Source organism: Oncorhynchus kisutch, linkage group LG22 (genome assembly GCF_002021735.2).
Source record: "Oncorhynchus kisutch isolate 150728-3 linkage group LG22, Okis_V2, whole genome shotgun sequence".
Taxonomy (NCBI): Eukaryota; Metazoa; Chordata; class Actinopteri; order Salmoniformes; family Salmonidae; genus Oncorhynchus; species Oncorhynchus kisutch.
In genome coordinates this window covers 50265484-50332539 of record NC_034195.2, presented here as the reverse complement: position 1 = coordinate 50332539, position 67056 = coordinate 50265484, and the positions used below count along the sequence as shown (strand labels likewise).

The 67056-nt window shown below is 43.5% G+C and overlaps 4 protein-coding genes across 4 annotated transcripts in view; 2 read left to right on the top strand and 2 right to left on the bottom strand.

Annotated features, from left to right (window-relative positions):
• Positions 1-7541: 7541 nt before the first annotated feature.
• Positions 7542-23459, top strand: LOC109867082 (nicotinamide phosphoribosyltransferase-like). The gene is made up of 11 exons (XM_020455999.2): positions 7542-7914; positions 13825-13981; positions 14779-14882; positions 15608-15736; positions 17548-17706; positions 18915-19051; positions 19368-19593; positions 20088-20207; positions 20979-21119; positions 22628-22762; positions 23080-23459. Exons 1-11 carry the CDS (start codon positions 7867-7869, stop codon positions 23191-23193), a joined length of 1470 nt encoding a protein of 489 aa, XP_020311588.1. The 5' UTR covers positions 7542-7866; the 3' UTR covers positions 23194-23459.
• Positions 23460-30151: 6692 nt separating this feature from the next.
• Positions 30152-38982, bottom strand: LOC109867055 (cadherin-related family member 3). The gene is made up of 18 exons (XM_031801452.1): positions 38925-38982; positions 38419-38621; positions 38011-38167; positions 37846-37931; positions 37563-37660; positions 37144-37248; positions 36780-36916; positions 36204-36460; positions 35896-36129; positions 35649-35751; positions 35431-35529; positions 34340-34578; positions 33966-34134; positions 32978-33182; positions 32761-32896; positions 32002-32241; positions 31301-31349; positions 30152-31193 (listed from the first exon to the last, which is right to left on the bottom strand). The coding sequence occupies exons 1-18, from the start codon at positions 38980-38982 to the stop codon at positions 31024-31026; spliced, it is 2745 nt and encodes a 914-aa protein (XP_031657312.1). The 3' UTR covers positions 30152-31023.
• A 1800-nt stretch (positions 38983-40782) lies between these two features.
• On the bottom strand, positions 40783-48813 carry LOC109867211 (endoplasmin). The gene is made up of 17 exons (XM_020456224.2): positions 48632-48813; positions 47685-47787; positions 47307-47448; positions 46996-47112; positions 46397-46728; positions 45889-46000; positions 45544-45666; positions 45245-45361; positions 44843-45058; positions 44604-44669; positions 44194-44463; positions 43471-43716; positions 42781-42917; positions 42554-42632; positions 42189-42344; positions 41792-41890; positions 40783-41296 (listed from the first exon to the last, which is right to left on the bottom strand). The coding sequence occupies exons 1-17, from the start codon at positions 48678-48680 to the stop codon at positions 41273-41275; spliced, it is 2388 nt and encodes a 795-aa protein (XP_020311813.2). The 5' UTR covers positions 48681-48813; the 3' UTR covers positions 40783-41272.
• Positions 48814-58862: 10049 nt separating this feature from the next.
• LOC109867210 (5'-nucleotidase domain-containing protein 3-like) overlaps positions 58863-67056 on the top strand; it is a 40577-nt gene continuing 32383 nt past the window's right edge. Inside the window, exons 1-2 of the mRNA XM_031801828.1 lie at positions 58863-59282; positions 60881-61065. Coding sequence (XP_031657688.1) covers positions 58952-59282; positions 60881-61065 — 516 coding nt within the window. The 5' untranslated portion in view covers positions 58863-58951. The remainder of the gene's footprint in view (positions 59283-60880; positions 61066-67056) is intronic.

Sequence of the window (67056 nt, the reverse complement as noted above, 5' to 3'; positions counted from 1 at the left end):
ATCACCATAAATACCATCAACACCACCAACCACCATCAACACCACCATAATCACCATCAACACCACCATCCCTACCATCATCACCATAATCAACACCACCATCCCAACCATCAACACCACCATCATCACCATAATCAACACCACCATCCCAACCATCAACACCACCATCATCACCATAATCAACACCACCATCCCAACCATCAACACCACCATCACCAGCATCCCCATCAACATCACCACCATCATCCTCACACAGTCAATTTTCATACGTAGAATTCAAGTAACAAACAATAGTTTGTATGTAATTCAAACCATGATGTATTGTTGTAATCTCAGCAAGGCAGTGTTCCCAAACTGTGGCAGATGTGACTGACTGTGCCCTCCTGGCCTTGTGGTTGGCAGCAGCCATCCAGTCTTTCCCCGGCAGATTTGGATGGAAGAATGTGGTATTAGTGGAATATCAGTGTGAGAACATTTGATACCAACCAACTCTAGGTGTGTAAAACATAGGGAGGGAGACATATATGTGTTTTGACACAGTATAACAACAATTTGATTTAAAATGTAATACAATGTGGACACAATAGTACTAGAGCATTTCAGACTGGAGGGTTTTGAGAGAGTATTCTGTTTCCTGTTTATTAACAGATCGCGAGACATTACAGTTATAAGAAAACACTAACAAAGAACCCACCTGTGTGTTTTCCTGTAGGCTTACTCCCTGATACCCTCACTATACAGCAGTCTACACAACACCAACATCACCACAACCACAACCACCCCATCAACACCACCATAACAACCACCCCATCAACACCACCATAACAACCACCCCATCAACACCACCATAACAACCACCCCATCAACACCACCATAACAATACCACCATAACAACCACTCCATCAACACCACCATAACAACCACCCCATCAACACCACCATAACAACCACCCCATCAACACCACCTCTGTGCCTCTGCTCTGTGCTGCTTGCCAGGCTCAGGACCCTATTGTAGACCCCTCCCCCTTCTGTGGCTGGCCAATATATCTTGTGGATGTGTGTTCCTGCTCAGGTGAGGCATGGAGCAGAGCGAGGGAACAGAACAGTCTCATGGAGCACAACACAGGCACTGCTGCTCATCAGCTGCTACCACTCCCACAACATCACTCATTCAAGCCAAAAAACATTGAAATAATTTATTTTATTATTATTCTGTACTACTGTTTTACTCTATTTTAGTCAAATATAGTCTATTGTATTTGGCTGTATTCTGAACATACAGGGCCAGTGGGCTACATTATCTTCTCTATAGTCTGCACAATACTGGGTGAAAGGATGAATCATGATGTCACATGGTCTGACAGCAGGGCATGCCATGGGTGGTGTGGGTAGTGTGGGCAGTGGGGCAGTGTGGCAGTGGGCAGTGTGGGTAGCGGGCAGTAGGAGTAGTGGAGAAGTGTGGGTAGTGGCCGTGTGGGTAGTATGGTAGTGTGGGTAGTTGGCAGTGTGGGTAGTAAAACAGTGGGTCAGCGTGGGTAGAAAAGAGTGGGGCAATGTGGGTAGTGAAAATGTGGGTAGTTGGGCACTGGGGCAGTGTGTGTAGTCGGGTAGTGGGGCAATGTGGGTAAGGTTGTTTCTGCTTTGTGCATTTTCAAATGAGCACAAGAAGGCAGTTGAACAACGGGGACAGACGAGGAGCAGATTGCAGAAGCAGACATTGTTGAAAGTTTGGCCAGTTTACATTTCAAAGTTAGGGCTAAGCTAATAGAGTCATGAGAGAGCAGGTCTGACATCAGTAACAACAGGGCTTTGATCTATGGTTCAATGATTTATTGAAGAAGCACAAACTAGGTACACGTTGTTTTATACAGCATTATGGAAGAAAAAGCTAGCAAACAATGTAGGCTATACATGTACAGTCATGTCAAATGAGCATACAGTGTATCACCAAATCACATCGTTGAGTTAAGCGAACAGGACGATTTGAGATGTGTAAATATTACAGAGAGAGTACGGTGAAGAAACAGTTCAGGTTCCTTACAGCCCCGTTTAGTGTGGGAGCATCACCAGGGTCCAAGTAGTTTATCTAGAACAGCCCCCCGGTGTGACATTTTATGACAGTGGAATTCCACTACTTGCTTTTCACCACGTGTTATGACATATATTTTGGTGTGTGTGTGTGTGTGTGAGTGAGAGAGTGTGTGTAGAAAATGGTGGTGTGTGTGTGTTGTGAGTCTGAGAAATGGCTGTGAGTGTTATTGGGGGTTCATTCAGGTGGTGTTTGGTTCCTGTAGGTGGTCACACAGGAACCAGGCAGTTCGTTCAGGCTTGTTGAGTAGAACCAGGTAAACCCAGTCAAACAACTGCCATGGAGCTTGACAGACCAGTGAAATCTAGCAATATGTGGGCGTCGCCAAGAGGATCCAGTTGAATGTTGAAGACATTCGGGGGGGGGGGGGGGTACCCGAGAAGCCAATGAAGAGTTAGCTGTGTATTCTTCAACAACATGGAGAAACAGCAAAACAGTATGATGGCATTGGAAGAGAGTTGTTACCGCTGGGTGACGAAGATGAATTAAAAGTGTGACTGCGGGGGGCGTGGCACGAATGGTACGGTTCCCGCTTCGGAACATCCCAGATCAATGATTTTTTTAAAAGGGGGACATGGAATAGACAAACTGACGACATCGCTTTGAAGAGAATGTCTCAAGGATATAGTGACTTGGCGTTGTGAGGCCTTGGATGACAATGCAAGGACCTGCTATCCTGACTCATACCTAAAGGTTTTTATGTACTTTGGTTGGTTGCTTTTTGTGCTATTGCTCTGTCTGTGTGCTACACCAGTGGTTCCCAACCCTGATCCTTCCAGTAGTAGCCCTGTGTTGTAGCCCTGGAAAAACACACCTATATGTATATAATGGTTTGTATAGCCAGTATTTGAATAGAAAAGGAGTACAGCAGTAGTTATAGTGGATGAGCCATGACCTAGAATACAGTATATACATATAAAGTGGGTTAAACCCATATGTAAACATTATTAAAGGGACCAGTATTCAATGACTATGTACATAGGGCAGCAGTCTAGAGTACTCTGTGGTCGCCGCTAGTAACAGTGACTAAGGTTCAGGGCAGGGTACTGGGCGGAGGCCGGCTAGTGGTGACTATTTAACAGTCTGATGGCCTGGAGATCGAGACTGGAAAACATATTCTATGTGTCAGCTTTGATGTACCTGCGCTGTCTCCGCCTTCTAGATGGTAGCGGGGTGTGGCTTGGGTGGCTGAGGTCCTTGATGATCTTCTTGGCCTTCCTGTGACAACAGGTGCTGTAGATGTCCTGGCGAGCAGGCAGTGTGCCCGCTGGTGATGCGTTGGGCTGACCACACCACCCTCTGGAGAGCCCTTTGGTTGTAGACGGTGCAATTGCCATACCAGGCATTGATTACAGCCCGACAGGATGTGCTCAATGGTATATCTGTAGTTTGTGAGGGGGAGTACAGCTGATGATTGGCAGGAATTAATGTCTGATGATCTTGATTTAACTGATACTCTGTACAACTTGTTCTGTATGCTTTTAACTTAATTTTCTAATTAAATGAAATTAAAATTAGTAATGTATTGTGTTAGTTTATTTATGTAGCATATCTTTGTGTGTTAAAAAATGCAAGATAATGAAACTGTGGATGTAGACAGTGTTTCTAAAATGATTTCGTACTCGACAGAAATGTAAATGTGTGTGTGTGTGTGTGTGTGTGTGTGTGTGTGTGTGTGTGTGTGTGTGTGTGTGTGTGTGTGTGTGTGTGTGTGTGTGTGTGTGTGTATCTTGTCTAAAATTCCTAGATGTTAAGTAATTGTTTACTCTCTAATAAAATACGCTTCTTAATGTTTATTTGCATTCGACAGGTTAACTTGCAGTAAAACTAATAGCATAAATAGATTCACCATTGATCTTCATGATTAGCATTTCTGTCTCCTTCTGTAACTGGGCTCTCTCTGTAGAAACATGATGATCAGTATGACCAAGTGATTAGCATTTCTGTCTCCTTCTGTAACTGGGCTCTCTCTGTAGAAACATGATGATCAGTATGACCAAGTGATTAGCATTTCTGTCTCCTTCTGTAACTGGGCTCTCTCTGTAGAAACATGATGATCAGTATGACCAAGTGATTAGCATTTCTGTCTCCTTCTGTAACTGGGCTCTCTCTGTAGAAACATGATGATCAGTATGACCAAGTGATTAGCATTTCTGTCTCCTTCTGTAACTGGGCTCTCTCTGTAGAAACATGATGATCAGTATGACCAAGTGATTAGCATTTCTGTCTCCTTCTGTAACTGGGCTCTCTCTGTAGAAACATGATGATCAGTATGACCAAGTGATTAGCATTTCTGTCTCCTTCTGTAACTGGGCTCTCTCTGTAGAAACATGATGATCAGTATGACCAAGTGATTAGCATTTCTGTCTCCTTCTGTAACTGGGCTCTCTCTGTAGAAACATGATGATCAGTATGACCAAGTGATCAATTGAAAAGGTTTACATCACTGATGTTTCAGTGAAAAACACTCGCAAAGGCCTATAATACCAGCCAGGAGAATGCACTATTGCGCCAGACAGACTGCAGAAACTCCAAGAGGGTCTCTTCCACCACTGAAAATGTACTGAAGCACGTCACAGGGTTTAAGTTCTCGCAGCATTTATTCCCCCAAGTTAAATAAAAGTTACAAATAAATATTGTCCTGAGCTCACTTCGACACCCTTAACGGGCTCAAATACAGTAACTTCCACTGTTACTTCTTTACTTTGTTTACACTAGTGTTTGCTCCCTGTACTGCCCTGGTCTCTGTTTGCTCCCTGTACTGCCCTGGTCTCTGTTTGCTCCCTGTACTGCCCTGGTCTCTGTTTGCTCCCTGTACTGCCCTGGTCTCTGTTTGCTCCCTGTACTGCCCTGGTCTCTGTTTGCTCCCTGTACTACCCTGGTCTCTGTTTGCTCCCTGTACTACCCTGGTCTCTGTTTGCTCCCTGTACTGCCCTGGTCTCTGTTTGCTCCCTGTACTGCCCTGGTCTCTGTTTGCTCCCTGTACTGATCAAATCAAATTCAATTTATTTATATAGCCCTTCTTACATCAGCTAATATTTCAAAGTGCTGTACAGAAACTCAGCCTAAAACCCCAAACAGCAAGCAATGCAGGTGTAGAAGCACGGTGGCTAGGAAAAACTCCCTAGAAAGGACAAAACCTAGGACAAAACCTAGGGAGGAACCAGGCTATGAGGGGTGGCCAGTCCTCTTCTGGCTGTGCCGGGTGGAGATTATAACAGAACATGGCCAAGATGTTCAAATGTTCATAAATTACCATAAATGACCGGTCAAATAATAATAATCACAGTAGTTGTCGAGGGTGCAACAAGTCAGCACCTCAGGAGTAAATGTCATTTGGCTTTTCATAGCCGATCATTAAGAGTATCTCTACCGCTCCTGCTGTCTCTAGAGAGTTGAAAACAGCAGGTCTGGGACAGGTAGCACGTCCGGTGAACAGGTCAGGGTTCCATAGCCACAGGCAGGACAATTGAAACTGGAGCAGCAGCACGGCCAGGTGAACTGGGGACGGCAAGGAGTCATCATGCCAGGTAGTCCTGAGGCATGGTCCTAGGGCTCAGGTCCTCGTTATTAGCGTGCACCACCGCTAACTAGCTAGCTATTTCACATCGGTTATAACTACATAAAGCTGACCCAACAGCAGTCCAAACATATCAGTCCCAACACCTTACCACTGCTACTCCTGGTTATCAGCAGAGCCTTGTCTGGCCGCGAAACAGTTAATTCAGGCTCATTTACTGCCTTTAAAAAAACATAGCTGATATGGCTGACTTGCTTAAACAAATGTGGTTTCTACTGACAATTGAGATGTACAAACTATGGCAGAATGGGACAACGAGTGGAAGAGAGGCAATCCGTAATTTCGATGAACACTTTAATGAGCGAGCTAAGACGGCCGTACAGTAGTCAATATAACTATTTGTTCAGCACTTTTTGAAATGTACAGCGACAGAATTCAGAACTTGGACCGTTCTTACAGTATTCTCCCTGTACACCAAGTCAGAACTGCAGGATAAGTAAAGGGGGCATATAAGCAGACAATGAAAGCTCTTACAATATTTGATGATTACATTTCCTTAAAACAGGCTATAGGCTACATGTGCACCACCAAGTCAGAACAGTAGTCGAAATTAAGAGCGGAAAAGGGACCTAATTATTAGGGTGAGGCACATGGGCTACTAACAGCTTATTACACAACATACACTTAGTATTACTTTCTTGGCTACAGTATACATATCTCCCTGGCATACTACATTCTGGACTCGCCATGTTTTGCTTGTGCTGCACGGCGGTCCATCGTGGGTAAATTTAGTCATCAAACTTTGTACTTTGTCATCATAGTCTGTCATTCTCAGGATTTATGGTGTTTTCAAGACAACTGGGAACTTGGGGAAAAAAAACATAGCCAAGAAAAGAGGCCTGAGTTCCCTACTTGCAATTTCGAGTTGGATGACCGTTCAAAACTTATTTTCCCAGTCGGCGCTAGTTCCCAGTTGTCTTGAACTCACTGAAGTCAGATTTTCCAGTTCTGAGTTCCCAGTTGTCTTGAACTCACTGAAGTCAGATTTTCCAGTTCTGAGTTCCCAGTTGTCTTGAACTCACTGAAGTCAGATTTTCCAGTTCTGAGTTTCCAGTTGTTTTGAGGACGGCAGAAGTCATGCTGGATTGACATCATGGCAAATGTTGAATGTTTATCCTTTTAAGCTTGGAAAAGAGACCCTTAAACCCAGACTTGGGACCACACATCCACTCCACTGAAGAGCAGGCTAGTGATTGCATTGCAATGCTTGCAGTTAGCCACCTATTGTTGAATGTGATTTCTAACTTGTTGTGTAATGTTTATGTCCAATAGTCGATGAGTACTTCATATGACAAGATTTATTTTCCGCTGGCTGCCCCAGCAACACAGAAAACACTGAGCTAGGCTGAAACACCTGCATTTTGTAGCTGCCTTACTCAAGAAAGCAAAAAAGAGACTAAGTTTGTATGCAGATTTATTAATGCAATTTCTTCTTCTTCTTTTTTTACATTGTTTGCAAACTGATATGTGACACGTATTAATGTCAAAATATCATGCAAAACAGGAACCACTTACTGTGTATATATACACTTACTGTGCTATATATATATAGCTCTGCCCCACCTGCCCTGAATGATGGGTCGCCACTGTATGTCCTTAGCATTATGTGAGAAAAACAAAGGGACACAATAAGTACAATATCTTGACTCTGAGGCCAGCCTGGATAATAGGCAATAATCCTTGTTACGTGTGTCCCCAACATTCCTAAATACATAGTCTACCTCCATGTATTTGTACCATGTTGTACCAAAGAGTATCTATTATATTGACAAGATGGTCGACGGACCGCTCTAACAATGGAAACACATATCTGCAAAGGCGAAAGGAAGGCGGGAGGAGACGAGATCAGGTGGGAAATGTTTTGCCAATGAGAGGGCAGATACGCATGTGAACAACGGGTCACAACTCAGTACATTCGAAACCTAGGCGTTATGGAGTTTATATTCGATCAAATTAAGCCTCACGTATCAAACTAGAAATCCACTTTTAGTTTGACCAAATTCGACTATATCTCATTGCCCCCCAATACAATAGCTCCTCATTTGGTATGCTTAATGTTTATTTTCGAGCGGACAGATTTTAGGCGGAGTCAACCCTCTCGCTTCGCCTCTTCATCTCTGTTTGTACTTTACATTCGACAGCGCGTGGCTTAGTGTCCCCGCCCTTCAGCAATCAGATTTTACAATCACGAGGGGAACATGGAGCACGGAGACTTCAATTTCCTGCTGGCTACGGATTCATACAAGGTGAGTGACATTATACACTGGGTTTACGCACTAGTTAGCGACAGAACCTAGGACTATGTTTCGTGAAATTATGTCTTAAGTGTGTGGTGGTTCTAATTGATTGTAATATATTTGAAGGTATAATGCAAGAACAGCCAGCTAAGCCAAATCGTCTATGATAAACATACAATTTCTTGCTATTACGTTACAATAGCTACAGTATTATATCTGAGTTCTATGGTCACCTGAAGTCTGAATAATATTATAAGAGCCCATTATATTGAAAGTTTAAAATAATGGTATCTCTTCATCAGAAATGAAAATGAAAGTAATTCCTATAGCTTTCTGTTTACAGTGAAACACAGTGAAATTTCAAGCCGCAATAAGTCATTGAACCCAGCTCAGATCAACATTTTATCTGTGTGTTTTAAAAAATATATTCTTTAGTGTTTTTCTTGCCATGTCTTTTAACATAGTGGAAGTAGTACGTTTAATTAATGTCATCCGTGGTGGAACGTAAAGGTAAAGACACCTTAATAGAAAATGACTCAAGTAAAAGTGAAAGGCACCCAGTGAATTACTACTCGAGTAAAATTCTATAAGTATTTGGTTTTAAATATACTTAATTATCAAAAGTAAATGTTATTGCTAAAATATACTTAAGTATCAAAAGAAAAAGTATAAATAATGTCAAATTCCTTATATTAAGCAAACCAGACGGCACCATTTACATGTTTCTTTTTTTACGGATAGCTAGGGGCAGGCACGTAGACATTATTTACAAATGAATCATGTGTTTAGTGAGTCCTCCAGATCAGAGGCAGTAGGGACGATCAGGGATGTTCTCTTGATAAGTGTGTGAATTAGACAATTTTCCCGTCCTGCTAAGCATTCAAAATGTAATGCATACTTTTGGATATCGGGGAAAATGTATGGAGTAAAAAGTGAAGTAAAAGTAAAAGTTGTCAAAAATATAAATAGTAAAGTAAAGTACAGATACCCCCAAAAACTACTTAAGTAGTACTTTAAAGTATTTTTACTGAAGTACTTTACACAACTGTATGTCATACTGGGGCGGCAGGGTAGCCTAGTGGTTAGAGCGTTGGACTGTTCAAATCCCCGAGCTGACAAGGTACAAATCTATTGTTCTGCCCCCTGAACAGGCAGTTAACCCACCGTTCCTAGGCCGTCATTGAAAATAAGAATTTGTTCTTAACTGACTTGCCTAGTTAAATAAAGGTAAAAAAATAAAATAAATAAATACTAAAAGTAAAAGGATCTGGCTGTAGATGCACCTTGTTACAGTGTATCCTTGTAATAAATCACAGTACTAGCAGGAACCACACCCAGCCACATAGCTTATAGATATGGGGATACATTGGTATTAGAGGTCGACCGATTAATCGGAATGGCAGAGTAATTGGGGCCGATTTCAAGTTTTCATAACAATCAGAAATCGGTATTCTTGGACACCGATTTGACTGATTTTTGTATTTTATTTTTTTACACCTTTATTTAACTAGGCAAGTCAGTTAAAGAACACATTCTTATTTTCAATAACTGCCTCGTTCAGGGGCAGAACGACAGATCTTTACCTTGTCAGCTCGGGGGATTCAATCTTGCAACCTTACAGTTAACTAGTCCAACGCTCTAACCACCTGATTACATTGCACTCCACGAGGAGCCTGCCTGTTACGCGAATGCAGCAAGCCAAGGTAAGTTGCTAGCTAGCATTAAACCTATCTTATAAAAAACAATCAATCAATCGTAATCACTAGTTAACTACACATGGTTGATGATATTACTAGTTTATCTAGCGTGTCCTGCGTTGCATATAATCGATGTGGTATCGTTGCTCCAATGTGTACCTAACCATAAACATCAATGCCTTTCTTAAAATCAATACACAGAAGTATATATTTTTAAACCTGCATATTTAGCTAAAAGAAATCCAGGTGAAATTGTGTCATTTGTCTTGCGTTCATTGCACGCAGAGTCAGTGTATGTGCAACAGTTTGGGCTGCCTAATTTGCCAGAGTTTTACATTATTAAGACATAACATTGAAGGTTGTGCAATGTAACAGGAATATTTAGACTTATGGATGCCATCCGTTAGATAAAATACAAAACGGTTCCGTATTTCACTGAAAAATAAACGTCTTGTTTAAGAGATGATAGTCTCCGGATTCGACCATATTAATGACCTAAAGGCTCGCATTTCTGTGTGTTATCATGTTATAACTAAGTCTATGATTTGATAGAGCAGTCTGACTGAGTGGTGGTAGGCACCAGCAGGCTCGTAACCATTCATTCAAACAGCACTTTCGTGCGTTTGCCAGCAGCTGTTTATGACTTCAAGCCTATCAACTCCCAAGATTAGGCTGGTGTAACCGATGTGAAATGGCTAGCTAGTTAGCGGGGTGCGCGCTAATAGTGTTTTAAACATCACTCGCTCTGAGACTTAGAGTGGTTGTTCCCCTTGCTCTGCATGGGTAACGCTGCTTCGAGGGTGGCTGTTGTGTTCCTGGTTCGAGCCCAGGTAGGAGCGAGGAGAGGGATGGAAGCTATACTGTTACACTGGCAATACTAAAGTGCCTTTAAGAACATCCAATAGTCAAAGGTATATGAAATACAAATGGTATAGAGAGAAATAGTCCTATAATTCCTATAATAACTACAACCTAAAACTTCTTACCTGGGAATATTGAAGACTCATGTTAAAAGGAACCACCAGCTTTCATATGTTCTCATGTTCTGAGCAAGGAACTGAAACGTTAGCTTTCTTGCACTTTTACTTTCTTCTCCAACACTTTGTTTTTGCAATATTTAAACCAAATTGAACATGTTTCATTATTTATTTGAGGCTAAATTGATTTAATTTATGTATTATATTAAGTTAAAATAAGTGTTCATTCAGTGTTGTTGTAATTGTCATTATTACAAATAAATGTTAAAAGAATCGGCCGATTAATCGGCTTTTTCGGTCCTCCAATAATCGGTATCGGCGTGATGACCTGATGTTGGCTATAATTGTTATAGTTGATGAACCATATGCTCAGATATTTCATTATTATTCAATATCCGTTTAGACTTGTTGCCATTTGAGGACAAGGATATAATCAGCCCTTGGATTTCAAGGCCTGATATGCTGACAGCACTGTTGAGTTGTTCCGTTTTAGAGCTGCCAGACGTTACAAACTGGGAGTGCCTTAATGAGAAGTTTATTTCCAAAACAATCACTTTTTATTGATGCCCGTCAGATAGAAGTTGGCTTGGCAACAGACTTATTAATATAAACTACTCAAACTACTGTGACTCCTGAAAGAAGCTCTTATACTTTTTTGACGGGATTAAAGGAGACGTGTCCAGACAGCAAATCAATGCCTCATCCTCATTGTGTAGTATTGAAGCCGCCGCAAAAAAAACATGAAAAAAGGCTCCAAAAACAACCAACATCATTTTAGAACAAAGCAAAGCTCTCAGTAATTGCGATGCAGACATTTTGTCCTTCCCAACTTGATCAGCAACGTTATATTCCATTTTTGTTTAGACACGAGCGATTACCTCTCTCCGTCCATTCTTCTTTTATAGTTCGGCCAAAATAAAAGGAACCACTTGAGTAAATGAAGAATACAAAAGTATATTGAAAGTATGGAGTGCTTTCACACAGGAAGTACATTGAAGCTGTTCTGGCGGCTTGTGGTGGCCCAACGTTCTGTTAAGACACTTTATATAGTTGTTTCCGTTATTTTGGCAGTTACCTGGCTACACTGTGAATGGAACAGCTGGATAGGGGAAACGTGTTGGGCAAAAGGGAATATAACGTTGCGGATAAAGTTCGGAATTACACAATTTCATGTGTAAAACATCTAAAGACCTTGTCGTTGTTAGAAGGACGTATTTGGGTGTTTTTGGAGCATGTTTTTTTTTGTGGGGTCCCCACACTACACAACAAGGATGAGGAAGTGATTTGCTGTTTGGGGTAAGTTTCTTAAAAACATTTCAAATCACAAAAAAAGTTGTCTGGGCCTTTCTATAAGAAAACCCCCCAAAAAATGGTATAAAAGGAAACTTCTCCTTTAAGAAGTGAACACAATGGTCTCCACAGTTCACCTCATTTATAATAAATGCTGTTGCTTTTGGAGCTGCTGGTCAGAAACAATCAGTTTTGGAGAGAACACCTCTGACTACCTTGGCATTATGCTGCATATATTAAAAATAGCGCGCAGACAGTTTGATATTAATTATTTTCTCACAGCAGGAAAATAATCCTGCAGCAACAGGAAATGTGAATTTTTGTGTGGATTATAGTTAATGGACAATTTAGTAGGGGTTGATACATTTTTAATTAGGGCAAATCAAGTCTGAATTTTTCAAGTGGAAATTACAAGCCTTTAGAAGACTTTTTTTAAACATTGAATATACACTAGAAGTTTTAATTTCCAAATTTCCTGCAACAACTGGGTGATCAAATTAAGATCCTACATCTGTTCTATCACATAGACTTCACCAACAAGAATGGTCATGTTGTCAATAGTTTTGAGTTCCTGTCTTGCGTTTGTTTAATGCGTTTGTTTTGACAGTACTCAGTCAGGTCCCACAGAGCAGGAGCAGAGTAGGTCAGAGACCGGGTGTAAACTGGGTGACATTTAGAGTTTAAATTCATCAGGGTGAAGAGAAGGATAGGACAGTTGGTGCCAGTGATATCAAAGGTCACGAACACAGAGCATGCAGAGGAAGAGTGGGATGGGTTATTTAATAAAACAAATATCATAACATCATCTTTACCAGTTTATTTAACCAACAGTAAAGTTATTTTTCTGGAAACTGCAGATTTTTGATGACAAGACCCCAAACAATCTCAGTAGCAAATATGACTTGTCCGCTTCCTGTTTATTATACACCTGTACAGATATCTGCATGTCTTCTTCTGACTGTACATTTCTACAGAATGTAAAGTAGATTTTAGGGACACTTGATGTTAAATGGGTGTGAGACCATGAAGTTTCAGTATTGTCAAATTACCTTGGAAATAACGGACGACGTCCGCCTCGTTCTTTTGCAGAGTACATATTTCCAAGGTAATGTACAGAACGGAGGTGTTCATCCCGCTTATACCACAGTTACCAAAGAAAACATTTTTGTATTTTTTATAACCTAAATCATACTTTTCATCACTGGAGATGCAACCCAGTCGTTCGATTTAATTTAACTAGGCAATTCAGTTAAGAACAAATTATTCTTTACAATGACGGCCTACCCCGGCCAATTGTGTGCTACCCTATGGGACTCTCAAACACAGCTGGATGTGATGTAGCCTGGATTCGAACCAGGGACTGCAATGACGCCTCTAGCACTGAGATGCAGTGTCTTAGACCGCTGTGCCACTCGGGAGCCCCGTTCTTCATCCTTGGACCTGTGTTTACAATGTATCCTATTTCAGTTCGTGTGGTTGTTGGTTTATCTTTCTGTAACTTTGTAGCAAGTACAGTCTGCATGTGTAGGTGTTGGTTTATCTTTCTGTAACTTTGTAGCAAGTACGGTCTGCATGTGTAGGTGTTGGTTTATCTTTCTGCAACTTTGTAGCAAGTACGGTCTGCATGTGTAGGTGCATATTGCGTCATGATTGCAGGGTGGCCCGAGGGGGTGTGGTATGTGGACAAAATACCATGGCTAAGGGCTAGTCCTTATGCACGACGCAACGTGGAGTGCCTGGATACAGCCCTTGGCCATGGTATATTGGCCATATACTACAAACCCCCAGAGATGCCTTATTGCTATTATAAACTGGTTACCACGTAATTAGAGTAGTGTTTTGTCATATATGTTGTATACGGTCTAATATACCACGTCTGTCAGCCAATCAGCCTTCAGGGCTCCAACCACCCGTTTATAATTGTCATTAACTGTATTTGTATAATCTAATTTCAGGTCACACATTACAAGCAGTACCCTCCCAACACCACCAAGGTTTACTCCTACTTCGAGTGTCGGGCAAAGAAAACTGAATCCACTAAGATTCAGAAAGTGAAATATGATAAAACTGTATTTTATGGACTTCAGTATATCCTTCATAAGTATCTGAAAGGTAAGACAAATATCATTTTTATTATTACTAAATTGACCATTTGGCTCGAAGGACCATGAAAAAGAGCAGCACCTAGAACACCACTAGAACGCCATTAGAACGTCACTACAACGCCATTAGAAAACCACTAGAACACCATTAGAATGCCACTAGAACGCCACTAGAACGAAACTAGAACGCCATTAGATCATTAGAACAAAACTAGAACGCCACTAGAACGCCATTAGAACACCACTAGAACGCCATTAGATCATTAGAACAAAACTAGAACGAAACTAGAACGCCATTAGAACGAAACTAGAACGCCACTAGAACGCCATTAGATCATTAGAACAAAACTAGAACGCCACTAGAACGCCATTAGAACGCCATTAGAACACCACTAGAACGAAACTAGAACGCCATTAGATCATTAGAACAAAACTAGAACGCCACTAGAACGCCATTAGAACACCACTAGAATGCCACTAGAACGCCATTAGAACGAAACTAGAACGCCATTAGAACGCCATTAGAACTTCACTAGAATGCCATTAGAACACCACTAGAACGAAACTAGAATGCCACTAGAACGAAACTAGAACGCCACTACTACACACCTAGTACAACACTAGTACACACCTAGTACAACACCTAGTACAACACCTAGTACATCGCTTTTACAATTTATACTGTCTTATTATTAACTTACAATTTTTTGGGGGGGTCCCAGCTTCCACGCACAATTCCACGTTTTCCATCTTTCCCACATCCTTCATGTGTCGACCTCCCATATCTGTCCTCTCTCACCTTCCCAGGGAAAGTGGTGACTCCACAGAAGATCACAGAAGCAAAGGAAGTTTACCGCGAACACTTTCAGGATGATGTGTTCAACGAAAAGGGCTGGGAGTACATACTGGAGGTATAAGGGCAGCAGAGGGTTTTTTGTGTGTATTGCATTTTAAAGGAGCTACATGTAATATTTTTGTTCATGTTAGTGGAGCTACATGTAATTTTTTTGTTCACGTTAGTGTAGCTACATGTAATATTTTTGTTCATGTTAATGGAGCTACATGTAATATTTTTGTTCATGTTAATGGAGCTACATGTAATATTTTTGTTCATGTTAGTGGAGCTACATGTAATATTTTTGTTCATGTTAGTGGAGCTACATGTAATATTTTTGTTCATGTTAGTGGCGCTACATGTAATATTTTTGTTCATGTTAATGGAGCTACATGTAATATTTTTGTTCATGTTAATGGAGCTACATGTAATATTTTTGTTCATGTTAATGGAGCTACATATAATATTTTTGTTAATGTTAAAGGAGCTACATGTAATATTTTTGTTCATGTTAGTGGAGCTACATGTAATATTTTTGTTCATGTTAATGGAGCTACATGTAATATTTTTGTTCATGTTAATGGAGCTACATGTAATATTTTTGTTCATGTTAATGGAGATACATATAATATTTTAGTTCATGTTAATGGAGCTACATGTAATATTTTTTGTTAATAGTTTAGATTTCCATATTTTTTTTTTTGAAGGACTCTGTTCGTACTCTATCATAACCCAAAACCATCTTATTATTCTGTGGTCTAATCATGCTACAGTACGGATCCCTGAGTTTTTGTGTTTCAGAAGTATGACGGCCACCTGCCCATTGAAATCAAGGCTGTTCCCGAAGGTAGTGTGATCCCCAGAGGTAATGTCCTCTTCACCGTGGAGAGTACTGACCCAGAATGCTACTGGCTCACCAACTGGGTAGAGGTTAGTTAGAAATGTTTGATTGTTAATTTCACTTCTGTTTATTATCTACTTCACTTGCTTTGGTAATGTTAACATATGTTTCCCATGCCGTTAAAGCCCCTTGAATTGAATTTTATATGGCTGGTCTCAGATCTATCTTTGCTGTCCAACTCCTCATGCGACAGTGACCATAGGAGTTGGCAAGAGGGCGTAAACAGATCTGGGATCAGGCCTCTAGTCAGTGCCTAAACCCCCTTTTTCACTATGACATTACCATAGCATCGTTGAGTCATGCCTCATCACTGTTATTATATCTGCCACATGTCCTTAGGATACAAACGTCATTTGAACAGATGCTTTGCGCATTGTTGTCTATTTATATCTTGCTCGTGGTAGAAAGTGTCAGGGCAGAGGCTCCTTAATAACAACAACGATAAGATGCATGGTTTCTAAAAGAGCCTGGGGCCATACTTCAAACATAAGCACGCATTTAAAATATCCACCAATTAAAATAGACGATTCACTTGCATGTAACCCTCACCAAGTGACAGTGATTACATCCTGGCACAACATCTGCTTCAGCCTATCAAAGATAATGGATTTTCAATCCACCAACCAATGGCATTTCTTAAAATATTTGTAACCTACAAATTCAAGGTTTACCATTGGGTCTGTAACAAAATGTTGTGTGGCAATATTGCACTGATGCATCATTTACTAGGCTACTTGAAGCAGGAAGCACCAGTGACCAGATCAATAACACAAAGTGGTCAGAGGAAGCAGATGCTAAACTACAGGACTGTTTATCACAGACTGGAATATGTTCCGGGATTCCTCTGATGGCATTGAGGAGTACACCACATCAGTCATAGGCTTCATCAATAAGTGCATCGATGACGTCGTCCCCACAGTGACCACACGTACATACTCCAACCAGAAGCCATGGATAACAGGCAACATCCGCAGTGTGTTTGTGTGCAAGGATGTAATTCAATCCCTTTTTAATTTTCAAGCTGTTGGCTGTAGGCTACGTCCCTTTCCAACACACACATTTCTACATTTCAAAGAGTGGGGGGGAGGGGGGGGGGGCTCATCTGAGATTCGAACCCTTGCCACAATCTGTGACAATTACATGGTCTATGAACTTCACAAAGGGAACAATTTGACCAGTCAGTCAAATACACGTGATTAGCCTCGTTGCTTTGATGATCAGAACGTGCTGTTGGACTGAGGCATGTTAAGGACGCTTCCATGAACGAGTGTTAGAATTAGTTGGACATGTTCTATGATTTTAATTGGCTGCAGAAGTTGTGTCAGGATGTAATCACTGCCAGCCGGTGAGGTTAGCAAAGGCCTACCGTGCCATTTTATCTGATGGGACCAGCTAAAATGTCAGTTTATGTCACATGCAAATAAATTGACTATTGTCGATATGCATTTTGTGCGTGTGAACTTGTTTAATTTTAAATTCTTGCTTATGTTCGCAAGTATGGTCCACCGGTAAGTGCTTGCTTTGTATTTATCTATACTTGTTGTATAGTAGGTAGCGCTGATTCATGTCCATGATGTACTAAAGAGACTACTTTCCCCAGCATCACTAACGCTTTCCTCACTTCCTCTCTCAGACCATACTGGTACAGATCTGGTAGCCCATCACAGAAGCCACTAACCTCCTCTCTTCTTCTCCTTCTCTACCAGATCGTTTACACCACTAACCTCCTCTCTTCTTCTCCTTCTCTACCAGATCGTTTACACCACTAACCTCCTCTCTTCTTCTCCTTCTCTACCAGACCCTTTACACCGCTAACCTCCTCTCTTCTTCTTCCTAACAGACAATCCTGGTGCAGATCTGGTACCCCATCACAGTAGCTACTAACTCCAGAGAGCAGAAGAAGATCCTAGCCAGGTATCTAATGGAGACATCAGGGAACCAGGACAAACTGGAGTATAAGCTGCATGACTTTGGCTACAGGGGAGTCTCATCTCAAGAGGTACTTACTGTAATGGACGATAATTATGATAATAGTGTCGGATTCATCATACATCATACTGTGGACATACATGTTGCTTAGTGCAACAGGTCAACCTGGGGTCAAACAAAGGCCCGTTCCCAAACCTGTCCATGTATTTGATCTATTCATCAAGCTCTTGACTAGGTACGTCAGGTGGGATAATTTCATTGCTAAAACAAAAATGGTAAAATGTCTCGGGGTCCCAGAGTAAAAGTTTGAGAAACACTACTCTATGCCAAGGTTTCACAAACTTAGACCTGGGCTTTGATTATTTTAATCAGCTGTGTAGTGTTTGGACAACAAAAAACAAAACAAAAAGTTAACCTAAGGGGGGCCCCGGGACCCAGTTTAGGAAACCTTCCTCTTCTCAACAACTCTTTGGGTACGTTCATAAATACCCTCTCACTATCTACTCCCATTTCAGATCGCAGAATTGTATTTTATTTTAAATATAACCTTTATTTAACTAGGCAAGTCAGTTAAGAACAAATTCTTACTTACAATGACTGGGGAACAGTGGGTTAATTGCCTTGTTCAGGGGCAGAACGACAGATTTTTACAACAGATTGTCAGCACGGGGATTCGATCCAGCAACCTTTCGGTTACTGGCCCAACGCTCTAACCACTAGGATACCTGCCACCCCAAAATAACAGATACATTTTTGAATGTGCAACATTGAATATGACCGGTGTTATATGTCAAAAACCTTATTAAATTAAATTAATAATTAAATTGTTGCCAGCAGCACAGTTACAGTCACCAACGCACTAGACAACATGAAAACAGCCCAACCAGCTCTGCTAGGGAGAGTAAAATGGTCAGAGTGAGGTGTTCTCTCATTATGTGTCTGGAAGTAGCTAGAAAGCTAGCCAACATTAGCCGGTTAGCTTGGGTGCTTGACTGCCGTTGTGAGGTCAGAACGCTCGGATCAGCCCTACTCCTCGACCAAAGCGTCCAGTGTGGCTCTGAACGCTCTGAGAGCAAAACGCTCTGAATGTACGAACGGACAATCTGACAATCACTCTGAGTTTACAAACACCCAGAGCGCACTCTAAGCACACTTGACAAACACGCCCTTTGTAATCAAAAAACCTGTTCAGTTTCTCATCTTCTACACATACACCACTAGTACACAGCCGTACTATTTAGTTGTTCCCGTCACGTGATGGTTTTTGTCTGGTTTCAGACTGCTGGCATCGGAGCATCTGCCCACCTGGTGAACTTTAAAGGCACAGACACGGTGGCTGGTATCTGTGTCATTAAGAAGTACTACGGCACCAAAGACCCTGTGCCCGGCTTCTCTGTGCCAGCCGCAGAGCACAGGTAACACAGACACACAGGTAGACACGGCGGGTAGAGCACATTTAGCACAGATTCACACAGTAGAAAATTGACTGATTTTGTATGTACATGGCCATCAACAAGTCAGTTTAACTTTTTAATTAATTCCAGAGAACTCGTCTACTCTCACTATCATTTTCAAAGCACGATATCTAGCTCCCTCTTCTGGGTTTTGTATTGTACTACTGTTCCTCTGTGTTTATCTCAAACCCATTTAAGTCATGCTTTGGTTTTTGTGATTTCTTGCTCTACCAAATATACTGTATTGCTTACCTACGAATAAATATATTATTACCAGCACCATCACCGCCTGGGGTAAGGACCACGAGAGAGATGCCTTTGAGCACATTGTGAGGCAGTTCCCCAACGTGCCCGTGTCCATCGTCAGCGACAGCTATGATATCTACAACGCCTGTGAGAAGATATGGGGAGAGGACCTCAGGAGCCTCATCGAGTCCCGCAGCGCTGACGCACCCTTGGTCATCAGGCCAGACTCAGGAGACCCATTAGATACTGTCCTCAAGGTAAAGAAGGATAGATAAATCATCACCTAGTGTTAGTAGTTTTACAACAGTCCATTGGTAGTGGAAACCATTTTAATTTTTTTATGTCACTAGGCAAGTCAGTTAAGAACAAATTCTTATTTTCAATGACGGCCTAGGAACAGTGGGTTAACTGCCTGTTCAGGGGCAGAACGGCAGATTTGTACCTTGTCAGCTCGGGGGTTTGAAATTACAACCTTCCAGTTACTAGTCCAACGCTCTAACCACTAGGCTACCCTGCCGCCCCATTGATGAACCACCGGTCATGGTTCTGTTTAGTGCACTTTTTGGCCTCGTTTTTTCCCCCTGGTTCTAATAGAGAAAGGGGATGAGTCTCACTGGCAGTATCACTGACACTGTGTAGGACCAGTATGATGTTTTAGTCTTCTGACTACAGCTCATTATAAATACATTCAAATCTTTAAAAGAGAGAGTAGGACTGTGAACATGTCTACCACCGTCTTGCCGATTCCAAGGTGTTGGAGATTTTGGGGAGGAAGTTCTGCACCACAGAGAACAGCAAAGGATACAAGGTGCTACCCCCTTACATCCGAGTCATCCAGGGCGATGGTGTGGACATCAACACTCTGCAGGAGGTAGGTTCACTGTACTCACCCGCCTACCTGAGCCTCCTACCTTCTTAACTTCTTACCCAGTGGTGTCCAATCCTACCTGTTGTTCCAAGGTCTCATTGTAACCAGTCTCATTGTAACCAGTCTCATTGTAACCAGTCTCATTGTAACCAGTCTCATTGTAACCAGTCTCATTGCAACCAGTCTCATTGTAACCAGTCTCATTGTAACCAGTCTCATTGCAACCAGTCTCATTGTAACCAGTCTCATTGTAACCAGTCTCATTGTAACCAGTCTCATTGAGATTGTAACCAGTCTCATTGTAAACAGTCTCATTGTAAACAGTCTCATTGCAACCAGTCTCATTGCAACCAGTCTCATTGCAACCAGTCTCATTGTAACCAGTCTCATTGCAACCAGTCTCATTGTAACCAGTCTCATTGTAACCAGTCTCATTGCAACCAGTCTCATTGCAACCAGTCTCATTGCAACCAGTCTCATTGTAACCAGTCTCATTGCAACCAGTCTCATTGCAACCAGTCTCATTGCAACCAGTCTCATTGTAACCAGTCTCATTGCAACCAGTCTCATTGTAACCAGTCTCATTGTAACCAGTCTCATTGTAACCAGTCTCATTGTAACCAGTCTCATTGTAACCAGTCTTTGTAACCAGTCTCATTGCAACCAGTCTCATTGTAACCAGTCTCACTGCTTTTAAATTAACAGCATTAGTAAGGCTTGGTTCAGTAAAATGACCTTGGAACTCACCCCTCGGGTGTTCTGTCGTGTTTTCAGATCGTGGCGGGGATGAAGAAACACAGGTGGAGTATAGAGAACGTGGGCTTTGGGTCGGGCGGTGCCCTACTCCAAAAACTGACCCGGGACCTGCTCAGCTGCTGCTTCAAGTGTAGCTTTGTGGTGACCAACGGACTGGGGGTGAGTCAGTGAACATCCAGTCATTTTCATGAGAGGACATTGTTGTGAATTTATGTCTCTTTCTCAGTTCATCTGTTCTCAATTCCTTGTTTCCTCTCTCCTTGCTTCCTTCCGAAAAAGCATTGGAGGAGAGGATCCAGGGTCCTTCCCCTCGGTCCTTCTCATCCAATACTTTTTCGAGGAAGCTATGAGAGGGTAGGAGAGGAGTGGAAAGATTAATTGGGAAAGAGCCCAAGTCTTTGTTAATACTTCATATAAAGCTGCTCTAATCCCTGTGTAATAACACTGTAATTCATTTTTTTATTTTTTATTTTATTTCACCTTTATTTAACCAGGTAGGCTAGTTGAGATTACAATTGCGACCTGGCCAAGATAAAGCATAGCAGTGTGAACAGACAACACAGAGTTACACATGGAGTAAACAATTAACAAGTCAATAACACAGTAGAAAAAAAAAAGAGAGCCTATATACATTGTGTGCAAAAGGCATGAGGAGGTAGGCAAATAATTATTACTATTGTAGTGGGCAATATCTTATATGGAAGCATGTTATATATACATCACATGGCGATCTGTAATAAACACTAAGCAATTAGACTATCAATATGAACGATCTGACTCCATAAGATAAATAGCAACATGCAAGAACACTAGCCTTAAATCATGTATTAATACATTTAGCTGACTAAGGTCAATGAATGGTCATAAGAATGGAATTCTATATACAAGTGTATTTAATAAAATATCATTCACGTTGTAAAATTAAGGTAGTTACAAAGCATTATTCTAAACATAGTCAGAGTGGGAGAGAGATGAAGAAACCCTGGCTTGGGAGAGAGGGACAGAAAGAAAGAAAGAAAGAAAGAAAGAAAGAAAGAAAGAAAGAAAGAAAGAAAGAAAGAAAGAAAGAAAGAAAGAAAGAAAGAAAGAAAGAAAGAAAGAAAGAAAGAAAGAAAGAAAGAAAGAAAGAAAGAAAGAAAGAAAGAAAGAAAGAAAGAAAGAAAGAAAGAAAGAAAGAAAGAAAGACAGACAGACAGACAGACAGACAGACAGACAGACAGACAGACAGACAGACAGACAGACAGACAGACAGACAGACAGACAGACAGACAGACAGACAGACAGACAGACAGACAGACAGACAGACACACAGACAGACAGACAGACAGACAGACAGACAGACAGACAGACAGACAGACAGACAGACAGACAGACAGATCAGATCAGATCAGATCAGATCAGATACCTACATGATGTAATCCCAACAGATCGGATGTCTCAGATGACCGTGTCAGCAGTAACGTAGCAGGCGTAAAGGAAACCTACAGAAAACTTAATACTGTGAAATTTGTAAACTTTTAAAACCATGACTAGATAGAAGAAAAATCTGAAAGGTAGATCTTAGCATTTTGACTCTGGACTGAGAAAGTGATCTGAACTCAGGAAGCGATCTGGACTCAGGAAGTGATCTGGTGACCACTGTTGTATTTATGTTCTTTTGATTACAGCTGAATGTGTTCAAGGACCCTGTTGCTGACCCTAACAAAAGATCAAAGAAAGGTCGTCTGTCGCTCCACAGAACACCAACAGGAGACTTTGTGACACTGGAAGAAGGGAAGGGGAGCCTGGAGGAAAACGGTCCAGTAAGTAATTTAAACAAGTAGTAGTCCTAAAACCATTGATATTAGTCTTTTTATTACTCTCTGAGGCTTGAACAGAAATAAATATTGGGACTAATATGGAGTTGTTTTAAAAGTCATATTGGGGCAGCAATAGTGGTTAGAGCGTTGGGCCAGTAACAGAATCATTTGTTCTGCCCTCTGAACAAGGCTGTTAACCCACTGTTCCCTAGTAGGCTGTCATTGTAAATACGAATTTGTTCTTAATTAACTGATTCGCTTGGTTAGATAAATATATATATTTTTAAAGGGAAAGTTTTCTCCCGCTCTTCTTTCCCCAGGATCTCCTTCACACCGTTTTCAGAAACGGAGTGATACTGAAGACGTATACATTTGATGAGGTCAGAGACAACGCTAAGATCAGGGACTGTGATCTGGAAGAGTCTGTAGACTGAGGCCTGTACATGTTCCAACACACTACGCAGAAAGGACTGGATCCCTTCTACCTCCCTGTACAGCACTGACCGCCAAGGATGATAATAAACAACATTCAACATTGTCCTGAGAGAGAGAGAGAGAGAGACTTAGCACAACAATAAAAAATATATAAACTAAGAAACGATGTATTTTCGACATGTAGGATCATGTACATGTATGGGTGAGAAATTATATAAAAATAACATTTTATTGAGATGAATTAAACTTGAATCTTTTGATTTTATTATGTATATTTTTACTTTTATGAAATCCCATTTCATATCGTCTCTGTCTCTGGTTTGAAGTCGGGGAAGGCAGGCTTCTGTGTTCAGGAAGCCATATGTCCAGGATATTCTCACATTCTCAAAAATAATTTGTAAGAACTAAACAACCGTTCATTGAAGATGGACAAAATGATCCAGAAAAAACATCAGGCAGATTCATTTAAAATGTTATGGATAAACAACAAAATGACATTTCCATCTAGATTTAAATGAGCCAGTTTAAAAGGGGATAGTGTGTGTCATCAAATGTAACAGGCCACATGGTCTTCAAAGTAACTAACGGTCTGTGAGGGCTGCAGCTCACTCTTTTCAGGTATAAAGTTACGTTACTTGAATATACTAGCAGCAGGGTAGCCAATTTAGCGACTTTGTCAAAAAAGCGACTAGCGACAAATCTAGCAACTTTTTCTGGTGTTATTGGAGACTGTTGGAGACTGACGTGAAAGCACGCATCGTTCTTGCGCTTCTCAACGAGCAGCGGGTGTGGCCGTGGGCCCCAGCCCAAAGCACTCACAGGCGGCCCAGTCCTCGCACAGCAGTCCTTCCCAGCTGCAGTCAAAGCAGGAGATGTTCACCCCTCCGCGTCCAGACTGCAAATGAATCGCGCATGCGGGAAGCCGCCGCTGGTTGATCCCGCCCTGGTTTACATTTTTTTTTTTACAAAAAATGAAACCTGAACTAGGGCCAGACTAGTTACCATCATTTTCTCACATAGCCATTGACAGATTTTTCTATTGTCTCTTTTTGGTCCATTTAGATTGTTAATGTAGATTGTATACAAAAAAAAATGTTAAAAAGTTATGGTTAAAAATGTTCATGTTTTACTGTGACTTTTAGTAGGCTCCTAAGTGGACCATAAGGTTAAAAACCTAACCAAATTAAGAAATAAATAAATAAAACTAAGTAACTCTGCCGGTCCCAAGCCCGGATAAAGGAGGAGGGTTGGAATTGTGACATAAAAAAGCAAGAATCGAAAGAAGAAAGTTCATTTGTAGTTCTAAACATATTTAGGGTGTTTTTTAAAACTCACTTTTTGTCTCTCCCCACGACGTCATTCCTCTATCCTACAGAGTCCATCACAATTACCTGCACATGGCAAATTATGCAAATTAGGCGATGACGTCATTCAGCGACTTTTATGACAGCCAAAAAATAAATAAAAAGACAGCCAATAGCTGCTTTTCTTACTGAGGACTTGGTCAACACTGACTAGCGCTGGCAGGTAGCGGCTTTGTTTCGGTCTAGTAGCAGGAAGGGTAATGATGCCCCAACCTCGAGTAGATTTTGAACTTGTTAATTATAGAACCGATTGTCTTCATCAAATTCTTGGAATCTTTAGAATATTTTATTTGTTATTATCGATCATATTGACTGAATAGCAAACCGAGTTTTTCACGTTTTGTCATCTGAATTTAAGTTTTAACCACGGCTTTTGGGAGCTGTAGTGGCTGACGTTACTGTGGAAGAAATAATCTCCATTTCTTGCGGGGAGAAAACAAGAGAAACTTTGATTTAAGGTTATATACCTGAAGGGATAAAGCTATCTGTATGTTCTAGTATACAGAGGGTAGCTAGTAGCCTGTCTGTATGTTCTATTAATGTCCCTGACAGAGGGTAGCAAATAGCATATCTGTGTGTTATATTAATATCCCTGACAGATTGTAGCTAGTATAGCCTCACCATAGTTTGTGCTGTCTTGCCAACTTGCACAATAAAGAGGAGCTGGAAAGACGTCATAAACAGATCTGGGACCAAGCTCATCAGGTTAATGGGTTTAGACCAAATTCCTTTGGTAAATGCTTAGTCTCAACCTGCTGTAGGCTTGTTTGAACAATACTGTTAATGTCCTCTAATGTATTTGTATAGATTTGTTTTAGTTTTCCAGTAATGATTGTGCATTTGAATAACTTCTATTCTATTGTCACCTGTCCTGTTCCCCCCCTGGTTAAGGTGCTACTGGTGTAATTGTACTATACCAGAGACTCACCTGATTGGGGGCCTTTGCCTTCTCAGCTGAGTTCATTGTGAGCATCACCATCATGGCCTTCATGTACCGTATGGGGACTGTACTGTATGAGGACTGTACCGTATGAGGACTGTACCGTATGGGGACTGTACTGTAACTGTACCGTATGGGGACTGTACTGTAACTGTACTGTATGGGGACTGTACTGTATGAGGACTGTACCGTATGGGGACTGTACTGTACCGTATGGGGACTGTACTGTATGAGGACTGTACCGTATGGGGACTGTACTGTATGGGGACTGTACTGTACTGTATGGGGACCGTACCGTATGGGGACTGTACTGTAACTGTACTGTATGGGGACTGTACTGTAACTGTACTGTATGGGGACTGTACCGTATGGGGACTGTACTGTAACTGTACCGTATGAGGACTGTACTGTATGGGGACTGTACTGTAACTGTACTGTATGGGGACTGTACTGTACCGTATGGGGACTGTACTGTATGGGGACTGTACCGTATGGGGACTGTACTGTAACTGTACTGTATGGGGACTGTACTGTACCGTATGGGGACTGTACTGTATGGGGACTGTACCGTATGGGGACTGTACTGTATGGGGACTGTACTGTATGGGGACTGTACTGTAACTGTACCGTATGGGGACTGTACTGTAACTGTACTGTATGGGGACTGTACTGTAACTGTACTGTATGAGGACTGTACTGTATGGGGACTGTACTGTAACTGTACCGTATGGGGACTGTACTGTACCGTATGGGGACTGTACCGTATGAGGACTGTACTGTAACTGTACCGTATGGGGACTGTACCGTATGGGGACTGTACTGTATGAGGACTGTACTGTAACTGTACCGTATGGGGACTGTACTGTAACTGTACCGTATGGGGACTGTACCGTATGGGGACTGTACTGTAACTGTACCGTATGGGGACTGTACTGTAACTGTACTGTATGGGGACTGTACCGTAACTGTACTGTATGGGGACTGTACTGTATGGGGACTGTACTGTAACTGTACCGTATGGGGACTGTACCTGTACTGTATGGGGACTGTACCGTATGGGGACTGTACCGTATGAGGACTGTACTGTAACTGTACCGTATGGGGACTGTACTGTATGAGGACTGTACTGTAACTGTACCGTATGGGGACTGTACTGTAACTGTACTGTATGGGGACTGTACCGTATGGGGACTGTATGGGGACTGTACTGTACCGTATGGGGACTGTACTGTATGGGGACTGTACTGTATGGGGACTGTACTGTACCGTATGGGGACTGTACTGTATGGGGACTGTACCGTATGGGGACTGTACCGTATGGGGACTGTACTGTATGGGGACTGTACTGTAACTGTACCGTATGGGGACTGTACTGTAACTGTACTGTATGGGGACTGTACTGTAACTGTACCGTATGGGGACTGTACCGTATGAGGACTGTACTGTAACTGTACTGTATGAGGACTGTACTGTAACTGTACCGTATGGGGACTGTACCGTATGAGGACTGTACCGTATGAGGACTGTACTGTAACTGTACTGTATGAGGACTGTACTGTAACTGTACCGTATGGGGACTGTACCGTATGAGGACTGTACTGTAACTGTACCGTATGGGGACTGTACCGTATGGGGACTGTACTGTATGAGGACTGTACTGTAACTGTACCGTATGGGGACTGTACCGTATGGGGACTGTACTGTATGAGGACTGTACTGTAACTGTACCGTATGGGGACCGTACCGTATGGGGACTGTACTGTAACTGTACCGTATGGGGACTGTACCGTATGGGGACTGTACTGTAACTGTACCGTATGGGGACTGTACTGTAACTGTACCGTATGGGGACTGTACCGTAACTGTACTGTATGGGGACTGTACTGTAACTGTACCGTATGGGGACTGTACTGTAACTGTACTGTATGGGGACTGTACCGTATGGGGACTGTACTGTATGGGGACTGTACTGTATGGGGACTGTACTGTAACTGTACCGTATGAGGACTGTACCGTATGGGGACTGTACTGTAACTGTACTGTATGGGGACTGTACCGTATGGGGACTGTACTGTAACTGTACCGTATGGGGACTGTACTGTAACTGTACCGTATGGGGACTGTACTGTATGGGGACTGTACCGTATGAGGACTGTACTGTATGGGGACTGTACTGTATGGGGACTGTACCGTATGGGGACTGTACCGTATGGGGACTGTACTGTATGGGGACTGTACTGTAACTGTACTGTATGGGGACTGTACTGTAACTGTCCGTATGAGGACTGTACTGTACTGTATGGGGACCGTACTGTATGGGGACTGTACTGTAACTGTACCGTATGAGGACTGTACTGTGACTGTACCGTATGGGGACTGTACTGTATGAGGACTGTACTGTACCGTATGGGGACTGTACTGTACCGTATGGGGACTGTACCGTATGAGGACTGTACTGTATGGGGACTGTACTGTATGGGGACTGTACTGTATGGGGACTGTACTGTAACTGTACCGTATGGGGACTGTACTGTAACTGTACTGTATGGGGACTGTACCGTATGGGGACTGCTGGTCTATGTGAGTTACATGAACACACCACTCTGGGACGAAACAGTGAATAATAGCATCACGTTAATACATTTACATTGTGGTCATTTAGAAGAAACGTATCCAGAGAGACTTATAGTCAGTGCATTTTACTAAGGTAGGTGAGTCAACCACACTAGATAGTACTAGTCATTGTGTGCATAGAGTTGTCACACTGGTAATACATATTGGAATCAGGCTACTGCATGGTCAGCTGATGGTTAAGCTTTCTGAGTATCTATTCACTAAGACACATAAACAGCAGACCAGGGCTGGCTCCAGGCCACTAGAGGGACCCTGACTCTCACATGTTGTCATCCCCCAGCCGCTCCTTGTGTGTGTGTGTGTCTCCTTCCTTCCATTCTGGCAGAACATTGTGGTGATCGTGCTCTTTGCCATCCTGTGGTTGAAGAGTGCGTCATCATGGGCCAGGGGTCTACAGAGTGTACCCTGGCACAGTGCCGAGGACAGGGCATGATCTCAACATGTCTGTGGTGAGATAATGTATTTTCTCAGTCCATGTTTTTTTTTCTCTCTATTTCCCCACTGATCTAAAAAATAAACTGATCGAGTGAAAACCAGCCTAATGATGAGCTTCCACCATAATGTTTTCACATGTCAATCTTTTCCGGGTCAGTGCAGATGGAGGCAGAGCCAAGGAGAGGACAGATTTCTAAGAAATTGAGAAAAAGCCTAACAGTCCTCTCTCTCTCTCTCTCTCTCTCTCTCTCTCTCTCTCTCAGATCTGTGGTTCCCTGAACGTGGTTCTGTGGGTGGGCAACACCTGGGTCCCCGATAAAGAGACCCCATGGCACGACATGGACAGACTGCCCTGCACTAGAGCCTAGGGATTGAGCACAGACCTTATATGAGCCCCCCTTCGCCATTCACTGATGCCCTCATCAGCAACAGTGCCCGCAGAGGAGAGGTGGTATGGTGCCCTTGCAGGGACAAACTTTTTTTTTTTTACTTCCTCTGAGTTGCTCTTGTCACATTAACTTTTTGTTTTGTGTCTGTAAACAGTTATTATTATATTACTGTATCTGTTTCCTTCAACCTTTAGCTTTTTAATCACAATGTTGCTTTCTGTCCATCCACTGACATATAATATGCTTTGGTCACTTGGAATCTTTGGTCACTTGGAATCTTTGGTCACTTGGAATCTTTGGTCATTTGGAATCTTTGGTCACTTGGAATCTTTGGTCACTTGGAATCTTTGGTCACTTGGAATCTTTGGTCACTTGGAATCTTTGGTCACTTGGAATCTTTGGTCATTTGGAATCTTTGGTCACTTGGAATCTTTGGTCACTTGGAATCTTTGGTCATTTGGAATCTTTGGTCACTTGGAATCTTTGGTCATTTGGAATCTTTGGTCACTTGGAATCTTTGGTCACTTGGAATCTTTGGTCACTTGGAATCTTTGGTCACTTGGAATATTCTTTCATGTACAATACTGAATGTATTAGATATTATTATTGTGTTTGTATCTCTCTCAGGACAATCCCAGACAATGAATTGCCTTGATGAAGTCTGTGACGTCTTTGGTGTATTCTTGTGAATATTTAAGATAATTGAGACTGGACCCCGATTCAATTCCTTTTTTAGGCTATAATAGAGCCACATCAAGCTGGTTACAGTAGTAAGGAGACAGGCTGTGTGTTGAATTCAGTCAAATCACTTCTCTCAAACACATATGTTATAAATGCTCAATTTCAACAGCCTATAAATTAAACCACGTGAACATTTTTTGCTTTGTCACAGGCTCTGTCCTCTAGCCTGGTTCCAGATGTGTTTGTGCTGTTTTATCAACTCATATGGTCATTTACTGACAGCGCAAACAAATATGGGGCCAGGTTATCTCCCCTCTACCACACACAGCAACCCAGTACTCAGTCACAGGGTGGTGGTTAAACTGCTTCAAAATCATGATGTATTATGGGTAAATTGTGACTGACCTAATCTAAAAAATAAAAAATATTGAGTAGATATTTATGATACAAGGTGATTTATTTGTAGATCAGTCAGTCTTGACTTGACTTCAAAGTCGACTGCAATGTGGAAGGTGTTGTTTGCTTGTCTAATCCCTGCGATTAAATGATCACGGATGCTTCTCTTCCCAGGAGTATCTGAAGAACAACTGTGCCATTCGTATGACTGCTGAGAACTTCCAATCGTGAAAAGGGCCTGACCAATGATGTAGGGTCTGACTGTAGTGCCCAACTGTTAGTTGATGGCCTGTGGAGGACCGGTCTTTTAACATTGAAAAAGTAGATTATAGCAACTTTCTTTGCAATTATGAAAATGTTATTTGATTATTTCCTGTGTGATTATATATATTTTCTCTCTGAGCATTTCAAAACAGACCAAAAGACACAGTTATGGAAAAAGAAAGAAAGAAGGGTGGCAGGATTAGTGTATCTTCAGTAGGACAGTTGTTTACACTCGACATTGGTGAATGACGGCAACGGTCTGTGTAACATAGCAACGCCAGAGCAGTTTTAATCTAGATCAGCGTTGACAGGTTATATTTATTTGTCTGTTATTTTGATTTACAAAGCTGTTACCAGGTCATTTTATGACCCCAGCTTGCACTAATGTACAACGTATTTGAGTATCTCTGCACGTACATTATCTTCACAAACGTTTACACAACAGTTGTAAAGGCTAAACATTTTTCCCAAATCAAAAATCCTATGCTTGACTATAATGATTTGAAAGATTTCTAAACACACAAGTAGTGTATTATATGTCAGTGAGGACTCAGACTTCAGACATGTTGGGCCTTCCCCTAGTTGTCATGGGTACCATATCTAATTTTACGCCTCCTTCTGAAAGAGCAAACCAAGCAGACCTTGCAGACTGCCCAGACGTTTGTCTGCTCTGACTGGACCAGGGAGATCCTCTATCCTCTGTGGCCCTGCCTACTCCCTCACTCCTCATTTTTGATTGGCCAGTGCTAGCCCTCCCACTCCTAGCCTGTGATTGGGCAGAATGACCATGCTGCTGCTCTCTGGCTGTATCATAGGGACAGACTCAGACACAGTGGTAACGTCCTTCCAGCGTCTGGCTCCAGACTTACTGTTGTACTCGTACACCCTCCCTGTGACTGAAAAATGTAAAAAAAAAAAAATATATATATATATATATATATATAAAAATGATATAGGTTTTATATAATCTCAGAACAGATAACAGGAAATGAGAGAAACTTACCAGGATCAACTTCCTCTCCATCAAATACAGTGTTGATCTTGATCACTTCCTGGAATAGAGAGAGCGTGTATATAGAGAGGACAGTCACCAACAATTGAATAGAGGTCCTAGAACACAGTGGCACTTTAACAGACTGTAGGTAAACTCTTACCATTAATATTTCCCTCTTTGGAGGTGTTGGTTCTGGGATCCTATGTGACAGAAAAAATAAAATATATCATTAGTAATACATGAAATATACATTTCTGTTATCAACAATGTAACGACCCCCCCCCACGGCCATGTAACGATTCCCCTGCGGCCATGTAACGATTCCCCCACGGCCATGTAACGATTCCCCCAGGGCCATGTAACGATCCCCCCCACGGCCATGTAACGATTCCCCCACGGCCATGTAACGATTCCCCCCCCCGCGGCCATGTAACGATTCCCCCCCCCCCGCGGCCATGTAACGATTCCCCCCGGCCATGTAACGATTCCCCCGCGGCCATGTAACGATTCCCCCGCGGCCATGTAACGATTCCCCCGCGGCCATGTAACGATTCCCCCCCGGCCATGTAACGATTCCTCCCCACGGCCATGTAACGATTCCCCCACAGCTTGGCTCAGCAGGCAAACCTGGTTAAAAGGACATCAACAACATCATTTCAACCAGCTTTGCCTACTGGGAGATGTAGTATTTCTGTTAATACTCACAGTACTTCCTGGTCTTCCTTTGGCCTGGGTTCGCAGCAGGAGCAGTCACTGTGCTTAAGAGCCTTGTAGAGCTTCCCACAGAGGTGATACAGCAGGTATGAGAGTAAACCAAGCAGTAGCACGGTCCCCAGAGCAATGACAAACCATATATACCAGTCGTCAATGCTGTACGTGTTCTCTGTGACGGTGATGTATGTTACTCGAGGCTGCAAGGGAAAGGTTAACTGTGGTGGCGCTAGTCTGTGCTGTGAGGAAATTCACATCAACATTTGTTGTTCAGAGTAGATGTAGAAAAGAGGGAAATAGTTGTTATGGTAACACTACTAATGTCCTTATTCAAATCAAAATGTTATTTGTCACATGCGGCGGAATACAATAGTGAAATGCTCCCTTTTACAAGCCCCTTAAATCCAACAATGCAGTTTTAAGAAAATAGAGATAAGAAAATATTTACTACATAAACTAAAGTAGAACTTTATTTATTTTATTTTTATTACACAATAAAAGAACAATAATGAGGCTATATACAGGGGATACCGTATAATGTGCGGGGGTTCAGGTTAGTCGGGTCATTTGTACATTGTTTTTTTTTTTTTCAATGCAAAAAAACTAAACAGCACAATTGGTTAGGAGTCCGAATAGTGGTTGGAGTGTAGGAGGTCCCTGAGCACAGCTCGGGTCTCCGTGACCAAAGGCAGCAACCGTAACCACTGCTTTAAGAAAGAAATGCCCCTGGGGGAGTGGTGATCTGACTTTAGGCTTACTATAGTTGTAGTGGTGACGGTGGTGAGGTCAGGGTCCACTACTAGGATATTGATGATGACTGTGCCAGTCTGGGTCAGACCTCTCGGCACAGACCCTGCAGACCGCAGGTTCCCATCAGAAACCAGCACAGTCAGGCTGTATCCACCAACCATTCAACCATATAAAGTTACAAGGTAAGACTACATGTGACCATCACGGTCAGATAGTTTCTCAGTTCAGAGTGCATTGTACAGTATCTGTTTGTCAGACTGATAGTTGTTCAGACTGATAAGAGCACCAATAGTAGTTAGCAGATCTAACCTGTAGTACCAGACCCGGTCCAGGCCACTCTCATAGTCAAAGGGCTCCTTCAGGAAGAGTCTGGTGACGTTGGTGCCAGAGGAAGGTGAGAACACAAAATGGTTGTTCAGGTTGCTGGCCCCTATAGGGAAACATTTTGGGGAAATATCAAGCTTATGATATCTTATATATTTATAAAAGTTAAGTATGACAGACCAGTCTTCTAGGATCATATCTAGAGGTTTCTCAGTTAGCTCAGGGCTGGTATTTATAAAGCACAGAGTAGGAGTAGCTAATTACATCTACAGGGCTTTCGGAAACTATTCAAACCCTTTCACTTTTTCCACATCTTGTTTACGTTGCGGCCTTATTCTAAAATGGATTCAATTGTAAGCTTGTAGCATCATACCCAAGAAGGCTCCAGGCTCTAATATCTGCCAAAGGTGTCTCAACAAAGTACTGAGTAAAGGGTCTGAATACATATGTAAATGTGATATTTCATTTATTTTTATTTTTTTACATTTGCAAAAATGTCTAAAAAACCGTTTTTGCTTTGTCATTATGGGGTATTGTGTGTAGATATTGATGAGGGGAAAAAAGGATTTAATCTATTTTAGAGGCTGTAAGGTAACAAAAATGTGGAAAGTCAAGGGGTCTGAATACTTTCCCGAATGCACTGTACGTCATTTAGAAAACAGTCCTCTATAGTGCGACTGAGGGAGTACATACATTTTCATACTGGTCTCCCTGTGGGAATCGAACCCACAACGCCATGCTCTACAAACTGAGCCACAACAGACCAAGTCATCTCAAATTCAGTTTTTACTTTTGTGTCATATTAGATCATTTAGACGGAGGAACCTGATCCTAGAGCAGCATTCGTACTGAAATGCTTTCTGAATACGGGCCTAGAGGCCGGCAGTACCCGAGATAGAGTAGATGAAGGAGGCTGAAGGGGAGTCCCTGTCTGAGCAGGTCATGATGAAGCCCTGGATGTTGGAGCCTGTCCTCAGGTCCTTGGGGACTATTAGATGTGTCTGGTTGGGGCCACACAGTGGAGGCTCGTCATTGGCCTCTGTGATGTTGATAGTGACCTAAACAAAACGCACAAATCACCAATACATGCATATTTATTTTTAATTACCAGGTAAGAACCATTGAAGATAAATACTCCTGTTGCTAGGGCAACCTGGAAGGCGAAAAAAAAAAGTGATTGGATAAAACAGGCACTGGACTGTGTTTACATCATTAGGAATAATGTCTTGTTATGTCAATATAAAGGTCACCGGGCCGTGGTACCGTAGTGGTGGCAATGAGCGGACTGATGGGGTCCCCATCCTCAGCTCTGATGACCAGGCTGTAGGTCTGGGTGGTCTCGTAGTCTGGCCGGGTCAGTAGGGCGAGACTCCCCAGCTTGGGGTCCAGGGAGAAGATGTTAGACAGGCCACCAGTTCCTCCACCAGAGATCAGGGAGTAACGGACGCCGGTGGCAGGGAGGTCTCTGTCCGTAGCTTTCACTGATCCTATCACCGTCCCACCTGGAGGGAGAGGCCCAAACATATCAATGAGCTCGGTGTGGTGTAGTGTAGTTGGTATTGTTGTAGTGTAGTTGGTATAGGTGTGGTGTAGTGTAGTTGTTATTGTTGTAGTGTAGTTGGTATAGGTGTGGTGTACACCTGCAGCAAAGGTGGCAAGCAGTCATCAGTATCATTACTTTGGCTGTACCTGGTCCCAGATTGCATTGTGTCAAATCTGGGACCAGACCATGTTATAGTTGTTCTAGTGTAGTTGCTGTAGTTGTTGTAGTGTAGTTTCTGTAGTTGTTGTAGTGTAGTTGCTGTAGTTGTTGTAGTGTAGTTTCTGTAGTGTTGTTGTTATAGTTGTAGTGTAGTTGTTGTTGTTATAGCTGTAGTGTTATAGTTGTGTAGTTGTTGTTATAGTTGTAGTGTAGTTATTGCTGTAGTGTAGTTGTTATAGTTGTAGTGTAGTTATTATAGTTGTAGTGTAGTTATTATAGTTGTAGTGTAGTTATTATAGTTGTAGTGTAGCTGTTGTTACTGTAGTGTAGTTGTTATTGCTGTAGTGTAGTTGTTATTGCTGTAGTGTAGTTATTATAGTTGTAGTGTAGTTATTATAGTTGTAGTGTAGTTATTATAGTTGTAGTGTAGTTATTATAGTTGTAGTGTAGTTATTATAGTTGTAGTGTAGTTATTATAGTTGTAGTGTAGTTATTATAGTTGTAGTGTAGCTGTTGTTACTGTAGTGTAGTTATTATAGTTGTCGTGTAGTTATTATAGTTGTCGTGTAGCTGTTGTTACTGTAGTGTAGTGTAGTTGCTGTAGTGTAGTTGTTATTGTTTTAGTGTAGTTGTTATAGTTGTAGTAACTTACGTCCAAGAAGCTCAGAGATTCTGTAGAAATATGATGGAGGACTAAACACAGGGGGAAACTCATTCACAGGTGTCACCGTCACATAGATGTATGCACTACCTGCAAAGCACCATGGGAATCAGAATTCAAAATGAGTCTGAGTGGGAGGGGGGGGGGAAATCACACTACTGTACTTTGTGATATACAATTGTGTTCAGTCTAGTCTGTCAGTCACCTACCTTTTAGGTTGGACTCATCCTTATCCTCAGCCACAGCCAACAGGCTGTATTCATTACCATCAAGCAGGTTACTGGGATCCTCAAGGTCTAGGTTTCCTTTGAGCTGTACGGGGAAAGAATTGTAAACAACCTCATGTAAGTATACATTTGTGACTTTGTATGAATGGGATTCATTCAGTAATTTTATACTTTCATTTCACTGGTCAGGAAAAACTCCCGTCCCTTTAAATATTAATATTCTGCTTACTACGATCTGATTGGATCCCGTGGGTTCCAGAGCAAAGCGGTTAGCGCAGCCCAGACAGGACAGGCCAGTGAACAGGAACTCTCTGAAGGCCGTCTCAACGTCATTATCTGTACACGTTACCGTGGTGATCAGGGCCCCAGGTTTTTCCGTCTCAGATACTGCCACCCTGGATCCAGTCAAAGGAAATGATGCAATGGATACAGAGCAATAATGGCTGCTGCCTTCGTGCACATACTAGTGTCAGCATGGCTTCAAATCCAAGCCACATCTCGTCTGACACACACTCCTTTCCTACTTAACTATCTCTATCTGTTGGATACAATACTGAAGAAAAAAAGATAAACAACAGTATAAAAATAAGACCTCTGTGCGGAGCAGATGGGAGGGTTGTCGTTAATGTCCGTGACGGTGATGGTCAGAGTGATGGTGTTGGTCAGAGTGATGGTGTTGGAGGGAGGAGCAGAGGGGCTGGGGGTGGCTGTCACAAGGACCGTTATTACGGGGTCCTCCCTGAGAGGCGCTGAGTCACGGTCCATCCTGTTGGCTATAGTCACCAGGCCAGTGTCTGAGACATGGGACAGGTCAAAACACAGGGGTGCGCGCGCACACACACACACACACACACGCACAGTGAGCATTTAAAAAAAAATCTAAATAATGTTGATTGTTTTTAAGAAAAAAATCTATCAGGTTGTGAAGCTGAACTCATACTGTATGTCCACAGTCCATGTTTTTCTAATTGTAGTGGGGACTGTTTGTTAAAACTGAAAATTACAATCTTCACTAATTGATCGCAGAACAAATGCCTTTTTAGTTATGGTCAATTATGGATATTTTGTTGAAGTACGGTAAGCATGTTGAGGATGACTGAGCAGTGAACTCACATCTTTGTATAGCCAGGTAGTTGTTGGTGCCGATGCTGTAGATGATGTACAAGGAGTCATCGGGCACCACTGCTGTGATGTTGGTCACGATAAACCCTGGACTCAGCTCCTCAGAGACTGTGAAGTCTGTGATTGTACTGCATAGGACATAAAACACACACAGATATACAGCTAAACAACAACGGGTACGGTCATACAGGAATCAAAACAGCTAAATGAGAAAAGCACCATTTCAACCAGTGTGCTAATTACAACCGTTTATGACAGATTTTTTTAAACTATAAACGAATTCACTTTTATAAACGATGTATATGAGTATTTTCTAAAGTAAAGTGTTACCAAAGCAATGAACAGTAATACTGACTTTAGGAACTGAGGTTTATCATCGTTCCTGTTGACGATGTTGATGACCAGTGTTCTGGATACGCTGTTGTTTCCATCACTCACTGTCAGGTTGAAGGCATAGCTGCTGGACACAGAATGCAGGACACAGAATGCAGGACACAGAATGCACGACACAGAATGCACGACACAGAATGCACAACACAGAATGCAGGACACAGAATGCACCACACAGAATGCACCACACAGAATGCACCACACAGAATGCACGACACAGAAGAATTAGAATGTAACGTTTACAAGACATCACTACACACTGACATAATGCTGTGGTATGCTGTTTGCGACATCGGTGGAGAGACATTTTCAACGGCACAGTACCCAATCCTCTGGTATAGAATATTATAATGTGATGTCTGTGTGCAGGAGACACATCTCTACCTTCTGGGGTCAGTCAGGTAGTTGAACTGTTTAGTTGTAGTCAGGAATCCTGAGCCAACGTCAATACGAAATTCTGTGTTTGACGGGGTCAGTGTAAACTAAAATACACAACAACATGTAAGTCAGATATTTCAACTAATAAACAGACAGTATATGTGTCAAGGTTGCACAGTAAATTAAACTTAGATACGGTGAATTTCAATTTACTCCCTAACTGAATTGAAATGTACCCAACACCTAGTATGAGAGAGCGAGAGAGAGAGAGAGAGAGAGGAAGTCATACAGTCACAGGCTGGTTCTCCGGATCAGAGACTGTTGGCCTGTAGATCTGTCCTGGTGGGGATTTCTCCAGAACATACAGGACAGACTCTTGAGAGGATACAGGAACACACAGGAGGTTAAAATGGGCTGTGTAAGTCATAATAACCATATCACACACACACAGTACCTTCATCTAGGAATACAGGGGGTTCGTTGACATCAGTTAGGATCACTGTGAGTCTCTGGAGAGCCAGGTCCTTCGTACTGTCCACAGCGAGGATTTGAAGGACAAAGCTGTTGGGTGACGTCTCAAAATCCAGGTTGGTGGTACCTGTTACTGTCACCTGTATTCAGAATGGAAAATGTATCATGAAGTCATCCACCTTCACTCTTACATTGCAAGACATGGTGTTTCTTCTGGGAGGGGCTGTATCAGACCTGGGTTTAAATATAATTTGAAATCATTTTCAAATAAGTCTCAAAAGTACAAACCCCATCCAAATAGCTCTCCAGACAGGCTGAAAGAAATGCTCAAAGTATTTGATGATCTGGTACATATGAGGCCTTGCTAGGGTAGTATTGAGCAATGCCTCACCTGTGCTTTGTTAGTGTTGATCATAGACACAGTGAATTGGTTGGTGAGGGGGTCAGAGTTGAGTATCCTGGGGTATCCTGATGCCAAGCTGGCACCTGGGGACAAAGCCACCTGGAAGCTGTAGGTCACAGTGCCAGCCTTGCTGTTCTCTGCCAGTCTAGCTGTGCCTGGCAAGCCTATCAACGAAACCTCTGGAGCCAAGCCTGAAAGCATCCACAGAGGAAATGAACACCAGTTAATGAGACCGAGGCAGTGGTCAGTAGGCACCAAACAGAATAAAATGGCACTAAATCAAAATTAAAACAAGGAAGTGATGTCTGATTCTGAAAGTGTCCAAAAAAATAAATGCTTGTTTGTTTTTCATTGCAAAACGCTTTACTACGGTGTGCCTTAATGAACATGACCCAGGAAAAGTCATACAAAACCTATATTCAAAATGAGCAGCTCGAAAGTATAGTGTTAAGAAAACACTTTGACAGAGGACAGTCTGGATGTAGTGGTCTCACCTCGTATCATCCACATGCCCAGGGTCAGGCTCAGTAGGAGTTGGAAATCCTTGTCCATCTCTCTCGTCAAGTATCCTCTCAAAAGCCTTATGCTACACCAAAGTAAGTTTGTGTGTGTACTCTCTACTTGGGACTATTGCAGTTTGGTTTACTGGAAGGCTAGACTTTCTACTCTACTGTAGGCTGTGTTGCTAGAGTCCTGTTGTGTTGGTAGATACAGGAGTTTATGGTCTTTACCTTTTGATATGTGAGTCACACCAACTGTAAGTACGAGCCATTTCCTCTACCTTATGTTAAACTCACACTGAATTCTCCAACATATTTAAACAGAGCTGATTGTGATCCGACTCTGAACTGGTCCCTGTGTATACAACAAAGACCATGTTTGAGGAGAGGTGCCCACTGTTCACAAAGAGGATGTCTTTTTGGAGAGATCTGAAACATTTTTCTGCACATGCAAAATTTGATTCACTAAAATGTAATATTGATCAGAGCATCTCTGAAAAGTCCTTTGTTTACAGCTAAACACAGTAAATAAACGTGATCGGATTCCTTAGATACTACCTTAGTTTGGTATCTAGGGCTAGGCCACTAGTGGAATACACCACTGGTCAATGACTAGAAGGAACAACCTTTCAATATAACCCCCTTCCCCCCCAGCACAGGTTGAGAAAACACCAGATGAGGTAGGTTTAAAATAAAGTTGACATTTAATTAGTTGAATAGTTTTACAGAAAGATCACGTTTGTGCTGTCAATATGTAGGTGCGCATGCTGAAAGCAAAGCACCATTTTAGAAACTGTTCATACTTGTTAGTCCACTGGAACTTCACGCGACAAAACCCTAAAAGATGCCAACACCAAAACGAGTCCAGACTAACTGCTAAAATGTAAAAAGTTACTTGTCTACAACCATATTCGCATAAATCCCTATGCATTTCAGGTGCCATAGACTTGAATGAGAAATCCTAGTCACTACTACATTTACGTTGAACTAGTCTTCAGCCTTGAAAAGCTAGATACGCCACTTTAAAATGTGCAGACCGGTCTGAAGTGTGTAGTGTGTGTGTGAAGTTTGTATACAGCTTTTCGAGACCATTTACACCTTTTGAACAAAGTCTTAAAAATGTGCAGAAAAGTTGTATAGGCCACTGCTCTTGAACCATTAGAACTATAAAAAACACCCAAATCGACTGACTAAACTTAAGATTGTGAACGTAATTTACTCTCAACTATAACTATTAGAAGTGTGCATAAAAACTCCAGCGACTCCAAAATGTGGATTCACCGCCGTTCTTGAGCCGTTCCAGCTACAAACAGACGTGTACAGCGACTCCACTTAGATCGCAGTAGGCATGGACGCTGAGAGAAACTATGAAGCCTGCGGTCAGTGGGCTAATATAGTAGGCTACAGGGAGTGTATTAAAACTGCGTTAGTGGGTCAATTAAGCCGCTGTTTTGCTCCATCCTGTTGCTACTGTCGTTGCCCTATTCATTGCATTTGGTAGAATAGAGGCTTTTCAAACTGAAATGCACCACTGAACATTCAGAACTAAAGCGAGTGAGAGCTTTAAAAAAAAAAAAACACGACATGGCTTAAAATACACTCCCTGTAGCCTACTATATTAGCCCACTGACCACATGGTAGCAACAGGATGGCGCAAAACAGCAGATTGACCCACTAAAGCAGTTCATTTTGTGCATCTAAATCGCAGAGTCCATCTTTAAAATGGGAACGCCTCAACAGTATGTTCTGTCTTATTTGTAGACATGTCGCTTTATTCACTAAGTAGTATTTAGTTTATGGATAACTTCACCCGTACCAAGAGTCCAACTATATTCATCACATAGACAGTAGCCCCCTTTTTCAAGGAAATATTTATTCAATGGGATCAAGGGACAGTGTCGATCACATCGTTTCCAGCTCAGTTAAATATTAACAAATTTACAATCATGAGGAATGTAACAAAACAGAAAAACAAACACACACACCAGCCTTTCAAAAAAAATCATCCCATCAGGACCCTCCACAGAGTGAGTAAAGTGTGGCCGATGACCTCGACTTAGCCTGGTCCCAGATCTGTTGGGCAAGAGCACACAAATGGATGTGGGACCGGGCTAGTCTTGATTGGTGGCTGTTGGGTATCCTAGCCAAGCAGGTGGTCTTGGCTAGACAGACTGAATCACACCGACATTTCACTATTGTTTTCACTTAACACAGATAATGGAGTAGAAACAAACATGAACAGAAGTGTAATTCTGTCTGGGTTTCCAGGTAGGACTTCGGCCTTTGTTGTGGCTCAGCTCCAGGATAGGTCCATCATTACACCCTTCCTCATTTACAGTGCTTTATAACTCATCTTTGTCAGTTGCCTGTTGGCCAGAGAGAGAGGGAGGTTGGTTGTAGTTTCACCGTCATTAATGAAATCCATGCAAAAACAAGGCAACGATTGAAACTATGAATATTCAAATTAGAACCTCTTCCCCAGGCTATTGGGCACAGCAGATGAGGCTGCAGGGAGGAGCTATAGGAGGATGGGCTCTTTATAAATGGCACAGAGTCAAACATGTGGTTTCCATACGTTTGATACCGTTCCAGCCATGACAATGAGCTTGCTCTCCACTAGCTCCTCCTATCAGCCGCCTCTGGTGCATAGCGCGTATAAGCCTGGTATATCAATGATTCAAAGTTGGCCTTAGTGGGAGTGATCTCACGGGTCTCTGCTAACCAAAGCCAAGTTTGACATGTTGGTCCACCAAACATTTGGGCGTTTGTGTCTGGGAAAGAAGTTATCGGAACTATAAAACCATGAATGAACATAATTTCCCAACACTGGTCAACCAAAACATGCGATCTGTGAGACTCACCGCTTCTTCATCTGGAATTTCCTCCTCTTCGTCAGTTGCTTCATCCTCTGCTGGCTCTTCAGGCTCCTCCTCCGGCTCCTCCTCTGGCTCTTCCTCAACCTGCAATGGGCAAAACAGGATTAGATTTAGTTTCCTCAGTATGCAAAAATCAGAGTAACACTGCATTTCTTCTTCAAACAGGTGGGATAAGCCCTGAGCAACACCTTCCCTGCCCCCCCCCCCCAACCAGCACATGTTGTAGCCCCAGACAAAAGACAAATTCAAGTCAGAGGGCTTGATGATTGAGTTAGGGCTAAATCACTGTACTGGAGGGAAACGCTTGGCTACAGCACCACTCAGGTACAGAATTTAGGAGTTGATCAAGTCTAATTGTGTATTTTGCAAGGCAGTGACATGCCTGTTCGGTGAGGTCCACATTCATACTGAGCCGCAGCATGCGCTCAATCCGGTCTCCGTAGGCCTTGGTGTCTTGGAGCTGGTAGCCCGAACGCAGCGTGGCTGTCTCAAACAGCACCATGGCCAGGTCTGAGGCAGTCTGGTCCTCGCCATCCGTCTGCAGGTGAGAGAAATAGAAGGGATGAGAATCGAACACTCAGCGATATGACGGCACCACAAGCAGCACTGCAGAGGAGCACAGACATCATTCAACTGATGGAGAACATTCTCTAGCTTGATCCTCATTGGCTGCCCCCCCCCCCCCCCGAGAATCAAATATGACAGAAATATCACAAGGTTTATGCATTATAGGTTGTGATTACTTACAGAAACACGTTTCAGCATCTCCTTGATGAGAGGGTGTTTCGGGTTGATTTCTAATGTCTTCTTCTGGCTAGCATAATAACTGGAAACAGAGCGAGAGAATTAGGAAACCTGAAGCACAAGTAGGATCTTGAAATCAAAAATATCAATGATAACATTTGGATCCTTTCACAAAGTAGGAATGAGGAAGTGGTCGAGGTACTCAAACAGAAGCCTTAATGACCACTCACTTCGTGGAGATGTCTTTCCCGGTCTGGTAGGCCTGAGCCTTCATAATCCTCTCCATGTTACCAGACCAGCCGTACTGGCTGGCTACAAGAGCACAGGGGGACTTGGTCAGCCTCTGGGACAGGATGGCCTTTTCAATCTGCAAGACAACAAAGGACACATAGTAAAAATATATAAAAAATATCATTTAATCCAAAAAACATGGAGGGTCGGATTCTCATTTGAGAAGGTTTTATTTCTCTCGAGTGGGCTGAAGGTGGACCTTCTTCCTTCATGTTCGGTATGTTGAGCAGCTAACCGATCACTGCAGCTGTACATAGTCTATCGGTAAATAGCCCACCCTTTTTCACCTACCTCATCCCCATACTGTTTTTTATTTATTTACTTTCTGCTCTTTTGCACACCAATATCTCTACCTGTACATGACCATCTGATCATTTATCACTCCAGTGTTAATCTGCTAAATTGTAATTATTCACCTACCTCCTCATGCCTTTTGCACACAATGTATATAGACTCTTAATTAAATGTTAATTTTTTTTTTCCTACTGTGTAATTGACTTGTTAATTGTTTATTCCATGTGTAACTCTGTGTTGCACTGCTTTGCTTTATCTTGGCCAGGTCAGTTGTAAATGAGGACTTGTTCTCAACTAGCCTACCTGGTTAAATAAAGGTGAAAAAAATATGTTACCTTGTCCTTCAGGGCACTGTCCTTCATCCAGGTGGTGAGAGGTTCATACTCCTTCTCCAGGGCCTCCCTTGTCTCCTTGGCCTTGTCACTCTCGTCAAACTTGATGCCTTCTTTGGCCACGTTCTGGAAGCGCTTGCCATCGAACTCTGGCAGAGCCTGGACACAGTACTCATCTACTGGCTCGGTCAGGTAGATGACCTCATAACCCTTCTTCAACAGACTCTCTACGAAGGGAGAAGACTCCGCCTGGGGGGGGGGGGGGGGGGGGGGGGGAGACGACATGACACAAGGGAAGACTTAAGGTTAGGAGGAACATTAACCTAAAATTACACTAGATTGCTTACACCTTAGATCTGCAAACATCTCAGGGGAAGGGGGTAGATTGGAACTCGCTGCGTGGTTGCATTCAGAGGTTACCTTAACCTCTGGGTTAGAGGGTAGTATTTTTATTTTATTTTTTATTAGTGTCAGATGACAATGGTCCCGTTCACGGGATGGGGTGTCACTACAGGTTAACGCCATTTGGAAAACAGAGTTGAAGATAAGAAACGGAGGGAAAGTCCAGGGAAACCCCAGAAAAGGATAGTGTTTAAATTAACCCAGTTTACGGTCAACTCTTCCCACCTCCTTTTAGCTAGTTCTAGACATGACATATGTCTGGTCCTGCTTCTCCATCTCTACGTATGGCCGCCGCGGCAGCCTATACAGTGTACCACTACCCACCTCCTTGCGGCTGGTCCCGGCCATGAAGTAGATCTTGTCCTGCTTGTCCTTCATCCTCTCTACGTACTGCTCCAGGCTGGCCAGCACCGTGTCGCTGTTGGAGGTCTGGAAACGCAGCAGCTTAGCCAGACGGGTCCTGTTGGAGTGGTCCTCAATAACACCCAGCTTGATGTTGGTGCCAAACTCCTTCCAGAACTTGTCATTGTACTGCTCTTCGGCGATCTTCTTGATCATGTCCAGGGTCTTACGCACCAGCTTCTTACGGATCACCTGGATGGAGGAACGTTTAGTTACTAAAGCTCACATCATTCTCTACGATGGTTAATAACAAGTCATTCTGTTCAAATCGTATCTTCATTAGGCACCAAACTGACCCGAAACAGGTAACTTGTCTAACTAGAGAAGCTCACCTTGAGCAGCTTGTGTTGCTGCAGGGTTTCTCTAGACACGTTCAGGGGCAGGTCATCAGAGTCCACCTAATAAAACAATCATAAATCACTTAAAGTAATAACACGATTAAAATGAACAAACAGTCATTTAACTGTACAGCAGGGTCAGGGGTCAATTCCTATTCAGGGAAAAAATTTAAACCCTGCTGTACCAAGTCTTAAATTAGTTATATAATGTAAGCTATGTAAGGCTCACTCACCACTCCTCTGACAAAGTTCAGGTATTTGGGCATCATGTCATTGAAGTCGTCGGTGATGAAGACTCTACGGACAAACAGCTTGATGAAGTCGTTCTTCTTGGTTCCGTACTCGTCGAACATGCCCCTGGGGGCGGCAGCGGGGACAAACAGGATGGACTTGAAGGTGACCTCACCCTCGGCTGTGAAGTGGATATGGGACAGGGGCTCGTCTGTGTCCTGGTGGTGGGGACAAAATCAATCAAAATAGAAAACCAATCAAAAATAGGTATTTATAAAGGTCATGTCAACAGTTGTCAAAAGGGTTTCACTTGAACCCAGTCTTGCCCCCGAAGAGCAAACTAAAATGGATGCGTCGGCGAGGAAGAAGTCTCTGGAAGGAAGCCAGGGTCGCAGACTGCATACCTTGGAGAAGGTCTTGTAGAAAGCCTTGTACTCGTCTTCCTCTACTTCTTTGGCTGGTCTCGTCCAGATCGGCTTAATGTCGTTCATCAGCTCCCAGTCCCACACAGTCTTCTCAACCTGGACCAAAGGCATGGAAGTGTTTTTGGGTTTATAAAAATTCAATGAAAATATCCAAAATAAGACACCAATTGATAACTAAGTTGATTTTGTTGTGTTAGCATTTGAATAGATAAAATAAATGGAACTGTACAGAAGGAGAAGTTGGGGAAACTAAAACTAGTCGAGCTGTTTGTTTTTACCTTCTTTGTCTTTGGCTTGTCCTCCTTCTCATCCTCCTCTTCTTCCACCTCTACCTCATCCTCAGTGGCATCTTTCTCCTCTGCCTCGGTGTCCTCATCGATGGGCTCCTCAACAGTCTCAGTCTGGGCAGGTGGAGGAGAAGGGAAAAATGACTAAATGTTATTCCTACAGCTCACTGCTACAATGGTTCACCATAGTTTGTTCCTTTGACAAACTGGTCTCAAACCCTTCCTCTCCTTTATCTATAATAAGCTCGATTCCACCATATTGTTTCAACCTGTAAATTTTGCCATCAGTGCAGATGGAGGGGGACAGGAAAAATAGTATAGTTCTACTCCCAATACCTTGCTGGACCAGACATAGATGGGGAAGTTGATGAACTGGGAGTACTTCCTGACCAGGTTCTTGATGGTCTCCAGCTCCAGGTAGTCTGTAGCCTCCTCCTTCATCACCAACCTGGACCAATCAGAAAGACAACCGGATAGAACCTTGTCAGTGTCAAAACATGAGTCAGTCAAAATAGATTGATTCGAGGTCATGGTAGTTCGTGTTTTGAATTTCATTGAGGGAATTTGTCCTTTATTATCTTATAACGCTACACAAATTCATTTAATTCATGGCCACTGTATGAATAACCATAGCCTGGTATTCAAAAACGTTTAAATACTAGGAGCATTTGCTTGTGGCTGTCTAGGAATGCCAGTTTTCACTTTTGGAAGTACAAAAAAATGAAGTACTTACTATGACCAATGTGTGGTTGTATCACCTAGCTATCAACTGTAAGTTGCTCTGGATAACCATCTGTTCAATTAATAAAATGTAACCATAACAAATGCACTCTGAGACACTCACGTGATGGTGGTGCCCCTTCCTAGGGTGTCTCCACGGGGGTCCTCGATCACACTGAACTCATTGGAGTCGGACTCCCAGATGTGCTGCGTGCCGTTGTTGTGCTTCGAAGACACAATCACCTTGTCAGCAACCAGGAAGGCGGAGTAGAAGCCCACGCCGAACTGTCCAATCAGCTCTGAGGTGGACTGGCCCTCACTTTCAACTTCTGTCATCTTGTTCAGGAACTCGCTGGTGCCCGACTTGGCGATGGTACCCAGGTTTCTAATCAGGTCTTCTTTTGTCATGCCGACACCTGTGTCTGTGATGTGAAGCATGTTCTTCTCCTTGTCAGACTAGGGAGGCCATGAAGAGAACAGGTGAGCTCAACCTCAGACATCCTAATGGTATTTTATTAATAAAATCCTTGTCTTACAAAGCAGAATTGATAAGTCAAATATCTTTCAAAGACTAACCCTTCCTCCAATTCAAATTTCCTCCAGTCCTCTTAACAGCCTCAAAACAGATTGGAGAAAGTCTAAGGGGAAGGACCTTGGACCATCTCCAGTACGGTTGAGAAGAGTGCGAGGAATTGAGATTGAGGACATGACCATGAAACACACCTTGATCTTGATGGTGAGCTCCTCGTTGGCTGCCAGTGCATCCTCATTGGTCAGAGACATCAGTCGGATCTTATCCAAAGCATCAGAGGCATTGGAGATCAACTCCCTCAAGAAGATCTACAGACAAGAGGACAGGATGGTTACTGTGAACGTAAACCTCTGGGTTGGTTATGGTTGGATCCACTCAACTTTTACTGACTATACAATCTGGAGTCATAGTATTAACCGTCTCAAGATCCAACACACAGACAGGAGGACAAGGGAAGGATGGGGGAAGTGTCCAGGAATCCTGCAACTTTAACGCCACTCACCTCCTTGTTCTTGTAGAGCGAGTTGATGATGAGTTTCATCATGCGGTTGACCTCTGCCTGGAAGACGTGTTTCTCTGACTTCTCTCTAATCTCTTTGATCTGAGCTGCGTTGAGCCCATCCAGCTGGATAGACTCCTCCTCTCTGAGGACAGAGAGGGAGAAATCAATGATATTCAACAGGTCAGTTGCAGTCACACCGAACTGTCGCTGCAACTGGTCGTCACCTCTTTTCCCTGTAGACGACTTCTGTCATGTTTTACTTTAAGGTTGCCAAACAATTGTCAGATCTGTGCACCTACCAAACACACATCAGTAATGGAGGCTGGGACCACCCCACAAGAGTCTGGTTTCTCTTTAAAGTTTCTCCCTCTGACCTACCTCTGCACCACCTCATCATCAGTCTTGGATCCATCTCTGCTCTTTCCCAGATCATCCTCCACAGCGCCGTCAATGTCAAGCTCATCTTCTGCTCTCACAGATGCTGCATAGAAACACCACCCAAGTTAGTAGAGTAGGTGAAATCATGGAAAACTCCAACCCAAAAACTATTAGTCTGTTGTGGAACTTTGCTTGAGTGCTGACAAAACATTTTGGGATCTTTCAAGATATAACTCAATACAGAAATCATCCCGTATGATACATTTAGCATCATATGCCGTAAAATACATGATACAGGGATGGTTGTCTGTATTTTGTGTGTTACACGTCTTGAAAGCTTGAGTGCTGACAAACAAAACACGTTGGGGACTGTCAACAACGGCCTAATGAAAGAATGTAGTTTCCCGTTGAGTTACAAACTGAAGATGTTAGCTACATTGAATTTGAAACAAGAAATCAAGGAGTTGTGGCCTATTCAACCCGACAGAAACAAAATGGTATAATTCAGTCACGGGCTATATATAGCTGTATTCCTTAGTTAGCCAAAATGACAGGAAATACAGATATCACCAACTAGCTACGCTAGATGGGATGAGCAAGCCAAGGCTAACGTTACCGTTAGCCGTTGTGATCTGTGGTTGCTAACTAGGAACAGGATGTTTGCTTAGCTTACAAGGAAACTTCCAGAAACGTGTGAAGCTGTAAGAAAATCTCCCAGAATCAAATTCAATTTCTAAAACAAATGAGTTTCTTTTTTTTTTTTGTAAAAAGCCTAGTGGTTTCCGTATTTAACTATTTTAAAAAAAAGGTGAATACAAGCTAACGATTCAGATGGCTGGCTAGCAAGAAAAGGGAAATCAAGTTCAAATGCTAGCTCGTATGGATAGACACGGCTAATAGCGATGCTAATAATTTTTTTTAAAAATCAAACATCCTCGGATACTCACCGAATGCTAAAAGTGCACAGAGCAGCACAATAAACCAAATCCGCTTCATTTTGTTACAATTATCTTCAGACAAAAGACGTGGGGTTAACAACCTATACCTCAGCCGTATAAAAGCGCACACAACCGCCTTGACAAGGAAGAATGACAAGATCCAGCTCCCCAACAAAAGCACCCCTTTTAATAACCCCCCCAAGACGGACCAATCATAGGGCACCACGCACAAAACACAGCCAATAGCAGCAGGACATTTCACAATCTACAGGACGTTTTCTCCCAATAGACGTGTTCCATGTAAAACTTAATACATGAAAATCGTGGCTTGTAACCATTGGCTAAAGAATTCTTAGAGGTACATATTTGAGGCAACTACTCTAGATGATTGCTCAACAAGCAATGTCTATGCATTTTGTTTAATCAGTGGTTTTTAAATATTAAATTGTACTGATGTGATGATCATTTATCGATATTCTATTTGGTCACTATAATGATAATGTTTTGTTGCTTGCCTCGAAGTGAGCGTAGATGTAGTTTAGCTCGTCTGATAGGCTATAATGCACAATAGACATTCATACTGCATAAGAAAACAACGTTTATTTGTCACGTGCGCCGAATACAGTGAAATGCTTACTTACAGGCTCTAACCAATCGTGCAAAAAGGGTATTAGGTGAACAATAGGTAGGTAAAGAAATAAAAACAACAGTGAAAAATAACAGTAGCGAGGCTATATACAGTTACAAGGCTATATACAGACACCGGTTAGTTGTGCTGATTGAGGTAGTATGTACATGTAGATATGGTTAAAGTGACTATGCTTATATGATGAACAGGGAGTAGCAATAGCGTAAAAGAGGGGGTGGCGGATGGTGGGTGGCTGGACACAGCCTGGTTAGCCAATGTGCAGGGGGGCACACAATGCAAATAGTCTGGGTAGCCATTTGATGACCTGTTATGGCTTGGGGGTAAAAACTGTTGAGAAGCCTTTTTGTGACTGGGGAGGCTGGGGTCTTTGACAATTTTTAGGGCCTTCTTCTGACACCGCCTTGTGTATAGGTCCTGGATGGCAGGCAGCATAGCCCCAGTGATGTACTGGGCCATACACACTACCCTCTGTAGTGCCTTGCGGTCGGAGGCCGAGCAGTTGCCGTACCAGGCAGTGATGCAACCGGTCAGGATGCTCTCGATGTTGCAGCTGTAGAACGTTTTGAGGATCTGATGACCCATGCCAAGTTTTTTCAGTCTCCTAAGGAGGAATAGGCTTTGTCGTGCCCTCTTTAAGGAATGTGAAGCTCTCAACCTGCTCCACTACAGCCCCGTCGATGAGAATGAGGGTGTGCTCGGTCCTCCTTTTCCTGTAGTCCACAATCATCTCCTTAGTCTTGGTTATGTTGAGGGATAGGTTGTTATTCTGGGACCACCCGGCCAGGTCTCTGACCTCCTCCCTATAGGCTGTCTCGCCGTTGTCGGTGATCAGGCCTACCACTGTTGTGTCGTCTGCAAACTTAATGATGGTGTTGGAGTCGTGTCTGGCCATGTAGTCGTGGGTGAACAGGGAGTACAGGAGGGGACTGAGCACGCACCCCTGAGGGGCTCCAGTGTTGAGGATCAGCGTGGCAGAAGTGTTGCTACCTACCCTCACCACCTGGGGGCGGCCCATCAGGAAGTCCAGGATCCAGTTGCAGAGGGAGATGTTTAGTCAGGATCCTTAGTGATGAGCTTTGAGGGTACTACGGTGTTGAACGCTGAGCTGTAGTCAATGAATAGCATTCTCACATAAGTGTTCCTTTTGTCCAGGTGGGAAATGGCAGTGTGGAGTGCAATAGAGATTGCATCATCTGTGGATCTGTTTGGTCGGTACTCGAATTGGAGTGGGTGTAGGGTTTCTGGGATAATGGTGTTGATGTGAGCCATTACCAGCCTTTCTAAGCACTTCATGGCTACGGACGTGAGTGCTACGGGCCTGTACTCATTTAGGCAGGTTGCCTTAGTGTTCTTGGGCACAGGGACTATGGTGGTCTGCTTAAAATATGTTGGTATTACAGACTCAATCAGGGACATGTTGAAAATATCAGTGAAGACACCTGCCAGTTGGTCAGCACATGCCCGGAGCACACGTCCTGGTAATCCGTCTGGCCCCACAGCCTTGTGTATGTTGACCTGTTTAAAGGTCTTACTCACGTCGGCTACGGAGAGCGTGATCACACAGTCGTCCGGAACAGCTGATGCTGACAGCTGATGCATGCCTCAGTGTTGCTTGCCTCAAAGTGAGCAGAGAAGTAATTTAGCTCGTCTGGTAGGCTTGTGTCACTGGGCAGCTCGTGGCTGTGCTTCCCTTTGTAGTCTGTAATAGTTTGCCAGCCCTGCCACATGAGACGAGCGTCGGAACTGGTTTAGTATGATTCCATCTTAGCCCTGTATTAGCACGTTGCCTTTTTTATGGTTCGTCGGAGGGCATAGCAGGATTTCTTGAAAGCTTCCGGGTTAGAGTCCCGCACCTTGAAAGCGGCAGCTCTACCCTTTAGCTCAGTGCGAATGTTGCCTGTAATCCGCGGCTTCTGGTTGGGTTATGTACGTACAGTCACATCCTTGATGCACTTATTGATAAAGCCAGTGACTGATGTGGTGTATTCCTCAATGTCATCGGAAGAATCCCGGAACATGTTCCAGTCTGTGATAGCAAAACAGTCCTGTAGTTTAGCATCTGCTTCATCTGACCACTTTTTTATAGACCGAGTCACTGGTGCTTCCTGCTTTAATTTTTGCTTGTAAGCAGGAATCAGGAGGATAGAGTTGTGGTCAGATTTACCAAATGGAAGGCGAGGGAGAGCTTTGTATGTGTCTCTGTGTGTGGAGTACAGGTGATCTAGAATTGTTTTCCCTCTGGTTGCAGATTCAACATGTTGATAGAAATGAGGTAAAACTGATTTAAGTTTCCCTGCATTAAAGTCTCCGGCCACTAGGAGTGCCGCCTCTGGGTAAGCGGTTTCCTGTTTGCTTATTTCATAATACAGCTGAGTGCGGTCTTAGTGCCAGCGTCTGTCTGTGGTGGTAAATAAACAGCCACGAAAAGTATATGTGAAAACTCTCTTGGCAAATAGTGTGGTCTACAGTTTATCACAAGATACTCTACTTCAGGTGAGCAAATTCTAGAGACTTCCTTAGATTTGGTGAGGGATACGATAACAGGGACAGGTAATAATAGGGACACATAATAAGCAGAGGTTTCAGAACATATATATATATATATATATATATATATATATATATATATATATATAGACCCTCTTTATAATAAGTCTATGAATATGCAAGATCAGGAACAGACATGTACAATCATGTTTACAACAGTCAGCAGGATGTAGGTTATTGGGTTATAACCTGAAATATGTAATATGATTGGAATGATTTCTTCAGTACACAGAGACTGTTGGTGTACGTTCAACAGCCAACCACAAGGTGGAAGTCAGGAGTCATTGTAGTGATCATGGAACATTTGTAGGCTACTCGGAAGAAGAATATAAGCTCTGGATATGTAATTAAAACAATCATAATATGCGGATCAGTGGCAACTGGCAGCCTTTACTGTCTGTCAATAAAGGCAACAGGGCCATCTTACTTTGAAAAGTGTAGTCCCAGAGTCGTGTATTTAGATACAGTACATGGCTCTGGTGTTAAGATACACAGCTCTTCTTGGGGACCTTGAATGCTGCAGAAATGTTTTGGTACCCTTCCACAGATCTGTGTCTCGACACAATCCTATATCCGAGCTCTACGGACAATTGCTTCGACCTCATGGTTTAGTTTTTGCTCTGACATGCACTGTCAACTGTGGCACTTTATGTAGACAGGTGTGTGCCTTTCCAAATCATGTCCAATCAATTGAATTTACCACAGGTGGACTCAAATCAAGTTGTAGAAACATCTCAAGGACAATCAATGGAAACAGGATGCACACAAGCTCAATTTCAAGTATCATAGGGTCTGAATACTTATGAAAATCAGGTATTTCTGTTTTTTATTTGTAATACATTTGCAAAAATGTCTAAAAACCTGTTTTCACTTTGTCATTATGGGGTATTGTGTGTAGATTACTGAGGATTTTGAAAAAATCTATTTCAGAATAAGACTGTAAAATAACAAATTGTGGAATAAGTCATGGGGTCTGAATACTTTCCAAAGGCACTGTATATAAAAGTATACAAGCACACTATTCCACACCGATCTGCACGTTAACGTGGAAATTATTTTTCTAGTTTAAACGATGTAGGAGGAATAACTTTCCAAATACAAAATTATAATAACTAGAGAAGTACATTTCCTAAAGAAAATGTAGTGTGCTTACAATGTAGTGTGCTTAAAATTGTGTTGCATGTATAGTGGGCTCCTGGCCAATTATGCTATTTTGCGGGGGGGTTTTCTGCTGATCTTAACTCTTCTTTTTTTTTTTACATAATGTTTTCGCCATCTTTTCCTATGACCCGAAAATAGCTTCTGGACATCAGAACAGCGATCATTAACCTCACACCTGTAGCTAGGAAGTGCTTTGAAGGGCTGGTCATGGCTAACATCATCATCCCGGACACCCTGAACCCACTCCAATTTGCATACCACCCCAACAGATCCACAGATGATGCAATCTGTATTGCACTTCACACTGCCGTTTCCCACTTGGACAAAAGGAACACCTACTTGAGAATGCTGTTCATTGACAACAGCTCAGCGTTCAACACCATAGTTCCCTCATAGCTCACTACTAAGCAAAGAACCCTGGGACTAAACACCTCCCTCTGCAACTGGATCCTGGACTTTCTGATGGGCAGCCTCCAGGTGCTGAGGGTAAGCAACAACACATCTGCCACGCTGGCCTACAACACGGGGGCCCCTCAGGGGTGCGTACTTAGTCCACTCCTGTACTTCCTGTTCACCCAAACTGCGTGGCCAAGCACGACTCCAACACCATCATTAAGTTAGGGAGGAGGTCAGAGACCTGGCAGTCGGGTGCAATGACAACAACCTCTCCCTCAATGTCAGTAAGACAAAGAAGATGATTGTGGACTACAGGAAACAGAGAGCTGAGCACGCCTCCATTCACATCGACAGGGTTGTATTAAAGCAGGACGAGAGCTTCAAGTTCTTCTGTGTCCACATCACTAAGTGTCCACATCACTAAGGATCATGGGGCCAAACTAGAGCTGTGGCGGTCATGATGTAGATGTAGAAGCACGGTGGCTAGGAACAACTCCCTAGAAAGACAGGATCCTAGGAAGAAACCTAGAGAGGAACCAGGCTCTGAGGGGTGGCCAGTCCTCTTCTGGCTGTGCCGGGTGGAGATTATAAGAGTAAATGGCCATTTTAGGGCAAATTGTTCTTCAAGATGTTCAAATGTTTCTAGATGACCAGCAGGGTCAAATAATAATCACAGTGGTTGTAGAGGGTGCAACAGGTCAGTACCTCAGGAGTAAATGTCAGTTGGCTTTTCATAGCCGAGCATTCCGATGTCGAGACAGCAGGTGCGGTTAACAGGTCAGGGTTCCCTAACCGCGGGCAGACGTGGGATGGGTGCCTGCCAAGCCAACCGAGGCAAGGAAATCTCTCGAGACAGCTAAGGCGTGGAAGCACGACGAGCCAGTTAAGGCGTGGAAGCCCGACGAGCCAGCTAAGGCGTGGAAGCCCGACGAGCCAGCTGAGGCGTGGAAGCCCGACGAGCCAGCTGAGGCGTGGAAGCCCGACGAGCCAGCTGAGGCGTGGAAGTCCGACGAGCCAGCTGAGGCGTGGAAGCCCGACGAGCCAGCTGAGGCGTGGAAGCCCGACGAGCCAGCTAAGGCGTGGAAACCTCTCGAGCCAGCTAAGGCGTGGAAGCCGACGAGCCAGCTAAGGCGTGGAAGCCCGACGAGCCAGCTGAGGCGTGGAAGCCCGACGAGCCAGCTGAGGCGTGGAAGCCCGACGAGCCAGCTGAGGCGTGGAAGCCCGACGAGCCAGCTGAGGCGTGGAAGCCCGACGAGCCAGCTGAGGCGTGGAAGCCCGACGAGCCAGCTAAGGCGTGGAAACCTCTCGAGCCAGCTAAGGCGTGGAAGCCTGACGAGCCAGCTAAGGCGTGGAAGCCCGACGAGCCAGCTGAGGTACCCCCGGCTCCATCGACAGCGGCACCCAGACCTGACATCACCTACGGGGGAAATAACTCCCTGATGCTTCAAATTGTGGTGTCAGCATTCTGTAAGGACAGACACTTGGAGATGAGACGCAAGTACAGGGAGGGAACATTTAATTAATAAACAGACATGAAACAGGACAGCGTCTGGACATTCATGCTGACACGGGGATGAAACAGAGGAACAGACAGATATAGGGAAGGCAATCAAAACGTGAAGGAGTACAGGTGAGTTCAATGAAACGCTGATGCGCGTAACAAAGGTGACAGGTGTGCGTAATGATGGGCAGCCTGGCGCCCTCTAGTGCCAGGGAGGGGGAGTGGGAGCCGGCATGACAGGTAGTCTCTGCAGTAGTAATGGTGGTGACTGGTAATAGTTGAAAAAGTTGGTTGATGGAAAGATTGATTGATGGATTGATTGAATGATTGGATGTGACGAGATAGGATAGCCCGAACATGAGAAAGTTGGTTTGGTGTCTCTAACTTGAACGGTTCAAGAGTTACTGTTGGTGAGCTTTTTTTTTGCAAATACTTGATAAATATTTTTTAAGAATTTGAAGTTAGGATAGCCTGAATGTTTTAAAGTTTGTCTTGTAGCTTAATTGGCCATTTTGAATAGCTACCTCTGTATTCCTATGGTTCTCATTCAAACCCATGTTAATTTATGCAACTGTTTAATGGTTATAGCAACAACAACAAAAAGTGTATATATTTTTTTATTTTTTTATTTCACCTTTATTTAACCAGGTAGGCCAGTTGAGAACACCTTTATTTAACCAGGTAGGCTAGTTGAGAACACCTTTATTTAACCAGGTAGGCAAGTTGAGAACAAGTTCTCATTTACAATTGCGACCTGGCCAAGATAAAGCAAAGCAGTTCGACAGATACAACGACACAGAGTTACACATGGAGTAAAACAAACATACAGTCAATAATACAGTATAAACAAGTCTATATATGATGTGAGCAAATGAGGTGAGATAAGGGAGGTAAAGGCAAAAAAAGGCCATGGTGGCAAAGTAAATACAATATAGCAAGTAAAACACTGGAATGGTAGATTTGCAATGGAAGAATGTGCAAAGTAGAAATAAAAATAATGGGGTGCAAAGGAGCAAAATAAATAAATAAATAAAATACAGTAGGGAAAGAGGTAGTTGTTTGGTCTAAATTATAGGTGGGCTATGTACAGGTGCAGTAATCTGTGAGCTGCTCTGACAGTTGGTGCTTAAAGCTAGTGAGGGAGATAGTAGTTCGTTCCAGTCATTGGCAGCAGAGAACTGGAAGGAGAGGCGGCCAAAGAAAGAATTGGTTTTGGGGGTGACTAGAGAGATATACCTGCTGGAGCGCGTGCTACAGGTGGGATATAGAGTATCAATGTTTTTTGTGACAAGCAATCTGAGTAGGGTCAGTCTGAACATGTCAAGATTGGTTTGGTGTTGATAGTTTAAATGGTGTTAGAGCAGAAGCGAATGAAAATACTACCCATTCAAACCTATGGAGCGTTTATGAACATTTTAAATGGTTATAATTCAATGGTATCAAAAAGCCTTTGACAAGTGCATGATTTCAGACAGGTCTGCGTGTTTTAATGGCATTTCCTAAACAGTCACGGTCCAAACTTTTATCATGTAAGTCTATGGCACTTTTATTTCCCTTGAAATGCATTGGAAGCTCATTTAAATATTTTCGTGCTACAAAAAAAAGTATAAATACTATGAAAAATATTTTCTCAAACGGTCTAATTTTGGGCAGTCTTGTACATTCGAAAGTTGGTTTTGTGTTCATAGCTTAAATCGTTTAAGCTCTAGAGCAGGTGTCGTGGAAATTCATACTGTGAGAGACTTGGACAGCCATCTTCAAACAATCATCTTTATTTATTAATATCAATTAATCATTGAAATAATGAGACTAGTCAATCCAACACTTGACTGGTTACTCCAACCACATCTTATCTATGGAATGCCAGCTGTAGGTTTTTTTTAGGCTTCTCTTGGTTCACACAGACATTTTATGAGAAAGTACTCATTTAAAGCTATTCAATGCATTAAACAGTATTATAACAATCTTGTGATTTTTCTCTCACACAGGCTAAATAAATAAATAAAATCATATTAATAAGAGTATGTAAGAAATCTAGAGTTGTGCTTCTTTGCCTTCAGCAAGCATATCAAATAATAAGAAGCTTGGCGAAGATTTAAAATGGCAGCAGCAGCAATGGCGCACATGTGCTGTGGGGGTGTGTGTGTGCGTGTCATACTACGACAGTTAACTGATAGCTATTAACTAATAGCTAAAGTGTTACCAGAGTTGCAGTCTTTCAACGGGGAGTTTCGAAAACTACTGTACTGTCTTTGGCTTCAACATGAACAGATAATGAACCTCTTACTGATAGGCTCTGTCATTTTGACTGTTCACATTTATATAAAAAGTCATTGGTTGACAGGCAGAGTGGAAGTCATGTAGCCACTGACGAGCTAGGAGGTACGGATTCTGTATTACCGTTCTCCTAGCAGCAGGATGTTATGCAGCACGAGCGCAGATCTTTATTTATTTAAATAAGAGTCCCCCTGCAAAGACATTTTAAACTTTGGGAATCTATATTTTCTTTTGCACTCTAGTGCACTACAACAGTTTTCCACAGCATTGCAACCCCCTCTGAATAATTGAATGTATTTTATTTTTAATATTGCTTACTGATCTTAAACCAGTGCTAAATGCTAATAAAATCAAGTTTATGTTGTCCTCTAGGTCTCATCATTTTGATCCTGAGGACCTGCATATTTGCACATTGAAGGGAGCCCAAATTGATCAAGTTATCCATTATAAGTACTTGGGTATTTGGATTGGCTGTGATAAGCTGTCTTTTAAAACACACTTTGAAAAACTGAAGGAAAAAAATCCAAATCAAGATTGGTTTCTTTTATAGAAATAAATCCTGCCTCACTTTGGAAAGTAGTAGGAAGACTGTTCTCCCTGAATCCCAGTACTTGATTACGGTAATTTATACAACGGGTGGGTCTAATCCTGAATGCTACGGTTGTTACCCCCGGTTTGGGTAGCAACCTTAGATTTGTGTCGGGACTATATCTTGTAGAAGGATGACGTTGTATGAATAAATTAATCAAAACAACGTTAATGAAAATATGTCAATCATTATTTGACTATGTTGGTAACCTGTTGTATAAAAGTGATAATGCCCACAAAGGCAGTGTTTGGAGGATATATTGGCACGGTTTTACTGGCCCTCGACTTTGTCTCCTGCCTAACAACACCCATGCCAATATATCCTCCTAACACCAGCTTCTCGGGCATTATCACTTAATTATACCATGGCATTGTTGAATACTCATTTCTGATAGGCTTGATGGGCATTGTAGAGATTGCATTATTTAATCAATAATGCACAGGGGGTGTGGTATATGGCCAATACACCACGGCTAGGGGCTGTTCTCAGGCACGATGCTTAGCGGAGCTTATAACCCAGTTTATAATTCCCTTTAATGCATTTTCCTCCAAAACTCCACCTATTTGGTCAGTAGATACCTGCATTTTTCACCCTAATTTAGCTGAGACAGGTAGACAAGTTCTCTCTACAGCCCAATATTGTCCAGAGACAATTGTATTTTTTCATTATTGTTATTTTGGGCTCCTGAGTGACGCAGTGGTCTAGGACACTGCACCTCAGTGCAGGAAGCATCACTGCAGTACCTGGTTAGAATCCAGACTGCATCACATCTGGCCGTGATTGGGAGTCCCATAGGGTGGCGCACAATTGGCCGGGTTTGGCCGGGGTAGGCCGTAATTGTAAGTAAGAATTTGTTCTTAACCGACTCGCTTAGTTAAATAAAGGTTCAATTAAAAAACTATATTTTAAAAACATATTATTGATTTGTTTTCATAAATTACTCATTGTATTTTCTTGCTGTCACAATAGAGGTGGCCATTTATTAAAATGCTATATATTTGAAATGACTTTAAAATGATTTGAAATGCGGGCTTTTATTTTGAACGTCACATTACCATACAACAGTGACGTTATCATTTGTGCTGCTGGCGGAACACTAGCGCATTCTGTTTCTGTATTTATATACATAACAGCGCTGTAGCCGCATGCATTTACCCAAATCCCACGACGTAGACAGAAGCTACCGACAACCCGAAGGGAACGATATCCATGACCATGACGCCCTTGTCACTGTCATTTTCGAGTCTGTTAAAGAATAAGGATTCTCTGCAGAAGTTTTTCAATTGCTACAATGCCTTCCACGCGCAGCATGACATACCACGGTACTTCGGAAACCGAACGCCGTGGAAGAAGGCTCGGTTATGGGAGCGGAATTTCAGTGCGGTGTCCCGCAGTAGGTTCATCGGCCAAGTGTTGGCGGAACAACCCTGTGCCAAAAACTATGCGAAGGAAGCTACTATGTGTACCACTTCTGCAAGTGGCCAAGACATGACCAACTGGTTGTGGTCTATTTACAACGAAACCAAAAAACAGACCGAAGGTAGGACATGCATCTGTTGAATCCATATGGTTGAGGATGTTAAACAATAATGTCCAATCCCTAATTATTTTTATTCCTTTGAAAGAAGCTAGGCGCAACTTGTTACTCACTGTACCAGCGGTGGCATGTTAATAACAAGTAGTACCAGTTATTGTAATAAGTACTTCAAATCAAAGTGTATTTGTCACGTGCGCCGAATACAACAAGTGTAGTAAACCTTACAGTGAAATTCCGAATACAACAGGTGTAGTAGACCTCACAGTGAAATGCTGACTTACGAAGCCCCTAACCAACAATTCAGTTTAAAAAAAATACACATAATAATAATAATAATAATAACAGATAAAAGTAACAAGTAATTAAAGAGCAGCAGTGAAATAACAACTATATGCAGGGATGTACCGATACAGAGTCCATGTGCGGGGCCACCGGTTATTTGAGGTAGTATGTAGGTAGAGTTATTATGCATAGATGCCAACAGAGAGTAGCAGTGGTGTAAAGAGGGGGTGGGGGGCACTGTTATTGTACCAGTTATTGCCTGCTTCCTCTCTAGGTTTCTTCCTAGGTTTTGGTCTTTCTAGGGAGTTTTTCCTAGCCACCGTGCTTCTACACCTGCATTGCTTGCTGTTTGGGGTTTTAGGCTGGGTTTCTGTACAGCACTTTGAGATATCAGCTGATGTATGAAGGGCTTTATAAATATATTTGATTTGATTTATTGTAGGATTATTGTCGTTATTTTAACATGTACTCATTATTGTACCAGTTGGGAGACACTGGACATGTCACCTGATGGCGAGTGACCAGGACTCTCTGTGTCACACTGTGAAGCTGTTGTTGACACCGACTGAATCGACATAGACTGTGACACTGGCATGTTGTTTTGCACAGTGATAACCTACTCTCCATCTCGTTGTCTCTGGAAATGAGCCCATCGTGTGGAACATATCAAAGCAATGGGTCAGGGGTCCCCCTACTGACCGTTGTTCTACACAATACACACACCTTATATGCACATACCTACAATACACATACCTTATATGCACACACCTTATATGCACATACCTACAATACACACACCTTATGCACATACCTACAATACACACACCTTATATGCACATACCTACAATACACACACCTTATATGCACATACCTACAATACACACACCTTATATGCACATACCTTATATGCACATACCTACAATACACACACCTTATATGCACATACCTTATATGCACATACCTACAATACACATACCTTATATGCACATACCTACAATACACATACCTTATATGCAGACCTAAAATAAAAAATATATAACAAATGAATAAATATGCAGACTTTCAGGGTGCATTGGTGTTTTCATATCTCCTTTAGCTAGAAACCTATATGATAGTGTTGACAAATGATTTCAAATGCATCATAATTCATGTCACTAATCAGCAAGAGCATGACAGAGGCTTGTATTCATTTGCAGAGGGGCAATAGTATTTTTTTTTTACCTACATTGACACAACACCAATAAATCTTGAGGAAGAAATGTAAAACATGCATGTAATTCTTCTTCTTCTCCACCCTCTTGTTTTTCCTTCTCATTTAGCCCTGATCCCTGTGATATCTAAGAACAGTGTGAACCCAGACACCATCTTTGCCAACAACGAGATGAGTCTGGGTGACATCGAGATCTATGGGTTTGACTATGACTACACTCTGGCCTTCTACTCCAGACACCTCCACACCCTTATCTTTAACATCGCCAGGGATATCCTCATCCAGGAGCACAGGGTAATGTCTGTTCCTCTAGCCTGGTCCTAGATCAGATCTGTAGCAGAGGGCATTTTCATGTGACAGAGATGAAGTGGCACAACAGAGGAGCAGTAGCCTGATCCCAGATCTGTTAGTGCTGACAACTCTTATGGTAATTGTCATACGGGAAATTCCACGGTAACAGAATTATGCTTTGACTCAGATTTGTTCACTTTAAAATGTATGCCAAACAAAAAACAACATTTTAAGACGCGAGGCTGTGGTCCTTCTTCCTCTGCTCCCTATTCTGCTTCTGCAGCCGTCTCCACCCGGGCCCCTCTGCTCCCTATTCTGCTTCTGCAGCCGCCTCCACCCGGGCCCCTCTGCTCCCTATTCTGCTTCTGCAGCCGCCTCCACCCGGGCCCCTCTGCTCCCTATTCTGCTTCTGCAGCCGCCTCCACCCGGGTCCCTCTGCTCCCTATTCTGCTTCTGCAGCCGTCTCCACCCGGGCCCCTCTGCTCCCTATTCAGCTTCTGCAGCCGCCTCTACCCGGGCCCCTCTGCTCCCTATTCTGCTTCTGCAGCCGTCTCCACCCGGGCCCCTCTGCTCCCTATTCAGCTTCTGCAGCCGCCTCCACCCGGGCCCCTCTGCTCCCTATTCAGCTTCTGCAGCCGCCTCCACCCGGGCCCCTCTGCTCCCTATTCTGATTCTGCAGCCGCCTCCACCCGGGCCCCTCTGCTCCCTATTCTGCTTCTGCAGCCGTCTCCACCCGGGCCCCTCTGCTCCCTATTCAGCTTCTGCAGCCGCCTCCACCCGGGCCCCTCTGCTCCCTATTCAGCTTCTGCAGCCGTCTCCACCCGGGCCCCTCTGCTCCCTATTCTGCTTCTGCAGCCGCCTCCACTCGGGCCCCTCTGCTTCCTATTCTGCTTCTGCAGCCGCCTCCACCCGGGCCCCTCTGCTCCCTATTCAGCTTCTGCAGCCGTCTCCACCCGGGCCCCTCTGCTCCCTATTCTGCTTCTGCAGCCGCCTCCACCCGGGCCCCTCTGCTCCCTATTCAGCTTCTGCAGCCGTCTCCACCCGGGCCCCTCTGCTCCCTATTCAGCTTCTGCAGCCGCCTCCACCCGGGCCCCTCTGCTCCCTATTCTGCTTCTGCAGCCGCCTCCACCCGGGCCCCTCTGCTCCCTATTCAGCTTCTGCAGCCGTCTCCACCCGGGCCCTCTGCTCCCTATTCAGCTTCTGCAGCCGCCTCCACCCGGGCCCCTCTGCTCCCTATTCAGCTTCTGCAGCCGTCTCCACCCGGGCCCCTCTGCTATCTGTTCAGCTTCTGCAGCCGTCTCCACCCGGGCCCCTCTGCTCCCTATTCAGCTTCTGCAGCCGCCTCCACTCGGGCCCCTCTGCTCCCTATTCTGCTTCTGCAGCCGCCTCCACCCGGGCCCCTCTGCTCCCTATTCAGCTTCTGCAGCCGCCTCCACCCGGGCCCCTCTGCTCCCTATTCAGCTTCTGCAGCCGCCTCCACCCGGGCCCCTCTGCTCCCTATTCAGCTTCTGCAGCCGCCTCCACCCGGGCCCCTCTGCTCCCTATTCTGCTTCTGCAGCCGTCTCCACCCGGGCCCCTCTGCTCCCTATTCTGCTTCTGCAGCCGCCTCCACCCGGGCCCCTCTGCTCCCTATTCAGCTTCTGCAGCCGTCTCCACCCGGGCCCCTCTGCTCCCTATTCAGCTTCTGCAGCCGCCTCCACCCGGGCCCCTCTGCTCCCTATTTTGCTTCTGCAGCCGCCTCCACCCGGGCCCCTCTGCTCCCTATTCAGCTTCTGCAGCCGTCTCCACCCGGGCCCTCTGCTCCCTATTCAGCTTCTGCAGCCGCCTCCACCCGGGCCCCTCTGCTCCCTATTCAGCTTCTGCAGCCGTCTCCACCCGGGCCCCTCTGCTATCTGTTCAGCTTCTGCAGCCGTCTCCACCCGGGCCCCTCTGCTCCCTATTCAGCTTCTGCAGCCGCCTCCACTCGGGCCCCTCTGCTCCCTATTCTGCTTCTGCAGCCGCCTCCACCCGGGCCCCTCTGCTCCCTATTCAGCTTCTGCAGCCGTCTCCACCCGGGCCCCTCTGCTCCCTATTCAGCTTCTGCAGCCGCCTCCACCCGGGCCCCTCTGCTCCCTATTCTGCTTCTGCAGCCGCCTCCACCCGGGCCCCTCTGCTCCCCATTCAGCTTCTGCAGCCGTCTCCACCCGGGCCCCTCTGCTCCCTATTCAGCTTCTGCAGCCGCCTCCACCCGGGCCCCTCTGCTCCCTATTCAGCTTCTGCAGCCGTCTCCACCCGGGCCCCTCTGCTATCTGTTCAGCTTCTGCAGCCGTCTCCACCCGGGCCCCTCTGCTCCCTATTCAGCTTCTGCAGCCGCCTCCACTCGGGCCCCTCTGCTCCCTATTCTGCTTCTGCAGCCGCCTCCACCCGGGCCCCTCTGCTCCCTATTCTGCTTCTGCAGCCGCCTCCACCCGGGCCCCTCTGCTCCCTATTCAGCTTCTGCAGCCGTCTCCACCCGGGCCCCTCTGCTCCCTATTCAGCTTCTGCAGCCGCCTCCACCCGGGCCCCTCTGCTCCCTATTCTGCTTCTGCAGCCGCCTCCACCCGGGCCCCTCTGCTATCTGTTCAGCTTCTGCAGCCGTTTCCACCCGGGCCCCTCTGCTCCCCGTTCAGCTGCTGCAGCCGCCTCCACCCGGGCCCCTCTGCTCCCCATTCAGCTGCTGCAGCCATCTCCACCCGGGCCCCTCTGCTCCCCATTCAGCTGCTGCAGCCGCCTCCACCCGGGCCCCTCTGCTCCCCATTCAGCTGCTGCAGCCGTCTCCACCCGGGCCCCTCTGCTCCCCATTCAGCTGCTGCAGCCGCCTCCACCCGGGCCCCTCTAGCTACTGCCGTGACCAATGACTCGTTGCAGGCGGCTATCCAGCCGTCTTTAAAACCTCTGATCCCAGGCTACAGCATATCCTCTTCATCAGAGAGTTTCGTGGTAGCACTTACTGTGACCTGACCTGACCTCGGCCCCCTTCCTCACTGAACCACATATCTCCACCCTTATCAGTGCCTGCCACATGTTGTTGCTCTTACTTTACTCAATACATTTCAAGCTTAATTTCCTCCACCATATACATTCCTCCTACAGATCAATCAATCAATCAAATGTATTTATAAAGCCCTTTTTACATCAGCTGATGTCACAAAGTGCTGTACAGAAACCCAGCCTTAAATCAACCAAACAGCAAGCAATGCAGATGTAGAAACACGGTGGCTAGGAAAAACTCCCTAGAACCTAGGAAGAAACCTGGAGAGGAACCAGGCTCTGAGGGGTGGTCAGTCCTCTTCTGGCTGTGCCGGGTGGAGATTATAATAGTACATGGCCAAGATGTTCAAATGTTCATAGATTACCAACATTATAACAGAACATGGCCAAGATGTTCAAATGTTCATAGATTACCAACATTATAACAGAACATGGCCAAGATGTTCAAATGTTCATAGATTACCAACATTATAACAGAACATGGCCAAGATGTTCAAATGTTCATAGATTACCAACATTATAACAGAAAATGGCCAAGATGTTCAAATGTTCATAGATTACCAACATTATAACAGAACATGGCCAAGATGTTCAAATGTTCATAGATTACCAACATTAGAATAGAACATGGCCAAGATGTTCAAATGTTCATAGATTACCAACATTAGAATAGAACATGGCCAAGATGTTCAAATGTTCATAGATTACCAACATTAGAATAGAACATGGCCAAGATGTTCAAATGTTTATAGATGATCAGCAGGGTCTAATAATAATAATCACAGTGGTTGTAGAGGGTGCAACAGGTCAGCACCTCAGGAGTCAGCAGCATATCACCCTGCATCCCACTGCTGGCTTGCTTCTGAAGCTAAGCAGGGTTGGTCCTGATCAGTATCTGAATGGGAGACCACATGCTGCTGGAAGTGGTGTTGGAGGGCCAGTAGGAACCACTCTTTCCTCTGGTCTAAAAATAATAATAATATCACAATGCCCCAGGGCAGTGATTGGGGACATTGCCCTGTGTAGGGTGCTTTCTTTCGGATGGGATGTTAAACGGGTGTCCTAACTCTCTGAGGTCATTAAAGATCCCATGGTGCTTATCGTAAGAGTAGGGGTGTTAACCCCGGTGTCCTGACTAAATTCACAATCTGGCCTTCATACCATCATGGTCACCTAATCATCCCCAGCTTCTAATTGGCTCATTCATCCCCCTCCTCTCCCCTATAACTATTCCCCATGTCGTTGCTGTAAATGAGAATGTGTTCTCAGTCAAATTACCTGGTAAAATTAAAGGAGTAAATGTCAGTTGGCTTTTCATAGCCCAGCATTCAGAGTTAGAGACAGCAGGTGCGGTAGAGAGAGAGTCGAAAACTGCAGGTCAGGGACAAGGTAGCACGTTGGACAGGTCAGGGTTCCATAGCCGCAGGCATAACAGTTGAAACTGAAGCAGCAGCATGCCCAGCTGGGCTGGGGACAGCAAGAAGTCATCAGGTCAGGTAGTCCTGAGGCATGGTCACAGGGCTCAGTTCCTCTGGGAGGGGAGGGAGAGAGAATTAGAGGGAGCATACTGTTGCAGCATAAATACTGGAGGCTGTGACAGGAGGGGTCGGGAGACAGATAACCAGACTATGGCACTCAATATTTCAATAGGATACCTGATAATTAATTATATTTAAAGTTTAGGAGTCAAAACCCAGAACCCATCAATACAGATCTTATTTTGACGCACAAAATCATTCAAACGAAGTCCGATGGGTTTTCTCCTACTTTTCCCAAATATTCCCATAACATCTCCAAATGGGCACTTTCCTACATTTGACATTGGCGAGAAGCAGGCCAGGTACTTCTATGTGTGCTCCGTCAACATTAACAGGACAGAGAAACCAGACACATTCTCATTGCTCACATGGGTCGTGTAACTGATGGTTACGAAATAAACCAAAACTTGTTTCTCAGAAGTGTAGCAGGTTGTGAACTCTGCAAACATTTTCACTCCGAGAATGAGAATGCTAAATAACTGTAGTTAATGCCTTAACAGAAATGGATGTGAGTAAATGACAGTAAATTGCCTCTTTTACAAACGGTAGGCATTCATAAAAGTACATTGTGGGCCAACTTCCACCTGGCCGTGCTGCTGCTCCAGTTTCAACTGTTCTGCCTTATTATTATTCGACCATGCTGGTCATTTATGAACATTTGAACATCTTGGCCATGTTCTGTTATAATCTCCACCCAGCACAGCCAGAAGAGGACTGGCCACCTCACATAGCCTGGTTCCTCTCTAGGTTTCTTCCTAGGTTTTGGCCTTTCTAGGGAGTTTTTCCTAGCCACCGTGCTTCTACACCTGCATTGCTTGCTGTTTGGGGTTTTAGGCTGGGTTTCTGTACAGCACTTTGAGATATCAGCTGATGTACGAAGGGCTATATAATTAATTTGATTTGATTTGATTTGTATAGTCTCGGATACTATTCCACTTTGCAGGTATAGGAGGTCTGCAATTTTTTTTTTTGTGTCGCCAGAACCAGAACAACCTTGGCGACTGCCGTTGAATATATAATGAATATTCAGACACATCCAACTTTTAAATTTTTTTTAAAAGGAAGACCGATTTTATTTATTTATTTACTAGCAAGCAATGAAAACATACATTGTATAAAATAAAGTCCACACATCAAGCTGTTGTTTTACTGACGTGCTATATAGCCCCGTGCAGCTAGCAGATTGTATGTATGTATGTATGTATGTATGAAATGAAATGAAATGTGATGCCAAGCCCCCACAAAATGTAACTGAATTTAAATAATGATTGTGTCATTATACAATACATAGCCTAATTACCTACTGCATATTATGTACTGCAGAAGAAGAAAACATATATCTATATTTCAGATGTTGTTGGTACATAATTGGTCTAGCCTATACAAATTCTAGTAATCCCCTTTGATTGTGGACAGTATTATTATGCATACTGGATGGACTGGTTAC

Bases quoted from the DNA above. Each gene is read 5' to 3' on its own strand.
- LOC109867082 (XM_020455999.2), top strand. From the start codon at position 7,867: ATGGAGCACGGAGACTTCAATTTCCTGCTGGCTACGGATTCATACAAG. The intron at 7,915-13,824 runs GTGAGTGACATT...ATCTAATTTCAG, and splicing joins TGGCTACGGATTCATACAAG to GTCACACATTACAAGCAGTA. The intron at 19,052-19,367 runs GTAACACAGACA...TATTATTACCAG, and splicing joins GTGCCAGCCGCAGAGCACAG to CACCATCACCGCCTGGGGTA.
- LOC109867211 (XM_020456224.2), bottom strand. From the start codon at position 48,680: ATGAAGCGGATTTGGTTTATTGTGCTGCTCTGTGCACTTTTAGCATTC. The intron at 47,449-47,684 runs GTAGGTCAGAGG...CTCTGTCCTCAG, and splicing joins GATGATGAGGTGGTGCAGAG to AGAGGAGGAGTCTATCCAGC. The intron at 47,113-47,306 runs GTGAGTGGCGTT...TCTTGTCTGTAG, and splicing joins CGCTCTACAAGAACAAGGAG to ATCTTCTTGAGGGAGTTGAT.
- LOC109867055 (XM_031801452.1), bottom strand. From the start codon at position 38,982: ATGGACAAGGATTTCCAACTCCTACTGAGCCTGACCCTGGGCATGTGG. The intron at 36,130-36,203 runs TAGAGATAGTTA...TGCTGACACTAG, and splicing joins TCAGTATTGTATCCAACAGA to TATGTGCACGAAGGCAGCAG. The intron at 32,897-32,977 runs AACTGAGAAACT...TGGTGGATACAG, and splicing joins ATACTGTACAATGCACTCTG to CCTGACTGTGCTGGTTTCTG.